A 72,089-nucleotide genomic window follows, 5' to 3' on the forward strand; every position below is an offset into this window, starting at 1 on the left:
TAGCCAGAATAACACGGAAGTCCAGATCTGAACAATGATATCAGCAATTCAGCAAAGACACTGTTATTTACCTGGATGTTTCACAGCTAAGACGTGCTAAAAAGAACCAAAGGAAAGGAGAACAGACAGAAAAGTGAGTAAACAATCCTGACTTCACAGCAGCAGAATAAAACATGGTGGACAAACAGTCTCTAAGTAGTTCCTCAAAAAAACAACTTCAAACAACACCTTGAAGATTTCAAGACTCTAACAGATTTTTTGTAAGCCTTTACAGTGTAAGGACATGATTTTACTGAATGGTTAAAAACTTGCGTCTTATGATGCAAGAAACGTAGCTAAGACGACTTGTGTTAGTTGGTCATTAATGCAGGGGGAAGGGATAACCTGCTAAGAGTTAGGAGGAGTAAGAAGAGTCAGATGAGGAGGAAAAGAGGAGGGTAGAAGAGGAGAAAAGCGGGAAAGTGGAGCAGGAACCTTTAAAAACATTGCCAGTTCAAACGTCAGAGTGCACGACTGAATAGGCAAAATAATTTTAAGTAAAATTATGTTATTTTTATAAGATCTTAGGATTGTATCCAGCCATAGACTTTTAAAAATCTGAAAACAAATGGAGAAATGTGATTATATCAGGCTTAGCTGGTATTTGAGGGTATGATACATTTTTGTAAAGTGAATTGTCACTTTTAAACTTTAAAACACTGAATTACTTTATTTTATCATTAAATAGAACTGAAAATTTCATACTAGGCTTCCTTCACAAAAAAAAAGGTTATTCAAAGATAAGGTCTTTTTTAAGCTAAGACCATTGTGATCTACAGAATACAAGTAAACTTTGTCAATTACGTACCTTAAATGGGGGCATGATAAAGTCTGATTTTAAACCATCGTTGTTCATTATAGTTTATTAATCCATTATTTTCATTTATATTTTAAGTGAAGAACTGCACAAGTTTAAACAAGTAAACAAGTATCGTTTCTTGCAGCTGCTACCCAGCATAAAGTCAATGCACAGCTCACTTTTGAAAAGTAATCCAGATATTTATGTATGCTGAATGTTCTCAAAATCAGTGTCCTACAATTAATGTTTAGTTTCTTTACTTTTAAGTAAATCGACTATATTACATTTCCAGTGTTAAATAAAAAGTTGAATTAATAAAGTGTAAATGTTTTTTTTTAACTAAAAGTTAATCCGGCACTCCAGATCAGTTTTAATATTGAAATAATAAAATTTTGTCATAGACTCCAAACCTTGTACCCAATATTCAAAGCAGACATATCTGGATTAGTTCAAAAAAACTCTTTATTGAACACTCTGCATGCAGCTGCTCGTCAGCTAGAGCGGATAAACCTGATCCTCTGTAGGAACAGAAACTCAGGTCGGTGATTAATAACAACTAAGAGAAAATAGTCACTGACCTTGTTCAAAGTTCATTCCGTTCCCAGAGGAAGGAGATGAATCCAAGGGAGAGACTGTCCTCCGCTTGAAGTGGGCGCCACCCTCGGAGCTCTGGGTGAAGAGTTGAGCTGATGCCAGCCGACGCCGAGAGGCAACAGAGTCCTGAAGGGAATATCCAAAGCCGAAGTTGTAGCACAACCAAGTTCACAAACCAGAAGATCAGAGAGCCGATGAGGGACAGAATGGGAATCCAAGTCGAGGTCAGAAGAACAGTCCAAGCTGGGTAAGCAAGTAGAATCCCGGCATCAGTCCACAACAGAGCAGATTAACAGAGCAGACAGGGGCAAAGCAAAACAGGTAAAAAAGGTAAAAACAGGTCATAATCAGAACAACAAAAAGAACGCTAGAGTTGCTTACACCGAACAGCTTGAATAATCTGGCACTGGTAGCTGGAAAACATGCAGCATATATAGGAGCTAAAAACAGGTGGATCAGACGAGTAGTAATGAGAAACTGGGCAGAGTTAAACAGGTGAGTATAATGTGTAATCAAGCCAGCCACCAGGGCCTGAATCATGACAAATTTTACAAGAACTTTTGTAGTAAGAGCTTATGGTATAGCTCTACTTTTGTTCTTAATACTGAATGCTTTTTCCATCTCTGTTACCATTAGTTTGTTTATAAAACAGTTTTAAGACGTTTCATTATCAGGGAAAATCTAAATGTTTTAAATAACTAAAAAATAATTAAATTACTAAAAAATCGTCTGCTGCACTTGAGAGGAAACCATTGTCTACATTGGGTTTTCTTTTTTTTATGTTATACAACACAACACAACAATATTGAGCAATATAAATGGTAAATGGCATGTACTTATATAGCGCCTTTTATTTCAAGTTAGGAGACTTGACCAAAGCGCTTTACACTACATTCATTCACCCATTCACACACACACTGATGGTGGCAAGCTACATTGTAGCCACAGCTGCCCTGGGGCTCACTGACAGTGATGCAGGTGAAGTGTCTTGCCCAAGGACACAACGACAATGAAAGTCGGAGTCGGGGCTTGAACCGTCAACCCTTCGATTACAGGGCAAACTCCTCCATCCAACGCCACTGTCGCCCTATAATATGTGGGTGAGAAAACACAAACAGATTCCATTTTGTTTCTGACTTTACCTTTTCCCTATCCAGTTCATCATTGGTGTGGCATTATGCATTAGATGGAGTATAATGAGGAATTAGATTAAAGTGGAATACATGAGAATAAAAATATGCAGTCTGCAGTGAGTCATTTGTTCTATGTGTGACTCAGTGACCAATAATTGGAGCCAAGGGGTAAATGAATTTGCAGAAACACTTAATATTGACGTATGAATTTTGATGAAAAAGTAGCTATGGATTATTGAGGATTTTTGTCCTGGGCCTAATTTCAGAATTCTGTCCCAAGATGTAACTGAAAGATCGTGATGAACCTTAAATAGGAAAGACTTGGTTATTTTGTTTTTTTATATGTTTCACTCTTATGTTTTTTGTTGTTGCTGTTTTTGAATGTGTGAAAAAAGTGTTAGATAGCAGTTACCAACAGGGCTTGTTGCTTAGATGCTTTGCAAAATTTGATTGTCAAAAAAACAATAAGACTGGCATTGATTGGATTCAGTAACACAAAACATTGAAAGCTTAGCAATGTATTCTTTTTTTGTTTTGTTCTCATTTTCTTTATGTGACTAAAATTTGTAAAACATGAAATACAGAGTGAGTCAGAGAACAAAACAAGTGAGTGTAAATAACAGAACCTCAGTCATTTGACATGATTGCAATCATGAAAAACAACATATCAATAAAGACCCTCAAAATGTTGCATGGGTCCTGTAGACAGGGGTTAGAGCCAAAAGTGTGACTATGAGCTGATCTCAGTAACTTAGAATTGAGCTCAAATGTTTTCAATGTCGGAGAATAGATTTCCATCATTCTCTGGTGCCACAGAGCCAGCAGAAATTACCAATATGGCCGTATGGAGGAAGCTAATTACCGAAAATAGGCCAAGAATGCAAAGCTGTTGATGGAGTGCTGGAGTATTGGCTGAAAAGCTTTCAGGGAACTATAAAAGGTTGGTTATCAAGGCTTTACCAGCCAGTATTGCTGTAAACATCTATGCATTACCCCCGGCCTTATTCAGACTCCATCATCTGTGTGCTTATGTTCTCTCCTTGGTGAATAGAAGAAATTCTAATCAATGAAAACTTACCGTATTTTCACGACCATAAGGCGCACCGTACTAAAAGGCGCACTCTCAGTTATGTGTCCCATTTCTGTATTTAACACACACATAAGGCGCACCGGACTATAGGGCGCGTTTTTTATATACAGGTACATGTCCTCTACTACCTTTAAATACCTCTACTGCGTATTTAAAAATACAGCGGGGGCAAAACTGAGTATGATTGTGCTTTATTCATGTATTTATTACAAAGTATTAATCAAACCTGGGAGCTGGCTGTGAGACAGACACATCGCAGATGACAGAGCGCTGTGATGACTCCTAAATTAACTTAAAATCCTGAAACCTGCCGACGGAATATGTTCGCTTTTATTACCGGTATCCTGGTGCCTGCAGTTTAAATTATTTAGATGAAAAACACCTGCCAGCCACCGCGTGAACCCGGAGGCTGCCCAGCCTAGAGGCTGCTGATGAAAGGATTTCTGCTGTCGGTGCACCACTGGTATGTGGGGGTCTGAGCGCCTCCGACAGAAATAGATAATCTGGATGAACTGACTGCAATGATTAAGTTTTCAGGTGGACTTTCTCACTTAAAAACATATTAAAACTACTTTATTCCCACTGATCAGAGCAAATATAGCTGCAAGATTTAGATTATTTAGATGAAAAAACACCTGCCAGCCACCGCGGTATACACGGAGGAGACCCGGCCCAGAGGCTGCTGTTAAATTAAGTTTTCAGGTAGAAAAATAGAGCGGGAGCAAAACTGAGTATGATTGTGCTTTATTCATGTATTTATTACAAAGTATTAATCAAACCCATCAAAGTCATCATCCTCTGTTTCTGAATTAAACAGCTGCGCTAAATCAGACATGCCAATTTCCCCTTCTTCGCTGTCAGAGTCACTTTCCGTGCAGCGCGGCTCCTCAGAAATAATGCCGGCTTTTGCGAAAGCTTGAACAACAGAGCCAGCAGACACGTCAGTCCAAGCGTCTACAATCCATCCGCAAACGGTGGCGTAACTTGCCCGGCGCTGCCTTCCACTTATCCTGAAACTGTGGTCTCCGTCTGTCATCCATCGCTCCCACGCCGCTCGCAGCCTTACTTTGAACGGCCGCTTCACACCGATGTCGAGCGGTTGAAGTTCCTTTGTCAGACCCCCCGGGATAACGGCGAGCACAGCGTTCATTTGATTCACCTTTTTTTCACATCGGCTGTGAGATGGGCACGCAGCGATGGTGATGCGTGGAAAAAACCACCTGGTCTCCTCACATACACCTGCCTCAGCCACGCTTTCATCATCTCCTCATCCATCCAGTCTTTTTCATTTGCGTTAATATAATATGTCATCAGAGCGCTGTGTCTGTCTCGCTGTCAGCTCCCAGATCAGCTTCTCTGATTGGTTGATGCAGCGCTTCCAGCAGCAAAACTTCAATTTTTCCATCTGAGCAGCAGCAGCGCATTGGCAGATGCTTAAACGCTCCCGATGCGCTGCGCCTGCTGCTCAAAAAGCGCTGCAGGACCTTTTGCTGCACCTATACGCGCGACAAGCATTGAATTTGCATGTAAACACGCTGCTTCTGCTGCACCTGCTGGGTCCGGTTCACACCGATGTGGAGCGGTTGAACAGCGAGCACAGCGTTAATTTGTTTCCCCATGTTTTTCACATCAGCTGTGAGATGGGCACGCATGGAGTTATATATTAACAGCGATTGTGATGAGTGGAAAAAAAACACCTGGTCTCCTTACATTCAGCCACTCTTTCATCATCTCCTCAATGAGGTGGTCTCAAAAGTCGCAGTTACAACACACATAGGGCGCACCGCACCAAAGGGCGCACCGCACATTTTGAGGAAAAAAAAAGACGTTTAAGTGCGCCTTATAGTCGTGAAAATACGGTAATTTTAGGATTTTAGTAAGGCTCATGTATAAAATCCATAAGCATATACTGTACCTAGCTCTGGTGACATGTTGCTAGTCCATTATAATTAGGGGTGACTATTGGCATAGGGGTTGCAATACGATACATGTGACGATTTGTGGTTCACAATATGATATTATCAAGATTTTTAAAAAATCAATTATTACATCGGGCAGCCAACCAATACCCAACCCAATATATCGCCCAATCTTTTTTTTTTTCCTTCACTTCTAATTATAATGGCTTACAACAGATGAAACCACATCTTTGATTTCAGTGCAAGACAAACCTTTTTATTATGGCCATACATAAGATGTTTTCCATTTATTGTGGGACAATAAAGAGATTTTCTATTTTCTATTATATTTGATCTTCACCCTAAAGATTTTGATTGAGACACTTTCATCTGTTCAATGAAAAATGTTGTGTTTTAGTGCAGAACATTTATTGTGTAAGGTTTTCCTATCAAACATTAAAATGTACGAACATTTTTCCAGAAGGACTGGCTAAAACTTGCAAGAAACTTTCATTTTCCACAGTGAAATGTCATGTACCCAATGAGCTGAAAGGATACCTAGCAAGGAAAAAGCCTTGACTTTAAAAGCAATGTGAAAAGCCAATTTACAGTTTGCTGTCAGATAGGGACAATGGTATTCAGATAGCGTTAAAGCTGAAATGTTTTATATTGGAAGAAAAAAAGAGAAGGTTTACAGGCAAAACTCTTCCCTTAAGAGTAGAGGTGGCAGCATCTTATTGTCATGCGTTTAGGACATTCTCATGCAGGACATTAAAGTGATTCTTCATTGATGGCATCATGAGGAAAGCACATATAGTTGCTAAAAGCTTTAATATTTCCACAAGTTTTTTGGTTTTGCTTTTTGTTGAAGTAGTAACATTTATTTCCTAAGCTGACAGGCATGAAATGGATTGGAGGAAGAACAAGACATACAGCAAAGGTCTTTCTGGGCTGGTAATCAAACCTAGGATCACTGTTTGTAAGACATAGGGTGTGTGCTCAACCATTGCAACATTTATCTTCCACACAGGTTTAAACTATCATCAAAAATTTGCTAAAAGTTTGGGAAAAATATTGGGAGAAACCCAAAATGAAATCAAACTGAACTGTATGACTTGTGTTATGCAGTGTAAAGCTTTCATTCTCTTTATATCGATATTTTTGGTAAAATGGACTAAGTATAAATAGAAAAATCCAAGCCATGCTGACCGTTCACAGACCTTTAAACTTGAGCCAATTTCACTTATTCATATCCACAGGCACACACACATGAGCTTCCTTCTGCTTCCTCCAAGAGGAAGCTGGGATTAAAGCTGCGAACCAGCTACAGCTTTTGGTTTACGAGACGACTAAATTTATCACAAAGCCATTGTTAGGAAATATTTATCTGGAAATAAGTCAGAGAGTGAGGGAAAGAAAGATTTTCTGTGCTTTCCACTTATTTATTATGTTTAATACGGTATATTACTGTGTATTGATATGTGCTTATTTAAAATATTCATGTTAAGTATATTTCTCAAGATACAATCTTTTAAATTGCAGTATTTGTCATGATCTACCATTCTGAAATTTTGGGTCTGTGTAAGTTTTAATTTTGTGTTCTTAGTTATGCTTTATTTTATGTTATTCTGTATTGTCAAGGTTTATGTAATTTTTTTATTCTTAGGTTTACTCTCACTTGTCAGTCTTTTCAGAATTTTTGCTATTATTTAATCATTGGTCTACTTTTAGTTAGTTACTCATTGTCTTATTCTTAGGTCATGTTTTCCATGGCTTCAGTCCCTTCTCTTATCCTCTAGGTTTGCAGCCATTAGTTTAATTCCCCTATGCCAGCGTTTTAGGGGATTCTGGGATGTCAGGCATAAGCTGTCTAAATCAACAAGGTGTGAGAGGGCCCTCAGAGCTGTATTCTCTTCATTTCTTCTTGTATGTTTCTCCCACGCTTCTCTAGTTTTTGGTTCTTGAGTTTCTAGCCTGTTATTTCTGGATTTATGTTTTTGTACCATCTACTACACCATTAAAACGGCAAGAACTATCTCAGCTTCCTCTACTCTGCATTTGGGTCCACAAGAAATTCCACCAACCCTGACAGAATTAGCTGTTGAACTTTGTTGAGGACTTTAATTCAAGAAGTATACTGTGCAGGGATCGTTGAATAATAATATGATACAAGAAAACTACTGCATCATACAGTACAGAGAGACAGGAAATCACATCAAGGGCAACAGAAACAAGACTGGCCAAAACTGAGAGGTTAAAATATTGGAGATATTTAGAGAGAATACAAGGAGGAATGTCAGCTCTGATGGAAACATAGGGAAAATAACTAGAATAAATTTAGGCAAACTAAACAGAATAATAAGAACTATTCAAAGAAAGGTTACAAGTATAAACTCAAATCAAAATCTGTATATGAAAAACTTTTTGAAATTATAACAGCTAGTGTCTAAAATAGTGAAATGTTCTCAAGATTACAACACAATGTGCTCTATTGGTGATTGTTGAAATTCACAAAAATAAGTAACCTTTTAGGTTCATGGACAAAACCTTGGGTTGTGACATCATCATTCCTGTGAAAGCTGATTAAAAAAAAAAGGTTCTAACAGTCTCACACTTCAAACATTTGCAAAAATCTGTAAAACCTCATTACAAAATAACCCAATATTAAAGACCATAGTTAATATTATTTCAGGTCACACTTTTCGTACTTAACTTTAATGGTATTGTTCCTGTTAATGGAAGTATTTCCAATTATGAAGGCCAATGAAACAAAACTCCCAATAAGTACTTGTTTTTAACATCATATATTATATTTAAAATCATTCAAAGATTATAGTCTTTAATACCAATATTACTGGAGATACACAAACAGCATTAACTAACTTAAGTTAATTTGTCAGTTTTACATTTGTTGACCTTAACTTAAAATATTAGAAGGTTTAGATCCTTTTTCAACAGCAGCCCAGTGCAGCGTGATATTCTTTCTAGTGTTCTTTCTTTACCATTGCACTCCTCATTTTCAAACGATGTTTGCAGGTGGGATTTGATTTAGTTCGACTGGCAACGGAAAGTGCTGAAGAGAAGGTGGTTATGCCTTATTGCTCTTTTCTATTTTCCTTTCTTTCTCATGAACCAACCCGTATGTGCTCTCCCAACTGTTATTGCCTTCTTGAGGCTATTTTTCTTTTCTTTTGCCTTTGCTTGTGTATATTTGTTTAGAATATTAAGAAAGTTCATAATGCCAGGTGTTATATATCTTTCTGTAAGGATAGGCTGGGTTTTCTCTGAACAGTTAAGAGTGACAGCAGCAGGTGCTCCTAACCAAATTAATTCATTAACTGTTTACCAACAACATTTTTGGTAATAAGGTGTATAGGTTTCAGAAGTGCATATGAAGTCCCTGCAGACTTTTGTTCAACTCCTTTCTTTAACCGACAGGTTTCCAGATTTTTTCTCTCTCGATTTGAACCTATACACTACCTGTCAGAATACAATTGAGAAGGTCTTACAGCTTATAAAGCACAGATGCTGATTGGTAATTTAAATCAGTAACAGTATATAGATTTTCCACAAGAGACGAAAATGTAATACAGATGTCCCAGTTTGCATGCTAAATGATGAAAGTGAAAGACAACAATAATAGGCTGAGAAAGGTTTTGCCTTTTATAGGAGCATATTGTACTACGGCTATGGATCCTTTATGTAACTACATCCACTGCTAGGTAACAATCGAGGGCGACCTCGGATGTATATCTGGTTGTGCATGCACAAATGAGCTGATGGTACGGACATTATTAACCTTTAATGCATTATAGTTTAGTATGCTTACTAATTTTAGGGAGGCGAATGCATAATTTCTGTATTTTTAGCAGAGTAAAATCAAGGGCGAGCCGGATGTATATCTGGTTGTGCATGCACAAATGAGCTGATTGAATGGACATTATTAACCTTTAATGCATTATAGTTTAATATGCTTACTACTTTTAGGGAGGGGAATATGTAATTTTGGTATTTTTTTTACAAAGTAAAATCGAGGGCGACCCGGATGTATATCTGGTTTCCAAGGATCCTACTAAGCTCCCTTTTTCTACCTACCAATTTTCTACCTTATTACAGATAGAAAAGACCAGCAGCTGTTTTTCTTGTGTGCATTATTAAAGAGGCATTACAGCGTTTTCTAATGTACTGTCACCTGTGGCCAAATCACAGAACTGCAGCACTTTTTTGCTCAGTTTCAATGCTTGCGCTAGTTTTTAAAACTTTTTACACCTTACCTGTTCGCATTGGTGTCTTAGTCAAGGTGGATGTTGGTCACTTATGATAATCCACAAAATCATATTGAATATAGAGCTCGGAAACATCAGACCCAAAGTAAATACAAGAAAATAGCCTACATGTTTACAGATACTTCAGCGCAGAACGATTGAGCTGTCGGTCTAGTCAAACAACGTTTTAGTTATAAATGGTAAATAAAAAGACTATTTTAGACTTATTGAATATATCACGTGATGCTAAACATACAGCCACTCCCTAATGTGACTGTGGGTGGCTTTTGGCCTGGAGTTGATGTCACCAGACGGTGCCCAACCTTCACGGGGTGTTTCGACCCTTAACTGCTACACCCTCCAGCTGGCAGGTCAGCAGTGGTGGTCAGGTCACTGCCCATCATCTCCAGGCCTACAGCCCCCTCCTCCCTCTTAAACCATAACCAGCATGAGACTCTCTCTGCTGCCTCCCCAATCCTACGCACAGCTGTCTTCCTCTATTTAATATTTATCAAGGTGGTCTGGATGACCATGGGAAAGTGAGCTTCTTCCCTAGGTTGATTGTCATCTCCCACCCCTGTGTCCCCTGGAGGATGTTGGTCCTGGCTCTTTTATTAGAGGATGGCTTTTCTCCTGCCCTGACGAATTGCATTGATGGTAATTGTGGCTTAGTCAGTTCTGGTCTTCTCCTGGTCTACTCGAAAATTTCAGCCATCACTCCAAGCAATTGGTCATGCGATGGGCCAGAGCGATTTGGCACCCTGCTAAAATGTGGGCCAGTGCCCCCCTCTTTCCGCACAACTTGCAGAGCAGGTGCTCCCTCCAGCCCCACCTGGCTAAGTTCGCTGGTGATGGGAGAGTGTCATACACAGATCTCAGGAGGAAGCTATCATGGCAAGGTTCCAGCCTCCAGAGCTCAGTCTATTTGACCCTCCTGTTTGCGAGGTCCCATCTGGTCCATGTTCCCTGGGTTGCCAGCTCCACAGCCATAGCCCTCCCTTTCTCCTCCTCCTGGTGACGAACTTCCTCTTGTACCATCTCCCACCCCTGCTGGACGCTTGCCTTCCTCCACTGTGTGAAGTGAGATGTTTCCAGTCCTTGCCGACCGCCACCAATGATGTCTCTCAATTCCAAGGAGTTATCAGCTTGTCTGACTGCAGTGTCTGCTGCCCATTTACGGCCTGTTCGTGTTGTGACTCCTGCATTGCTTACTTGCTCATCTTTTGAGTCTTTGAGCATCATTGCCACCATGCACTTGGCCACCTTGAACTCCTCCACCACAGAGGAAAATGGAAGTTGGAGCTGTCCTGATCTAATGTAGAGCCCAACTGCAGTGAAGCTGGGAGGGATACCAAGCCACCGCCTCTGATGTTTATTCACTCTCCTCTCCAATCCCTCCACTGCCGTCACTGAAATTTGATAGACTGTCAGCAGCCACATAAGCCTTGGTAGGAGCCCATGCTGGTATATCCAGGACTTGAAATTGCCAGGTAGGCCTGACTTATCTATCCTCCTTAGCCACTCGTCTGGCACTGAATTGCAGTGTCAGAAATGTTTCTGTCACTGAGGGTGTCGTCGTACCACTTCCCTAGGCATTTAATGGGGTTCTTGAAAGCCTCTGTTAGTTTACCCCGCCTTATCACCATAATCTGTGACTTCCTGGGCTTAAAAGCCATTCTTCCCCTAGATGCTAAAGCCCCAAGAGTCTTAAGGATCCACTTTGCCTGAACATGCTTTGTGGTTGTTATGGTGAGGTCATCCAAGAATCCTCTCAGTGGGGGTTGTCTGCTCCCTGCTGCGAGATATTTGTAAGTAAAAATTTACATGTCATTTTTCAACTATGTATTAAACCAATTTGTATAAAATGCGGATAACTTCTTCATAGTTTTAGCGTGGCTCATACTTGATGATATTAGGCAATATTATAAAAAAAGAGTGTGCCAAATTTTGACTATAACAATATCTCAGGCTGATGAAGTCAGAAACAACACATCTTGAAGTTGTTGGTACTGTAAGAACCTACTGATTTATTTGGAGCTTTTAGTGTTTTTATTACTATTTTTATACACACAGTCTTTTTATCTTGGCTGTACAATTTATTCTGTCTTCGGTTACCTTTTAGGCAGAAAGCTGCTGTTCTCTTTCAATCTGAGCCATAGCATGTATGCTTACTCTCAGAAAAGAATAAAATGCCATAAAAATGGCACCACTATCTTTTCACGGGAGAAACACTCTACTTTTCTCTATATATCTAGACGTTTTTATGAACAATAAGTCACTAGAACATTCAATAAAGGAGATAAAAAGCTCTCCATCATGCTATCTCTTCCTTTGTTGCTTATCTCTTGTTCTTTTCTAGCACTTTGTCAAAATGTCATAAAGAGATGATCTACTAATGTGATGATCAAAGCTTTTTATGCAGCTTTTTACCATATTATTACTTTTGACATGTTAGACGCACTGTTCCATACAGAAATATCAGTAGAGAATATTTTTATGTTGTGAAGAATTTCTACAATCAGGCAAACAAAAAGTTGTGAAAAAAAATATTTTACATGTTAATAAAACAATGTGGCAAACAGCTGAGCTCTTTAACAAGTTTAAATGACAATACTTCTGTATGCCATTGAGGTATCATGCAAAAAGTAAGATTACCCAATTTAACCCTGCATGATTTTGTAGGATATTTACACAAGACGATGTAACCTAAATGTTTACAATGATGACATATTTGAATAGAAATAAAGAAAAAATACAAAAAAATATATATACAAAGTACTTCTTACCTGCTTGTGTGTCTAATGCCAACACCTTTGCTGAGGATTTGTAAGGTTTCACATGTTTTAAATCGAAAACGGGGTATATTGCTTACTCTTGTGAGAGAATGCAATGGTAGTAGGAAGAAGACTTTAACTGCCCATGAGGATCTAAACCCTAAAATTTCAAGATCTATAGCATGTTATTATTTTTGTCGAAATGCAAGTGTAAGTGCAAGGCTATACAATTACCAAGATTCAGAAACATATTAAGCATGTAAGAAAACCTATATATTCTTCAAGCAAAACATGAAGACAAATATCAATATCAACAAATATGAGGGTTTTTAAAAGTGTTTTTGGTTTGAATCAATTCCTTACTTTTAGAGCACTTCTCTGGTCTTTGAAATGACACAATTTACAGGGCACTGAAGATGAAGACTGAGAGACTGTTACCATGGAAGAGGTGTTATTGTTCCCCTTAACTCTTTGGAACACAATACGCAGCTCATCTTTAAGTACATTAAGAAAGTGAAAAATACAGGTGGGGTAAGGGGTTGGCTGTGCTCTGGCACAGCAATGATGCATTTTACAGGGTAGAGATAAAAAAAAAAAAACACTAACCATCAGCCAGCTGTTAGGAATCCCCCTGAACCTTGACAGGGACACTTCTACCCTACCCTCTAAAGTTGTGATCTCTGCCTGCTGGTGAGAACACGTGTTGTCCTTTATATATACAAGCAATTTCAGGGGGAGTGAGTCAATAACACAGTACGAAGCATGCAGGGCGGGCAGCAGTGTTCCCATAGGGCTGACTTTAGGTACTTAGAAAAATAAGTTTCCAATGTAATATCAGAAAATAAGAAGGTAAATGTTTCCATGGTTGTTACGCTCATTAAAAATGAGCTGCAAGCCCTCTGAGCTGGCTCCTCCTGGATGTAGCATGTAGCGACAGTAGATATTTTCTTGCCCTTTGTCACTGACTCTACAGCAATTTCTCACACCGAGCATGAATACAATGACAGTGGAGAGGAAAACATCCCCCTTAACAGAAGGAAACTTCCAGCACAATAAAGAACAGTGTGAGCAGCCTTCTGCCAAGACGGACATGGGGTTCAAGGAGAGAGAAGCAGACATTCAAAAACATATCTTCAATAAATACTTTTTATGTTAAGCCCCTGTCACACCTTGACGATTTTGCCAGTGTATGCCTCATATACGGCATACGTTGTATAAGTTATGGGTCAGTTATGTTCAAAGTATGAGCACGGTGAAACACGCTGGCACACATCGACATACGGCAAGTACGTATGCCTGTGTAAGCTCATACTTGGGCCAAAAGTTACAGGTTAGTTATTTGATTGTTGACCATACACATGAGTGAAAGTCACTCATACGTCATAGTGTCTAGCTTATCCAAATCCTGTGAGAAACTTATGGATAACTTATGTGTAACTTATGAAGAACTTATCTCTAACGCATATCAATGTATTTGACGTGCTCCAGACGACTGCTTAACATGTTTATAACTTACAGCTACTGTTTGATGGCGTATTGGCAGCGCTTTGGTATAAAAAACAGTAGGAAACCGTCAGTCCTCCTCCAGACTGCATCCGCATCATAGGGTGAGCCAGAAGGTGAACGTGATGGATCCCCCTGCGTTCATGCCCCGACCAAATAACTTCTTTGCAGACATGATACTGAAACTGTTGCAACTGCAAACCCTCTTTCTTTTGCTTATTTCTTTGTATGTATTTATTTATTTATTCTTTTTTTTTCTTTGCACGCCGTAAACAGTTGCTAGTGTTGGGATCCGGAGATCTGCCACCTTTCTCCAGCAGAGGGCGCCCTGGGTCTCCTGAGCTGAAGCCACCTGCACACCTGAGGCTGATCATCTTGTCAGGAGACCAACTATACAGGTGCTGGTCATAAAATTAGAATATCATGAAAAAGTAGATTGATTTCAGTAATTCCATTTAAAAAGTGAAACTTGTATATTATATTCATACATTACATACAAACTCATATATTTCAGATGTTTATTTTGTTTAATTTTGATGATTACAAATGACAACAAATGAAAATCTCAAATTCATCATATCAGAAAATTAGAATATTACTGAAGACCAATAAAAACAAAGGATTTATAGAAATGTTGGCCAACTGAAAAGTATGAACATGAAAAGTATGAGCATGTACAGCACTCAGTATTTAGTTGGGCCTCCTTTGGCCTGTATTACTGCAGCAATGCGGCGTGGCATGGAGTCGATCAGTCTGTGGCACTGCTCAGGTGTTATGATAGCCCAGGTTGCTCTAATAGTGGCTTTTAGCTCTTCTGAATTGTTGGGTCTGGTGTATTGCATCTTCTTCTTCACAATACCCCATAGATTTTCTATGGGGTTAAGGTCAGGAGAGTTTGCTGGCCAAATAGGGCACTCATTGAAAAACTTTGAAATGTTAAATTTCCATCTCAGGGTGTCATTGTGGTATATATCAATAATAATAATCTGTAATTACATTATTAAAAAAATGTCATTTTCATGCTGAAAATCACAGGAAACGAAGTGATCATATATGGTAACTTGCCCCGTTCTGGTAAAAAAAAATCTAAAAAGAACACAAGATAGAATTTGTTGAAAAAACATGAAATAGTTTAATAAACATTTGTTTAGACCATTTAATAACATTATGAAACCACTTTAACAAGATAATACTTCATAGAAAACATCTAAAATCATGACAGAATATTTTAAATACAGAGTATAATGTAACATTTCATAACAATACAATATAATAATAGGAAAATAGAACAATGGATGGATGTTGCAGTGCCTTACTGCTTTCTCATCATAAATAGAACTTTATCATTTTGCAGTATTTTAGAACCTTCAGTGTCTTAGTGCTTTTTCAACATAAATAAAACTTTAAAATTTTACAGTATTTTAGAACATTCAGTGGCTTAGTGCCTTTTCAACATAAATAAAACTTTAAAATTTTACAGTATTTTAGAACATTCAGTGGCTTAGTGCCTTTTCAACATAAATAAAACTTTATTATTTCACAGTATTTTAGAACATTCAGTGGCTTAGTGCTTTTTCAAGATAAATAAAACTTTAAAATTTTACAGTATTTTAGAACATTCAGTGGCTTAGTGCCTTTTCAACATAAATAAAACTTTATTATTTCACAGTATTTTAGAACATTCAGTGGCTTAGTGCCTTTTCAACATAGATAAAACTTTATTATTTCACAGTATTTTAGAACATTCAGTGTCTTAGTGCCTTCTCAACATAAATAGAACTTTGATTATTTCACAGCATTTTAGAACATAAATTTATGTTGAGAAGGCAGTAAGGCACTGAATGTTCCAAAATACTGTGAAATAAAGTTCTTTCACAGTATTTTAGAACGTTCAGTGCCTTACTGCCTTCTAAATATCTATTGACTATCTTTATTTAGGGTTGTGGTACTCAGCAAAGCAGTTGCGTGTTGCATTTAGGCAGAGATGGACCTTGCAAACCCCGCAGAAAACATTGGACCTTGCAATGTTGTCTTTCCTGCTGCAGTACTTGCATGTTTGGCGATGAGTGTAGACAGGAACGTGGAACACGGAGTGGTCGAAACGCACAGCCTCAGTGGGGTTGGAGCAGCGATGTCCTCGGACTGGCTTGGGAACATCAAAGGCAGCTCTCAGACTGTCAGAGCTTCTTCCTAAGCGAACTACAGACAGCCTTTGGTTAGAGGCATGCTTGAACACCTCGATCCGGAAGCTTTTCAGAGACTGGCTGTCCAGTTTCAGTTCCTTGCAGTCCCGCCTGTACATCAGCCAGGCATTTGAGATGGCCAGATCAATAGTGTATGCAAACAGACGCATATACCACCTCTTGGACTTCATGGGGGTGCGGTACAGGTGCACCAACATGTCGCTCTTGTCAATCCCCCCCATGTTGGAATTGTAGCTTTTGATGACTGCAGGACAGCTCACAGGTTCCTTCTTTTTGGATTCACTGGAGAACCTAAAACACGATTTTGTTTTATTGATCACCATTAGTGAAATTTGGTGTTGTAACAGCTCCATAAAAAGTGTAAAAATATAAATGAATGGAGGAAAATAAATGGCTAAGTAAAAAAAAAAATATAAAGGCAGCACTGACATCTACAGGAACAACACAATCAGACAAAACTAAAATAAACAATACCTGTAGACAGATGACAGAGGTTCCACTCCCATGTCTGTCGAAAGCAGAGTGACAACTTTATTGTCCTTCCACCTGAGGACCAGGATCCCATCATCACTGACAACGGAGTGACAGGTCCCACGAGGGACACCTTTTTTCTCCATCTCTGTGATGGACTTTAGGGGAGGATGTCCAATTCTGTTGTCCCTTGCAGTTCCTGTGTATCTGAACACATAAATATGGAATGGATGAATAATGGATCCAATGTAAGTGGGTTACATATCCAGCAGTAAAGTGCAACAAAAATGTAATCATTCATTCACTCACTCACAGAAAGTAATTGTTACCTGCAGTTCTGAGTTTTGAGGTACCGGACTAGCTCCAAGCTGGTGAAAAAGTTGTCAGCGAAGATGGCTGTTGTGGTGGAGGATGACATGGTACTGGCCAGGACAGAGACAATCTGGCTGGTGGCGCCCAAGGCTCTTTGTTCAGGTGTCAGGGGGACACCATGGGCCTCCAGCGTAGTCTTGCCCTGGTATAGGACCATGTCATGGATAAATCCATCCTCGGAGGCCCTGGCAAACAACTTAAACCCCCACTTGTCAGGCTTGTTTTTAATATACTGCCTCAAGTTCCCAGCTGTCTTCCCTTTGAAGGCAACCATCACCTCATCCACTGACTGCTTCGGGGTCTGCTCCTCACTTCTGAAGGCACTGCAGAGGAAGGTGAACAATGGCCGGACCTTGAAGAAGCGGTCAGTGGTGCCAGGGATAAGGGTGTTGTCATTGAAGTGGATCATCCTTCTGAGCAGCCTGAACCTCTTTGATGACATGATGTTGGCAATCTGAGGAACCCTGGTGTCCATGGCCCAGTAGTCATCTATAGATGGCAGTTCTACCATGCCCATGTAGATGAGAATTCCTACAAATTTCATCATCTCATCTCATCATTGGTGGTGAAGGTGGTGTTAATGTCCTTTTGACTGGCGTACAGGTTGGTGTGATAAGTTATGTGGCTAATGAATTGTGGGGTAAAGTATCTTAAAAAGTACACAAAAGGTTTCCCAATAAAGTTGGGAGCAGAGTGCTGGTACTCAGGCAGAGGTGAATTTCTTAATTTGGTTTTCCTCCAGGTGGTGGGTCTGGGTTTGGGTTTAGTGGGACCCTTAGCTTGCGGTATAACCTGCTCATCTTGATCTTCATTTTCATCCTCATCTTCCCCATCCTGAAGCACCTCCACTGCAGGCTGCACATGTCTCCTCTTGGCAGGAGGACTCATCTCACTTGTGGTGGGAGTGTCCAGGTTGTGGCTGACTGGAATGTAATCAGGATCGACCTCCACATCATCTTCCTCATCCTCTTCGTCATCGCTGATGGCAGGGTTGGCTGGAACAATCACAACCGCCTTCCTCTTTCCATAAAACATGTTTGTTGAAATCTGCAACAGAAAAATATTATAATTATTGTATATTTTTATTACTGCTACTGTCATTATGTGGATAATAATATGCCATATACTTGAAAAGCACTAAAACTAGTCATAATATCACTTATTCAATATAAACAATTAATAATATAAATAATAATACTATTAAGACATAAAATAACAGTTAAGTGATACAAAATATAATACAAAAACATCCAAAATCACTTATTTTCACCATTTTTAGCTATATAATCTTTAGAAGTGAGATATATATGTGAATAAATCATTATAAAAGCTTCTAAAAGCATCAGATAAGATTCTAATGTATTATTTGTTGGTTATAATGCGTGTTTGGTAAACAGAAACTCAAAAATGTGGCTTAGAAACAAAGAACATATGAGTTAAAGTAGGCGAAACTGATGCAGGTCTGTTTTTACTTGTTTTGGGCATATGCACATATATGTGCTCCCTGTTTTTCATGCTATGATTTCGCCAATTTCCAAAAGTCTCACGAAAAAAACATGTCTGTCATCATTTAGTACAACTTCTCAACCGTGTAATGTGAAAGTTTAATAAACTTACCATGGTTAGTTTTGGAGAGCCGAGTGAAAACGCTAGAGAAATCAAGCCGCGAAGTGGTGATTTCCTGCTCCCGGGAAAACACTGACGTTTCGCGCGTCACAGACACGCGCTGATTGGTCGAACGGCGCAATGGCGCGAACCGTAACAAGCTTAGTCCCTGCTGATTGGCTGGGCCAAATCACGTGACTCGACAAGTATACGCGAGGCCGCAGTGACGTCATTTAGAAGGTCTCCGGAAGTGCTCAAATATGGTAACTTGCCCGATAAAGGGTTAAGAACAGGGATACCATGGTCCTTCAACCAGGTACTGGTAGCTTTGGCACTGTGTGCAGGTGCCAAGTCCTGTTGGAAAATGAAATCTGCATCTCCAAAAAGTTGGTCAGCTGCAGGAAGCATGAAGTGCTCTAAAACTTCCTGGTATGTGGCTGCGTTGACCCTGGACCTCAGAAAACACAATGGACCAACACCAGCAGATGACATGGCACCCCAAACCATCACTGACTGTGGAAACTTTACACTGGACTTCAAGCAACGTGGATGAAGTGCCTCTCTTCTTTTCCTCCAGACTCTGGGACCTTGATTTCCAAAGGAAATGCAAAATTTACTTTCATCAGAGAACATGACTTTGGACCACTCACCAGCAGTCCAGTCCTGTTTCTCTTTAGCCCAGGCAAGACGCTTCTGACGCTGTCTGTGGTTCAAGAGTGGCTTGACACAAGGAATGCGACAGCAGAAACCCATGTCTTTCATACGTCTGTGTGTGGTGGTTCTTGAAGCACTCACTCCAGCTGCAGTCCACTCTTTGTGAATCTCCCCCACATTTTTGAATGGGTTTTGTTTCACAATCCTCTCCAGGGTGCGGTTATCTCTCTTGCTTGTACACTTTTTTCGACCACATCTTTTCCTTCCCTTCGCCTCTCTATTAATGTGCTTGGACACTGAGCTCTGTGAACAGCCAGCCTCTTTAGCAATGACCTTTTGTGTCTTGCCCTCCTTGTGCAAGGTGTCGATGGTCGTCTTTTGGACAACTGTCAAGTCAGCAGTCTTCCCCATGATTGTGTAGCCTATAGAACTAGACTGAAAGACCATTTAAAGGCTTTTGCAGGTGGTTTGAGTTAATTAGCTGATTAGAGTGTGGCACCAGGGGCCATCAATTTTGAACCTTTTCACAATATTCTAATTTTCTGATATGATGAATTTGAGATTTTCATTTGTTGTCATTTGTAATCATCAAAATTAAACAAAATAAACATCTGAAATATATGAGTTTGTATGTAATGTATGAATATAATATACAAGTTTCACTTTTTAAATGGAATTACTGAAATCAATCTACTTTTTCATGATATTCTAATTTTATGACCAGCACCTGTATAAGCAGCGGCTTGACTTCCCTTCAGCGCCAGAGTGTTAAACAGTTTATGGTTAGCAAGCCTGAGCCAAACCTGTTGCCTGGAACTCTGACTGCTTTTTAAAGCCAACCTGAATCTAACCAGCCTTGTCTTCTCTACCTTCCTAGGAAGATCTGATTTTCTCCTGGAGCTCTGGAAGAGCTCAAACCCTGAAAACCTGCCTGCCTGCCCTTGGAAGACAAACCTGAAGATCTCCGCCTGGAACAACCTGCTGGCTCTCAAGGAGAGAGCTAGGAGATCAATTCAAGGTCTGAATCTCAAAAGCCTGAAGCCAAGCCCTGCCACTGCTAAGCCCTCAGCTGATACCTCAGTCTCTGGACCCTTCTGGTTCCCTCCCTCTACAGTTCTGTCTGAACCACATCAGGTACAAGATCAATTCTAAGACTCTGACAAGATACTCCAGTCTCTTGGCTAACCAAACTGTCCCTCTCTACAGTGAGTCCTGTGTTACCGGTTCCTGGATCCGTTCCTGCATCTGAGCCCAAATAACTTTATTGTGCTTTCTCTTCAAATAAACAGTTTGAACTTCTACTCTGAGTCTGTGGTGTTCTGCATTTAAGTTTCACACTTTAGACCCAACATGACAGCTAGGTTGTGAAGAGGCCTAAAATCTTGGAGACTAAACAGGTTATAGTTATAATTATTCAGCTAAGAACATTAAATTGATTTTATCCTTAATTTTGAATGGTTTAAATAATTAATTACAACTCCAGTTGTAGTTAATCATATATTCATACTCTACGGGTGGAATATCACTTATAACACTTAGAATAACTAGGAAAAGGAGACTAAACCTACACATAAGCCATATTTTATCACTTAACTACTTGGAGAAAAAATATACATACGTCCATCAACAACATGCAATGTTTATGGCTGTAACATGACAAAAGAAGATCAACAGTGAATGGATATAAATACAGTTTTAAAGCTCTATACATATCAACTTAGGGAGATGTTGTTACTATTACCAGATGAAGAGGCGTTTGGTTGCTGCCACTCTCTCCGTAGACCAAAGAAAAATATGCAAATAAAAAAATAACATCAATGCTTGATGACTGACAGCACAAAGGAAATCAAGATTCTATCTTTATTCACCCTAAATCACGTGCGCAGATTCAAACATAGTCCTGCATCACTTGACATCAAATCACCCATTTCAGCCAGCCTTTCAAGAGGCAAATACTGATAGAAAAGTTTAAACACACACTACAGGGAGGGAGGTATTGACACTAGTCCATCAAAGCTTAATCACCTGGTTCGTTAAACAGGACTGTGTCAAAACAAACATTGATATCTTACTCTCCTGGAACATGCCTGACAGCCTGGCAGATCGGTTTGGCTTTTGGTCAATCAATATCAGAGCTGATACAGATCCCACCTTCCTCTGGGTGCCTACCATCTCTATAAGAATGTTTACAAGGATCCCAGACTGAGACTGATGTGTGTGTTCATATGTTGGAGCTGCCCCATGCGTGCATTAACATATTTATGTCTGTGTTGATGAGCGTTTCCAGGGCAGAGCCGAATTGAGCAACAGCTTGCTGCAGTGCTGTCACTACGCCAGCATTAGTGTGCATTATTTATCCGCCTGCAGACTGAGCCAGAGAAAGGCATAACCATAGCAACTCGGAGCTGGGTGCACAGACACACACTGCAAAGAGAAACATGGATTACATTCGCATTGGTTTCACTCAATTAGAGTCTTCGAATGCAAGAAGCAAACCTGATCGTTTTTGGTTGCAAAATGGCAAGAAATGAGAAGCTTCTTGTTGCTCTGCGAGACCTGGATAAGCGCTGACAATATCAAAGTAAACTGAATGTTTTTTTCAATGGTTATATTTATATTGGAACTCATGTTTGCTGGTGGATTTGCAAGTGTAATGCTTTAGCTAGATTTTACAACACGAAGAACTTATCTTAAATGTATGGCACGTTGCAGATCTTGATTTCTATTTCTGTAATGTTGCATTACTGTAAATGAGATCTGTCTGGGAACATTAAAAGAAAACAGCTATATTGACTAATGTTGTGAAATTTTAAAAACAACACTGCTTTTACTTGAATAATTCATTTATATTGCAGTCAACCCAAAGAAAACCAAACCTTATGTTGCAAACCACAGGTAACAGAGTTAAGTTATGCTAGAAAAAGGAATTAAACATTGTAGATAGGGAGTGGGGTAAAGAATATTATTTTCCCCCTCTAGCTGTGTGCTGATGTAGACATATCTGTGGATAATTTTGAAAAATTTTACTGAATTCAGGACAAACGCGTTAAATGTGCAAATACAAACTTATATTTGGTTCTAATTGAATTCAAATTAACTCAATTTATTACAACAAAATTTAATATTCGAATGACATACAACGAAGTTCAGTCTAAACTGTAATAAGAAACTAAATTTATTCCAGTTCTGTAAAAATTTATTTTAGAGCCACTTGTTAAAAATTTTCAAAGAAAATTGATTCCAATGATACAGACATTGTTTCGATCTGTTAAGGTTATTTTTATTGATCCATCGTGAATAAGTGCACAGCTACAAGGGAAAGGAACAAGTACTTGTAAACAGTGAGAGATCGCCAGTAATTGAGTATTACAATAAGCACCTATGTTGTAAAATGAGTTGCATTAAGAGTTTAGGAGGAAAACACAAAAAATATGTGTATTGCATGAATTCGAAGCAAATAAATAGCAATAAATAAACCGATAATGGACAGAAAGCAGCATTACTTCCAACTTATCCTGCACAATGATTAAACAAGAAACTTATTACACACGATTTCGAAGTGTTTCTCTTTTTTTTTTTGTCTTTTTTTTTGTAAAGTAAACACAAAGAATACAGAGTGGAATAAAGGCAACAACCACCTGGAGCATTAACAAATAAAAGCAAATGTAATGATTTAAACCTTAGTCAGTTAAATAACATTCTGCTGTCATTTTGCACATCTCTGATGTTGCTGCTATTTGCAAAAAAACCCTTACTGTAAAAATGTCCATAACTGTATATTGGTTATTTATTCTCCAGGTGCACAGTTTTTATATTGTTAAAACACTTTACAGTACAGTATTTTATTGTTTATATTTTAACTCTACACTGTTATGTTATTCTTTTTCATTAATCTTTTTGCTGCTGTAAATGTCCCCATTGTGGGACAATACAGAGATTTTCTATTCTATTTTATTCTATTAAAGGGGTAGGAAGATATAAGTAACAATCTATGTCTAAAAAATATATCTGCAAAATCTCCTATATTAAATAACAAAAAAATACTTAGTTAAGGAAATTGTGCAAAATAGCAATTAAAACTATAAATCATATTAGATTTATAGTCCCCATACTGCAGATATATTAGAATCTGTCCTTAAATTACAGCCAAACCCATTTACACAATAACAGAAAAAAAACCTTTAGATAAATCAAACATTACCAGCCACATATCTGACTCAATAACCATTAAAACAACTATTTTCATTGATTTCAGACGGAGCTATTCACGGAACTATTCATACTTGTGTTAAACTGAACCTCCAATATTCACCACTGTTCGGGGCAAGTCCCACTTTCTCTGATCACGGAGCAGTCGGCTTGCCTTGTCTCGCAATGAATCCTGGGATAATCAAGGATAGAGAGGACACACCGGACCGGTCCTTCAAATCGGGCAAAAAGAAGGACGCATTTTTAGTCCGTATAACAAGGAGTCTTAGAATGTTTTTCAGTGTAGTTCTGTTTCTCTGACTGTGACTGTGCTCTCTTTATCCTCTGACATAGAAGCTGGCACGGAGCTTGTCTGCCTGGCTGTGTGTTCCCAGGACCAGGCCGCCTTTTACAGCTGCTTTTTGTATCTCTGCTTCTGTCTCCTTGAACCCCAGTCGGCCTCGGCAGATGACCGCTCACAAAGAGCCTGGTTCTGCTGGAGGTTTCTTCCTGTTAAAAGGAAGTATTTCCTCTCCACTGTCCCTACAAGCATGCTTAGTGTGAGGGATTGCCTTTGAGTCAATGAGTCGATGCAATCAACTGGTTTTCCTTAGATAGAAAACTTTGAATCAATTTGACTGGATGATCTGGTTGAACTGTAAAATGCCTTGGGGTGACATGTGTTGTGAATTGGCGTTATATAAATAAGCTGAATTGAATTGAATTGGAATCCAACCAGACCTCGGTGCCACGCTTTGACCTAGGTAATCGGCCTTCGAATCTGGCCTTTGGAAGACGCAGCCCGCCGAGGGCCAACGGGCAAAGATTTTGCGCCCTTAGAAGGAAATTCAATACCAATCAGATGAAAGTTGAAGTGACACTTTGCTCCTCATTAATATGAATCTTGCATATATTTAAAAATATTTTACATATTATTTTATAGTTAAATTAGAAAAAATATTTATATATTTTTTATGTCTTACTCATGGTCATTTGGTGGGTGGGGCAGCACCCTAGCGCCCCCTATTAGCCAGAAGCCAATGGTTTTTAATAAAAATGGGGTATTAAGAATGTCCATCATTTTCTCCTCATGAAATCTATTACAGAAAGTTATTTATAGAGTTAATGATACGGAAAATGTGTTCTACAGCTGACTGATAGTAGCATGTTTCACTCTGTGTCTCATATAGTTAATGACCAACGTTTTTTTTTTTTTTTTCCATAGGAGATGGCAGCTTGTTGGTAGCGCAAAGGGAGACATGGAGAGAATGTCATTGCATGTCATGTTGGTAAGCCTGTTAGTCAAATGTGATCGTCTGTGTTTGCTTAGAGCAGGCCCAAGAGATGAGTCATGTTTTAAGAGTATACACAATGACGAAGGCATAATATATGTACTGAAGGAATGTAAGTTTCCACTGGCAAGCCATGAGGCAACTATGTCACTAGATATTCCCCTCAGTGATGCAATTTTGGTAAATATTTGTAACGCCAAAAAAAGATTTTATAATCACACACAAATACAGCTAGCATGTTATATGTGTGATAATTAATAGCTATACAATTGTTTTTTGAATATTCAGTTTGAATTTTGAATCTCCATAAGTTAAAATTCTAAGTAGTGTAGAACATGTTGTATTCTGGAGCCATTTTAATAATTTCTTTAAAAAAAATTTAAAACATTATTATTATTATTTTTTTTTTTTAAATGTAGAATTTGAAATGTGAAGATGATAGCTTCAACTGACACCTTAGAGAAGTAAATTAAAAATAAAAACATTAAGGAACCTTTTGGTAATAAAGACAAAGCCAGATTAAAGTTTGCAACCTCATTAGGAAAAAACGGCCACATTTCTGGAACTTCGATAACATTTAAGTAAAGGTACTGTATAATGAACTGTGAACAGTGAGCAGTAGTGATCAGTGACTTTTCGCTTTTAAGTGTTGAGGGGATCATCTTATCTACTGTTTGTACCACATGCTAATCTTTGTGATATGCTCACCTTCTGTAACTAATGTGCATGAAATTTGCTAAGTATGCTCACTTTTAGTATTTGTACCCAGTAACCTTCAGTTTCAGAAATTTGTTGTAGCTTCAATGCTCTCACCCTATATGTAGAACATTTTACAAACCAAATGTGTGCACAAGAGGCTTGTGCATAATTGCACTCCGCATATGATAGGCTATCCTACTGAAAAGAAGAGGAGCAGGTTAGATTGTCTTGTGAATGTAATTTGAGCATTTCTCGTCTACATTTTTGAAAAAAGTTCCACTAGACCTTTAAAGGATTTAGCCTTAATGACTAAGTTTAAGCTCAACAAAACATTTTAATCTCTATGTGGAAAAATTGCTGCAAAAATCTTATGAAATGATACCCCTAATCTCAAATAGTTTAAAACGTAATTCTACTGGGTATAAGGTGTAAATATCTCAGAAAAAAAAGGTTAGAAATTAAATTATCAAAAAAGCTGTCTTAAAGAAACATACACAAAACAGTGAATTAAAAAGGTTAACTCTAAAATGTCTATGAAGTGATACTGAATGATGCTATCAATTTTAATAATCATTTGCATAAAAACTTCTGAGAAGTCCACAGATTTTAACTTCATGGTTGATTTGTATTAAACAAAAAATGAAAAATGCATGAGGGAGAAATATAAAAAAAAAAAAAAGAAATCTGTGAAATGCGTACAATTGAAGCGAAAAAGCTGGGAGCAATGACATTCACAGAGACAAATATCAGAGAATAGGGATATTTGCTATGCAATTCAGTGTCCTACATTGGGAGAGGGAAGTACTTTGCACTTTGGCACATACAAGCAGTATTATATAATAAGATTTTTTACAACATTTATGTTGATGTTCAGCTTCCCTTCAGATTCAGCTTTTTTTTTCAGATAGATAACAACATATTCAGTGGATGACCGAGTTGATGGTAGCTTTTTAGAGCATTCCTTTTGTGGTTTAAAAAACAAAACAAGAACGTAGAGGTTGAGCAAGTAAATTAAATAAATTATTAGGTGTGATTATTCAATTCAATTTCAATTCAGTTTATTTATATAGCGCCAAATTCACAACACATGTCATCTCAAGGCACTTTACAGTTCAACCAGATCATACAGTCAAATTGATACAAAGTTTTCTATCTAAGGAAAACCAGTTGATTGCATTGACTCATTGACTCAAATACAATCCCCCACACTAAGCATGCTTGTAGCGACAGTGGAGAGGAAAAACTCCCTTTTAACAGGAAGAAACCTCCAGCAGAACCAGGCTCAGTGTGAGCGGCCATCTGCCGAGGCCGACTGGGGTTCAAGGAGACAGAAGCAGAGATACAAAAAGCAGCTGTAAAAGGCGGCCCCGTCCAGGAAACACACAGCCAGGCAGACGAGCTCCAAGGCAGCTCCCATGCCAGAGGACGAAGAGAGCACATCCACTCAGTCACGGTCAGAGAAACAGGACCACACTGGAAAACAGGCCGATCTCCAACATCTATTAACAAGGGTGTTGATAGAAGCAGCACAGCTGATGTTTTTTTCCAGGATGACGTCACAGCCAAACAGGAACAGACGAGGCAAAGCTACTCTGAGGAAAAGCAGAGAGAGCAGAAGGTTAGAGATTGAACTAACAGATTCTGCAGAATAGGAGAACAGAGAGAGAATGAAGCAGAATGATGAAATGGGGGTCCCTATGTCCTCCAAAAGTCTAAGCCTATAGCAGCATAACTATAGAGATAGCTCAGGATAACCTGAGCCACCCTAACTATAAGCTTTATCAAAAATGAAAGTTTTAAGCCTAGCCTTAAAAGTAGACAGAGTGTCTGCCTCACGGACTAAAACTGGTAGTTGGTTCCACAGGAGAGGAGCCTGATAACTAAAAGATCTGCCTCCCATTCTACTTTTAGAAATTCTAGGAACCACTAGTAAACCTGCAGATTGAGAGCGAAGTGCTCTGTTAGGAACATAAGGAACAATCAGATCTCTGATATAAGATGGAGCTTGGCCATTTAAGGCTTTATATGTGAGAAGGAGGATTTTAAATTCTATTCTGGATTTAACAGGAAGCCAATGAAGAGAAGCCAGGATAGGAGAGATATGATCTCTCTTTTTCATTTTCATTAGAACTCTGGCTGCAGCATTTTGGATCAGCTGAAGGCTTTTAACTACAGTTTGTGGACTTCCTGATAGTAAAGAATTACAATAGTCCAGCCTTGAAGTAACAAATGCATGGACTAGTTTCTCAGCATCACCCCTGGACAGGATATTTCTAATTTTTGCAATGTTCCTCAGATGAAAGAAGGAAATTCTAGAAACCTCTTTGATATGGGATTTAAATGACAGGTCCTGATCAAAAATAACACCAAGATTTTTTACTTTATTATCTGAAATCAGTTTAATCCCATCCAAATGAAGTGACTGGCTAATCAGTTTCTTTTTCAGAGACTCTGGTCCAAAGACTATAACTTCTGTTTTGTCTGCATTCAGAAGCAGAAAATTAAGAGTCATCCAGGTTTTTATGTCTTCAAGACATGCCTGTAATCTATGTAATGGGTTAGCTTCATCTGGATTTATAGACAGATATAGCTGGGTATCATCAGCATAACAGTGGAAATTAATCCCATGCTGTCTAATAATTCTACCAATTGGGAGCATGTATAAAGTAAAGAGAATTGGTCCTAGCACTGATCCCTGTGGTACTCCACAGGTAACCTTTGAGCGTGTTGAAGATCTATCATTAACATGAACAAACTGAATTCGATCAGATAGATAAGATTTAAACCAGTCTAGTGCTGTTCCTTTAATTCCAACAAAATATTCAAGTCTTTCTAAAAGAATATTATGGTCAACTGTATCAAATGCAGCACTAAGATCCAACAGGACGAGCACAGATACAAGTCCATTATCTGAGGCCATGAGAATATCATTAGTGACTTTCACCAGAGCTGTTTCAGTGCTATGATGAGCTCTAAAGCCAGACTGAAACTCTTCAAAAAGTTCATTATGGTGGAAGTGATCGCAAACTTGTTTGGCAACTACTTTCTCAAGAATTTTGGATAAGAAAGGAAGATTGGATATAGGTCTATAATTGACCAAGTCATCTGGGTCAAGAGACGGTTTCTTAAGCAGAGGTTTAATTACAGCAATCTTAAAAGCTTTAGGTACATATCCCTGTAACAGAGATAGATTAATCACATCTAAAATGGAGGAGGAGATCAAAGGGAATACCTCCTTAAATAACCTGGTTGGAACTGGATCTAACATACAAGTTGAAGGCTTAGATGAAGACAATAATTTTGCTAATTCAGAGAGTTCAACTGGATCAAAGCAGTCTAAACCCGGTTCAGATTCCATGACTACCTCAGGTACAATCGCGGATAGAGGAGTGCTTATGATCTTATTTTTAATAAGATCAATCTTATTTATAAAGAATCCCATAAAATCATTGCTGCTAAGAGCAGACTGCAGGACTCATTAGAAGCCACATATCAAACAGGACTTAAGATTAAATTATCTAAAGGAATTGTAATTCTTCGCTACACAAAAGAATATCAGAAAAATAATACTTTTTCTACTGTTCACTGATTTTACCATAAATCAGCTATTATGCAGAAGTCTGTGGCAAAGCCTACAGGACGACACTCAAACTGCCATGCATGCTGCAGAAGGGAGCCATAAGGATTATTTCATAGGTTGGCAGTTCCAGTTCCAAGGGGTTAATATCCTTCAACTTTTAGATCCAATCTTGGTCCAACATACCTGAATCAAATAGCCGAGTTACCTCCTCAGTAAGCAGTCAGTTTCTCCAGCAACCTCTAAAACCTCTAACGAATGGATTCAGGTGTGTTGAACGAAAGGCACATCCAAAAGCTGCAGTATACCAGCCCGAAGGAACTGAAATTGCCCACCCTAATTCATAAGGCTTGGTATCATGACCACACTAATCCCTTAGTCATCCAATTCTGCTTGCTTGATTTATCTGGTTTGGTAAAATTTGAAACCTCACAATCAACATTTAAAGCTAGAAGTAAACAGTGATCATACAGAATTCAAAACATCTTGTTGAGAAAGAGGGAGGTACAGGTTCAAAATCTCGAGGGCCGTTCTGCAGGTTTTAGAAGTTTCCCTGCTCCAGCACAGCTGATTTACATTGATAGTTGATTAACAGGCTTTTGCTGAATTCCAGTCACCAGAATCAGCTGTGCTAAAGCAGAGAAACCTCTAAAACCTGCAGGACAAAGACCCTCAAAGACCGACTTAGGGGATACCTGGGCTATGTATGAAAAAGGATGTGTGTAGACATATGCAAATGTGTTTATATATATGGTTTTATGTACTTGTTATAATTCATTTGTTCAATAAATCAACTTTTGGAGTAGCATGGACTCATAAATTACCAAGGAACCAGGATGAGTGTTGATGTTATGGACTATGGAGAGGGGAACTGGTATGATTAAAGTTTTATTTATTTACTTATTTTTTTTTATCATGATTAACGTCTTTATACCCATTTTTAGACATAAGCGGAAGACATGTGTGGAAAATTCTTCCTTTACAAAATAAACACAATCACTTTTAAAAGACATAAAAAATATAGAATTTTAAGAGAGAGGAATAAATATGGACTGCTGGAGATAGGCACCAGCACCCCTCGCGACCCCACTCGGGACATGCGTGTAAAGAAAATGGATGGATGGATGGATGGATGGATGGAATAAATATGTCAGAACTTTAGTGTTGACTACTATTTTGCTATTGATTTAATGTAAACTTAGCCACTTAATCTATTTCTTTGGTTACCTTCTTGAAATTGTTACATCAGTCTCTAATGTGAGATTCTACAGTAATTATTTATTCAACAAACTGAGATGTTAGGGTCTCTGTGGTTTTGCTTTTTAACTGGTGTGAGTGAGCTTCCTGTAGCATGGAGGATCTTTGCTGGTAACCTGGCCAACCCATGTGGCTGCACACCTGAGCACATTACTCAATCAAGATGACTAGCGTGTATATAAGGAGGCAAGGGATCAACTCCCTTTTCTGGATGATTACCCAGATGGTATTCCAACAAACCTTCTAAACCAGGAATATTCTTCTGATTGAAATTTGTCTTCTTGTGAATCTCTTCTAACAGGGCTGTATTATTTGTCCAGATTAGCAGTAAACCTCAGTTGGTCTGTGATCTTCATGGAAAAGGTCTTAACTGTGTGCAGCAGTTCTCAGTCTTCATCACCTCCCTGCCAGCTCTTCCTTGCAAGTACTAAATCTCTCTGATCTCACTCACATTCTCCTGGACCTCTGAGGTACAGACTGCAAATACCACTGAATCAAACCCCTACATATCCATGCTACCTCCCCTTCATCCCTCAAATAAGCAAATCAATCAGTCATCAGTTGTCATCAGCCAACTTCTTCCTGATCAGTCTGCTTTCTCTCCTCAGACCAACCAGAAAATTCAACTGACCTCCTGCAGGCCTCCACTTCCAGATTCTTGTTGCCTTTTGACAATAAAGTGTTAAAACACATTGGTTCTCTGTGTGATTCTGCATGTGGGTAAAAAAAAAAAACTACAACCCAATATGACAGAAATATCTTGATTTGTAATTTAATACACAAAAGAGATTTCTTATTAGAATTTGAATGATACATTTTGCTATGAATGGATACAATTAACTGGTTGATCAGCATCAATGCATTTTAACCAATGGAAATATCACTTGATGACAAGACGCATCCTTTTGCTAGTGTTCAACAAGTACTGGTCAGAGCAATTGATACCAAACACCATTTATACTAACAAATTACTTAATACCACCTAACTTGTTGAAATAGTTCAGGCAGAAAATGAAAGAGAGGAAATTTAATAGCATCTCTCGAGTTTTACCAAATTAGGGTGTAGTCTGAAATCTCTTCTAACTGAATCCTCCTTTCTGATGAAATAATGCCGATGGGTTTTCCAAACACTCCACTGTCCAAAATACCTGCATTGAGGATGTCAGGGGGGTGGGCTGGAGTGAAAGTGAAGTTCCCTAGATTCCAACCTCTTTACTTCCTCTCTCCATCAGTTGCAGGTTGTTTCCCTCTCCACTTGTGACAAGGGTGGTGTGATCACTGTGATTTAGGCCCGGCAGACGCTGGAAAACAAAGCAGTAAAGCATTTGTCAAACATCAAGAATGACTGATGTTCAGGAGATGAAAGTTATTAATTGATATACATCTATATAGTCTTTGCACTGCCAAAGAGTGTTATAAATCGTCAATAATTAACTGAAAAATAATCTACATACAACAATTGGTATAATATAGTGAGCATATCCTTACTATAAAACATCATTGACATAATATTAAGTTTGAGAATTTGGGAGCTACATATGTATGTTTTGTAATAGTAGCTTCTCTGTGTGGTACTACTCAGGGAAGTACAATCATCTTTAGGGTTATAAGGAAATCACCTCTATGTACACTGGTTGCTACCTTTTGTTCTACTTACTTAGGTCATCTTTGTCTGATATAAGATTAATTTTATACTATTAAAGATTTAAAATAAACAGAAAAAAAAAATTAAGGGGGCTTTAATTTTTTTGTTTTTTTTGTTTACTTTTTCCATGATTATATTATTAAAATATATGGAAATGTGCATATCTTCCCATGATTTAGGTTTAATATTTATAAAAATATATATATATATAAAAAGTCATACACTTTGTCTCTTGTTTTTTATTTAGGTCTGTCTTTTACAACTCATAACAACAATCTTAAACATAACCACCAGCAGAGGTTTTTCAGCATAAACACATTTATATTTTCCTTAAGCATAGTTGCAATTAGAGGCATTCATTTTATATAAGACTTTCATATTAGTTTTCATAAATTGCTCCATGTCTAAGTCATAAATCTTTTAGAGAACACTGTTTCCATCTCTGGTTTGAATGGCCTTTTAATGGATCTAACTCACAATGGCTCACCAGGGGAAAATATTGCTGCTGCAAAACTCTAATGAAATCAAGCTCCTTGTTTTGGCCAAACACTGGTCCACACCATCTAATATTGCTACATTCATCATACTGTACCTTTTTTGTGGAGTACATTTCAAAGGCTTCCAGCTCTTGAATGTCATTGAGAGGGAGAAAGTGACCAGCTGGGCTCCTGCCAATTTAATGTTGTATGAATTCATAGGTTCAGTAATGGATACTTTGGTTCTGGAGTGAATAACCTGTTCTCATGAGTATACATTTTCCAGTCATCTTCAGGGACAGAATAACTGGTCCCACACTCAAAATAGACATCAGACATTTTTTCAAAAATATGTTTTCTGCTATCTGTTGTGAATATATGGTGCCTGAGGGAGTATTAATACCTCTCAACCTTTCTGTTGCTGTGCTAATAATTTCCCATCCATGTAAGGACAACAAGGAGAAAGCAGTGTGTAAAAAAAAAAAAAAAGAAAAAAGAAAAAAAAGTGCATAACTCTCAAAGGGAAAGATGGTGGCAGCATCAAACTGTTGCAATCTTTTTATTTAGTAAGGACAAAGAATGTGTAATACTGTAGTTAATGATAAGATGATAATTGAAATCTGATGAATGGAGGGCAAACCTTAAAGTAAACCTATTGGAGGCTGCACAGCCTGGAGACTTAGGCTACGTTCACACAGCAGCCTGAAGTGACACAAAACCGATTTTTTTTTGCCCATATGTCACCTCTATCTGATCTTTTCATGACAGTTTGAACAAATCAGATTTAATTTTTTCTGTTGCGACCCAGGCCACTTGGCTTTGTGCTCCAGAATCCGATACGAATCTGACTTTTCAAATGCGACCTGTGTCTCAACAGCCAGGTCACATTCATCCAACTTGTATGCCATTAATACCCGACAAAGGTCACTATTCTGCATCTTGCTATGCAGAAGTGGCAAGCAAAACAACAACCATGGTGGACGATGATGGGGAGAGTAGTATTTATGTTTTACCATCTTGAAAAGAATTTGTTTATAAGGTTAGGTGAGATCATGTTTACTTTCGAAAACACAAAGCATGCTTACTTGTGATGTCATTACAACTACTACTGCGCAACGTTTAAAAAATATAAAAACCAACGCTGGTAAAAGTTGCGATTGCAAGGAAAAGGTTACATTAAGTTTATTTTTTTCCAAAACAAATAAAAAAAAACACATTGCATTTCCCTATAATCTCACAATTATTTAATGTATTAGTCAAAGATATGCCATTTTTATTGGTTCACCAAGATCCTTAAAAATGTCTCTTCCACAGTTCTGCTTCCACTATTTGCTGTTCTCCCATCTTGCCCCATCCAACTATCCCCATTTCCAACTCTAGCTGACTCATTCACTCAAATAATTTCTTTTTTCATTTTTTTTGAGGTGCCATTTTACTTTAGTTGTCTGTGAGTAGATGCCCACAGACTCAGTAAAAGCAACAAACTCTGAGCAAGAGCTATGTTACTCAGGGGAGACATCACTGGAAAGTCTTTGCGAGATGCTTTTACATATTATCTATAATGTTCCAAGCCAATCCATCCATCAAACTTTCTCTTTCAAGCTAACTTTATAGGAAATGATGAAAGCAAATGGAAACAGCAAAATTATGATAACGATCCACCTGTAAAATCTTGAATATTTCCTGCCAAACTGCTTAATGTAAACTCTTAGAAGAATATTCAAAACATCAAATGGTAATATTATCAATAGTTTGTGTCAGAATTAAGGGATATGGCAACATTGATCTTTTCTGAAAATAGTCTGATAATTAATTTCACTGAACAAATGTATTACATATTTTTTTTTGCAAATAAATGTTTCCAGACCAAAAAACACAAGGTAATTGATTATTTTCATTGTTGAAGTATTTAAATTTTTTTCTCTTCAGCACAAAATTAAACTATTCAAAGTGATAAATTTTGTATTTTTATTTTTTAGCATATTTTTGTACTAATAACTGTAGTTATAAAGAGGGATATTCATTTAGTTGTTTTAAGTTCATTTTTGTTCATTTAGAAATTTAAACAAATACAATTTTGACTTTATACAATTATTTTATCTTTTCTCAATATTTTATCTCAAAGCCCGAGAAAATAGAAAATGTATCTTTTTTTCTATTCATATTGAACAATATAGATGTACGCTTGATTAATTTGTAATTGTACAGGATGTATGAAAAACATTTATCCATGTTTACAGATTGACAAACGTATCTCATGTGATGGGGTAGATGCTTGGACAATACAACACTTTGCATTCGATGCAAAGCTGTTTTTTGATTGGGCAATCATTGTTGGCCTTACAATCGAGCCAAAGATTGCGTTTGTGTTTTACAGGCTTCTTATGAAACAGAGAATTTTTTTTCTTTTTTTGGGTAAGGACTCCACACCACCAAATTATTTTATTGTGAGCATGTATAGGTTTCCTACCTTTTTTTTTTTTAAGAAATGTCATTTTGAGTAGGCTGCCCAATATAAAAGCATTAATCTGTTTTACAGAAACTGACAAATAGAAGCTTTTCTTGTAATTGTGCTGCGGCTTGAAACACGGAACTTCTCTCTCGTACATCTGATATATAGAACAAATACATTTTTGACAAATGATAAAGCACAAAGCATCAATTTCTTAAAACTAGATGAGCAAGACATAAAGTATAACACAGCAAGAGTAAATTGTATCTCGTAAATTTCAAAGTAACAAGTAATGAATAGACAGATTTAGCACACATCCAGCATGGACTGCTGCACAGGACATGGTACGTATGCATGAAACAGGTTTGGATACAATACTCTGACAATAAGTCACATTGCCAACTAAGGAGTTTTCTAATTCCTTAATATTATTTTATGAAGGTTAAAGCTATTATGAAACAAAACATTTATAATATTATATACAATATATTAAGGGTTACCATGGCGGTGCTCCAAGACAGCGGCCAAGAACAGCTCCTCTCGACAATTTCACAAAATATGCTGCTTAAAATTATAGAAACTAGACATCGAACCTGTATCTATGATCGCCAACGCCTGCTGGAGCTATGGTCACAAAATATTTTAAATACAGACATTCTTTACTGTTTAAAAAGCTGCGGAGTGCTATGGACGGATATCAATAACACAAAGTGGAACATAACGGACGGAGAAAGAGATGCGTGAGATGGAGAAAATGAGGCTGCAGAGGGGGGCTAACTGCAAAGCTAATGAGAGATCCCCACAGACCTCTGCTTCCATCTATCCTGCTCTCCAACGTCCACTCATTGGAAAACAAAATGGATCATCTCCGACTGGAACTCTCTTCAAAAAGAGATATGTAACTGTAACATGCCTTGCACTGGTTAAGGGAGTTATAGATGTTACAAAATCATGTAAAAGAACAGATCTGAATGAAAATGGTCTATGTCAGTTTATTAAAAAGGTCTATGTCTGTTTATTAAAAAGGGTCATCCTTCAAATTAAATCACTGCTGTATTTTGTTATACCATGATTCGTAAACATTTTTGTGTTTTCTCAGCTGATTCTTGCACCTTTAGAACCCTCTTTTCTTTTTTTAACAACATGCTGTGGTAGTTGTGTCTAAAAATCAGTAAGTGGAGCAGATTTGTGTGTACCCACCCTATAATTTCAGTTTATTGACCATTTGGTTTATAAAGAGTGTTGTGGTTTTAATGTTTCTCTGGCTAAGATTCAGGACATTAGTTAGTTCATCTTTCTGAAACCTTGAAAGAAATAAAATTAACTGACTTTGTAAATATACCATATACCCAAAGAATGACTACAAAGGCTGCTTTTATTGGCTCTTAATCAGTCTGGATAGTTCTTAGACAATTAGAGTTGCCCATATAATTGTCTTTATAGACTTGTTCTCTAAATGGAAAAAAATCCCCCCTGGAGCTTATGCTCTTTCATTAATTTAAACTAAACAACGTGTGCAAAATGAATCAATCTGCATATAGTCTGAATCGCCACTGTGTCATCGTTGATGCTTGACTATTGATCTCACTGTAATTACATTTGCCTCCAACTCCCCTCAGCGGAGACAATTAGAGAGGACAGGTGACAGCGGGGAGCCATGTAAGCTCAATAAAAGACTCCCTCTATCACGTAATTAAAAATCATAGCATGCTCCGAATGAACGGAATCAAGGTGTCTTTGTCTTTCACCGACCTCTTCATTCAGGATCCCCAAGAGGAAATCGGCAAAATGTTAAACTTAACTCCGAGCTAATTGCTCAATATCCAGTCAGATAAAGTTGTTGTTGCCCCACCTGCTGTGAGATTAAAATTGTCCTTGCAGGTTTTTTTTTCTTTTTTTCCCTTAACGTCAGCTGATGACTCACAAAGGCCCTGAAGTTTTAGACGAAAGAGGTTTAAGGAAAAGGGCGCTTGTAAAGACAATTTGCAGGTATAACAGCTCCAGTCGACAGTGCTGCAAATCCAGTCATGTCTGAAAAAAGAATAGAAATCTCCAGCCTTTTCTCCATAATTAACAGCCATAGAGACCATAATGAAAATCAAATTTCACAGCACACCGAAGTGGGCTAACCTTCATGTGGCATGCATGCCTTGTGATTGATTGATTAATATCTCAATAAACCATCACAATTAATCTGATTCAGAAGATTGACATTCACCTCAATTGTATCCAATAACAAAAGGAATCTTTCTTATATACTTTAAGTATGTCAATAGATTCAATCTTGGTTTGTTTGACATCATCAGTCCTTTTGCACAAATACGTTTGCATTATGATCTTTTCAATATTGACTTTTAATGATTACTAAGTTACAATGTAGTATGTGCATGACAGACAGCACAACAAAGGGCTGCAAGGAGAAAATGTCAGCCCCTTCTCTGCAAACAGAGCAGAGCTTTTGAATTAGCGCAACACAGAAAACAGAGGGAGAAATCCGTGTCCAAATCTCCCTTCTTTTATTTGCCATCGCCGTACAGAGAGCATTTACTCCCTACAGTTGTTCCCTTATCTCCAACTCTCACTCATTCTTTTCTCTCAAACAGTGGAAGTGAAACAAATACCCCCCCCCCCCCATTTCATGAAAGCAGGTGCAGTAATTTGTGAGGAAGTCTTTTTATTCAGTGCCCCAGTTGCCCTCTTTCACTCTCTCTCTATTTGTCTGGTTGTGTGTGCTGCGTTCCGTAATAACACCAAGGGCAGTCAGATAAGATGTGCAGCAGCCGACTTCATATGGGAAACATGTTCCTATTGAGCTAACACAGAGACCAGGAACTCAAATTAGAAGTACGGGGGGGGAAAAAGGAGAATATGTGCAGATTTCATGATTCACATAACATTTATATATATATATATATATATATATATATATATATATATATATATATATATATATATATATATATATAACCGTGCTGTCAGTCATGTAAGCCCACGCATAGGAAGGAAAGGCAACCTTGGCTGATCTCATGTAATAAGGAAGACGTTCCGTTACTGAAGAGAAACAGATAAATCTTTCACTTATTTAATGATTTAAATATCCATCTTTTATTCTTTAAATTTTGTCTAGGTATCATGAGCTTGTTGTGCAACTTTACCAGCAGATTAGGAATATATGTAATAACTATAACTGGGAGTTATAGTTAATTAATAAGTAATTCAAATAAAGAGTAAAACCAGGTAATGATTATTAGTTCAATGATTATAACTGTAATCTGCTTACTCATAAAGGCTCTTTAGTCTTTTACCCAAGGTTGGACTTCTGGACCGGCTGTTAAAGTCTGGTTGTCTTCCTACCACTAGATTTAGTAATTAAGACTATGTTTATCAGCACAGTTATTAATCACCAACTAAAGCAAATTTTCTATGTTTCTTTAAGAGTTAACCAAAGGGGTGGATCTGACACAGAGTGATACATTTTCCCCGTATAAATAATTACACATCCACAGTCGAAATGTCTGTATCCTTATTGTATAATAATCCCTATTATATCATTATTGTTTCTAATAACCATGAAAATAATACATACTACTGGAAATAAGCACAAGGTTAATGAAAGGCTGGGTGTAAAGGAAACGGGGTGAAATGGATGTAAGAGTCTGTTCAGAGTCTTCAAGGAATATTCATGTTTTAAGGCTTGATTGGTTAATACATTTAGGGTGTTCTTTAACATAACAGGAGATAAATGTTAATAATATATGATGCAGAAATACTAAATGCTATCAAAACAGAGAAGCTTCATTCAGTTTTACAGTGAACAATGACTCAGAAATGCATTTTGCACTGGAGCTAAAATAAGTAAGCTCAAATGACATCAGAAGACAAAGCTACAAGATGGGGCGGAGCCAGGAAAAATGGCTTTAAAGGTTTGTGCTAAGATGTCTGCCCCCAAGTATACACGTGGCTGAAGATGAGGTAGCTTGAAGCTTTCAATGCTAGCCAACCAAACCTTGGCGCGTGAACTCTTTAGACAAAAGAAAACAAAATAGGAGCAAACCACACAGCGCCGAGTGCGGTCATGTCCCCTTTGATACTTTTTCTTGGTGGTTTTCTCAAGAAAACAAGTTCATTTTCTCATTATCTAAAAATGACGAAAGCCCAAAAAGGCAAAAGGCAAAGAATATATGAGCTATTTATTTCAGTACAGAATTTTATTTACAGTACAGCTTGCTCCTATTTCAAATATAAATTGATTAGGATACTACACTAAAAAAACTAAGAAACTAATGCCTTGCAAGGACCTAACTGTTGCTCTCGAGGATAAATTCACTTTACTATAACTCCCCTCCTCTAATTCAGCAATAAATCGAAATGAAACTAGCCAACCTAATAGAGTAAACTCAGATTGTTGACTTACCGCCCCTTACCTGTCCAGGTTCTGATTTAGCCGCACTGGGGTCTACTCTACAGCCCCTGTGTGGGAAGCATCCTACCAACAGGTGAAAGCAAATCAATAATCATTTCATCTCAGAAAAAAAAACTTCATGAAATCTTAAATTCAATGCTGGACTGTGATTAATTCTTTATCATCATGAAGTCTACAAAGCTGCAGCAGGAGCTTTGATAAAAATGAAAGAGAGATCATATTTCTAGTTTTTCTTCATGGCCCCCTTTTGAATCCGCAATAGAATTTAAATTTCTTTCTCTTAAGTCCTTAATAATTAAGCTCCATCATACATCAGAGTTCTGACAGTTCCACATTTTGTCAAGCAAGGACTTTGCTCCCAGACCTTAAATCTGTCGGTGGCATTTAGAGTTTCTGAAAGTAGAAAAGGAGGCAGGTCTTTACATTTGAAAGCTTCTCTCCTGTGGAACCAACTCCTGCTTTTAGACCCTAAGACAGACGCCATGTCTATTTTTAATAATAGACTTAAAACCTTCCTTTATGATACGGCCTATAGTTAAAGTGGCTTAATTTATTTGACATGCTCTTTGTAGTTATGTGGCTTATACCTTGGACTGCACATAATTTCAAATTATCCTTACTTTGCTGCTTTTTATGATACCACTAATAATACCATCTTTATTTTTCTCATTGAAAAATTTAAATTAAAATAAAATCATATTTTTCCCACGGTAACCAAAAAGGGAATAGACTGGGATGAGCCCCAAGGCTTACAGTTTATTTGTCTATCTTATACAAACATAGGAATCATTTACAAATTTTTTTTAAAAATCTATACAAAAACATAATTACAAACCACATAAAATCTTAGAGTGTAAATATAATAACTAAACTAATAAACCGCTAATGATAGTAATACTAGTTCAGAAGAAAGGAACGAACAAATTACATATTTTTATGCACTCCCTTATTTGGTGTATAGTTTGAGCAATAGATTTCTATTTAATTTTAAACTGGTATATATTTGGCCATTTTTTAGTTCCATATTGACCTCATTCCATGGTTTAACCCCAATAACAGAAATGCAAAATCTTTTCATAGTTGTTCAGATACCAAGTATTTTAAAGCTTGTTGTTTCCCTGAGGTTGTATCTACCCTCCCTTTCATAAAACATTTCCTGGATATGTTTAGATGACATGTTATAGTGTATCTTACACACAAACAGTGTAGTTTCATATTTAACAATGTCCTGCAATTTCAGTAGATTAGACTTTACAAATAGATAACTTAATTGTCACTTTGTATTCACAGATTGTATACAAAACCAAATTCCATTGCATACAGCATGTATGAATGTACACAATATAGGAGAAAAAGATTATTTTTTTTTAATAATGGTGCAAAAGGGCATTAATATGAAAAAGTTCAGTGAGGTACAAAAATGAATATGGTACAAAATGCAGTAGAACATTGAGTTGTGTCCTATTTATGTAACAGGATTATAACAGTTCAGCACATTGATAGTGTAAAATGATGTTGCGAGTGTGATACAGACTCCAGTTTAGAGTTCAACACTTCAACGGTCTGATGGCAGTGGGGAAAAAGCTGTTGCAGAACCTGCTGGCCCTGCAGCGGATGCTGATTTCTACCCTTTTCCCCTAACTTCTGCACAGACATTTAGGAATGGATGAAAGTTTGAACAGTACAAGATGTGGATGTAGCTATAATTGAAATAGTTCATTATGTTACTAGAGATGTATCAATATGTGGTGTTACTCTCCAACTTTGCGTTTCATTTATTTGAATCGCTTTGGCGGTGGTGACCTGGATTGAGCCATTGCTGCTAGTAGGACACAGAAATGACATCCTTTTAAGGAAAAGAATGTTAGAAAAACCCTTTTTAGAAAAAAAAATTGCCTCCACCCAAGTGAATCCAGCACCAGTGAAAATGCTGTGGCGTGTAGACCGGGCTCATTGTTGGAGTTGTGACACTGCTACAGAGAAAGGCCAAAACAGTCAGTCATGCACAGACAGCTCATGTGCTCCAAACACAGCAACGTGTCAAGAAAGAGCTACATAGAGGTTACAAAAGGACGTTAAGCCCCAATGTCATTGATTCCGAGGAGTATGCAGTTTGTATGTATACAGATACACAAAAGCCATTTTGAAATCTTTCCAACATGGCACATGGTTTAAAAAAAATCCTCATTTTTGGATTTCCAAAATTGTAGATAGTGTGGATACATCTCTCTCTGTTGCCATGGTTTTAATTAGTTTATTTTTAGAGATGATGAATTTGGTCCTGTCTTCAATTGATTAACAGTAAAATGGTAGACTGAAGTTTTTTTTCATATTCAGGAATGATTTGTCATAGAATAGGTCTCTGTGTTTGAATATTAAGTTGCGAATGGACTGCAGTTCAGTGAAGTTGCCTCTGATACCACATCCTGATTCTAGTTTCAAATGCAAATTGTACCCAGCATTTAAAATGCTGCTAGAGTTTTTTTTGTTTTAATTTTTGAAAATACCTAATAATAGTCGAAAATTATAAAATATGGCAATAAATTTACACTGTGATTAATACAGAAAAAGGAAAATATGTTTTTCATCATAAGATAAAAATAAGAGAAGCCCAAAAGCCTCATGTGTCTAGTTTAAAGAGTCCAGGTGAGTGCTTTTAGCTCCAGTTTGCTAGGCACGATTGTCAAAGTTTTTATGGTCGGTGCAGTCTCCCAATAAAACCTTTTATATTAGCACCTAAATGCAGTGCAGGGACGTCAACTTACTATGCCGATGTTACATCAGGCAGGACGGGGGATCATATCTGCCAGCCTGACAAAGCCTTATTGCCTTCACTTTCCACATGAATGCTTTCAGATGTGCTTGAGTTCAAAGTCTGAAGCCGCTGCCAGGAAATAAATTGTGTGAGAGTCACAGCACTGCAGATTTAGATTGTTCACCTCCGCTGTGGTTTAGATGTGGATTTTGTTTCCTTCTTTTTATTCTTAGCACTTTCATTATAATGTATGGCAAGTTTGAGTCAGTTCACGAAACCCCATTTTGCTTACTCATTAGTTGCATGAATATAAAGTTTGAAAAGTTCATACAGTAGGCTTGGCCATGACTAAGAAAAAATAATTGCCAAGCAGTTTTGTTACAGCTTGGTCTCACCGAATTATGACCATCACATTATTTGGTAGTGGCACATCATTTGAATGCATCTTATTCACACAGAATGAGGATGAAACCTCATTTTAAGACTTTCTTTCTTTGAAACCAGCTTTTAAAATAGGTGTTTATGGTTTAAGCAACTGTGCACAGACATTTACCTTGAATATGGCTGAACAATTTTTTGTAGTTTAGAACAAAATGTGTCATAAATGTGTCAAACTGACAGTGTTAAAAAGAAAAAAACAAAAAACATAAAACAATATGTGTTACCTTCAGTTTCTATCAATCAGAAAAAATGCAGTCATCTGATCCAAGGTAGATACTGCCACAGTTTTACCTAAAAAGATTTCAGAAGATCAGGGAAAATAGTCCAGCAAACTTTTTAACAGGCTCTTTATGATCTATGGAATTTTGTAGAAAAAAAATATATAAACAGAAAAAAAGGAACCTGAATTAAAATCAGCAAGTGTAAAAAATTTTCCCTCTCTCTATCAAGAAGTTTAATTTTTCTTGTTAAATGCTCCACTGATTAAGTTATTTATGTTAGTAACGTTTTGAATAATATCTATAAATGTAAATCTGTTTATTAAAGTTTGTTGGAGAAAAAAAAAAATGCATCATGGTGGTAGGTTTCTGTTTGGACACAATCCCAGAATTACACTGATTTGTTGAATAAAGCCAAGGTATAAGGCTTGGTGTAAAATTGTGGCTGTTTGAGAAGCTGATGTTTTCAACTATCACTGGGAGGAGATGTGTGAAAGAGAGGAATGGATTGGATTGCGAGGTAGGTTTCAGGTTGGTTCTAGGAAAAAAGTGTATACAGGAAACCATTATGAACAAGATAGATAAAAAAGTTAGACTTCCTCAAACAAATTGTTCAATCAGGCAGCCCTGAGCAGTCCTAAGCTATAGGTTGATGAGTCGATTAGAGGCTGGAGGGTTTGCAGCACAGCAAAGCAGCCCAATCTCTCTGTGGAGGTCTATGCTGGGTTGTCTTAATTCACACTTGTGCCAAAGGGTGAAAATGTGCACCAGTGCTGGTAAATCATAAATAACATTCAAGTCTTTAGAGTAATTAAGGATTACTTTAATTTTTATTTATACCATAACATAAGCAAGGTATTTAAATACTCCAGGTGATGTTTTGCCCTGGACATACAATTTTTAACAATATATTTTGTGCTGAAATCAGATTTTTATTAGGTATTAAATAAAATCAGTAAATGTGATTGTTATAACATGTGTACATATATTGATATAGTATATAATTTTTTTTAATCAGAACTTTTAACATAACAGAGCAGTTTTTTTTTTGTTTTTTTTTGATAAACCCTAAAAATATCAGTAATCATTCTATATAATTTATAAAGTATAATAGTACTATTATACTATTAAAGTATAATAGTATAAAATCGTATATTTATAAAATATATGCTTCCTAAATGTATGCATATGTATGCAAAGCCATATATATATTTAGTCTATGCCTTTAATAATTTTAAATCTTCTCCCAGCCAAGGTAAGTTCAGATATATGGGATGCTGGATTTGTGTACCACCTCTCACCTCTGCACCTGCTGTTTTTGGCTATTTGAGTAATAATGAAAGCCAGTTTGCTCTCAATCTTCCGGCTTCTCCGTGAGCCTGCATTTAGAACCTAATTTGTTCAATTTCCTCATGCAATCCCAATCTTTTTGACAAAGAGAACTGACAAGTGATATTGAAGGTTGTGTTGTTAATTGGGTGGAGAGATAAGGTAATGATTTATCAAATCCTGAGGAGATTTTTTTTCATTCATAATATTCATTCATCTGAAATATATTACCTTTTTTAATGTAACACTTTGTTAAAAAGGAACTTTGTGTGGAGATCACTAATGATATGCTTTTATATTTTGTCAAAATTATTTACGACCTGGGTAATCTTTTGGCTGTTGTTATGATACACCTTCCACCCTTTTAGAATAAAATATCTTGATGCATACTGCAGGAGTAATACCACCTGAAATCCTCCAACTACTTAAGATGGCTTCCAAACTGTTCATAACTTTGCATTCCTCTCTGCTCATGGGTGACTCAGGCAAACAATATTAAAGACGGACCGACTGCCTGCCTACTTGCCTGCCTGCTTTCCCGCCCCTGGGACAATCCAGCACATAACTGCAGGGTGTAAGATACTGTCAGGGAAAGCTTACATGGAGCACCACAACCAAGTGGCTGGCATACTGTGCAGGAACATCTGTGCAGAGTATGGGCTGGACACCCTAAGGTCAAAGTGGTAAACATCTCCAAATGACCTGGCCAAGGTCCTGTGGGACTTCCAGAGACAGACTGACAGAATGGTAATGGCGAAGAAACCTGACTTTGTGGTGGTGGAGTAGTGCAGAAAAGCTGTATATATGTATATATATATATATATATATATATATATCAGTATTGACTTACCAATAGAGGGCGCTAGGCCACCAACACCACCCACCCCATGACCTTGATTAAGACATAAACAAAACATATAAAAATTACATTAAGATGTGCAAGATAAATTTGTAATCTTTAATGACAAGTAAAGTTGTTTTAATGTTTTGTCAGAATGGTGATGTATTTCCGCCCTAGGCCGCAACAATCTTTGCCAATTTATTCTTGTTAAAAGTTGTACATGCACAGTAGCTCCTCTGCAATGCAGAGGTATAGGAGGGCTTGGGGCGAGGGTGGCAGGTACTGACATCACTGTTGTAGTGTGAGTGATTGACAGCTCGAGTCATGGGAGTGATATCCCCCAAAGCAAACTTACCAAAAGAGGGGGGTGGAGAAATTGTTTAGACCTGTTCAACCAAACAATAAAATTAATCAGCAGTCCAAAGACAAATGGAGACGGTACTCACTAACCCTTTTTCCAGGAACTGGTTTAGCTACAAGGCTTGGTTTATTGCATGCATTGAGGTTAACGCTTTATTCTGCTTTCATACTTCCTTTTCAAACTTCAGGATCTGACCCAGCATGGATAAAGACAGACAGGACTGAAAGTAAAGTATACAAAAAGTAAAGTATACATGAAATGTAGTTTTAATAGAGTGTTTTTATTATGTTTTTTGTTGTTAGTATTCATATAAATATATTGGTGTGATAACTTAGGATTTGTCTGATTGGTTTTTGGTGTAAGTCTATTTTGAATTTATAGGCCCCCTGGAGAAAACTCCACCAGCCGCCACTGATAAATGTGTGTGTAGGTGTGTGTGTTTTGTCCCTGAATTGATTAAAGATGTAATTCTGCAAATAAAGAGGGACTCTGGTGGAATGACAGTGTCCTGTTTTTAGGATTAGCCTTTTAAAACAAACATCCAATTAGAAGATTCAGATGACTGTGCCCCAGGGCTTGGCATGGCTCCAGCACATATGTGTTTGCATGCGCCTATGCAGAAGAAAGAGAATGCAGTGAGAGGAGCTGGGTTTGTGTTTTTATCTCCATTTCTGCACATGTGCTTCAATCTAAGGAGCTAAATCACTGTCAGTGATAACACTACCAGCCATGTCATTTGATTTTTTGTCCCTTTCAGTGTATGTGTGTGTATACATGTTCTTTTTCCATGCATGCAGCTGTGGTAGCTTGTGAAGCAGCTAATTCCAGAGTGTGTGTATGCATATGTCGTTTTTGTGTGTTAAATGCATAAATAGGGCACACTGCCAGCAGTGCACCACAGTGGAAGTCGCCGTGGCTGTGTTTGCCTTGGCTCCTTCCCTGTCGTAACTAATTAGGATGATGGTAGACGTGCGTGTGCGTGTGTTTATGTGTGTGTGAATGTGTGCGTGTATGTGGCCATATCATGTGCTTCTCTGCATAACTGTTTTTTTCCAAGTCTTATCACCTTCTTCACTCATCCACTCTATCACTTTTGCTCCCTTTTTAATCATGAAGGGAGTAAAGAAATAAACGCAAAGGCTTCAGAAAATAAACAAACTAATAATAGCTCAGGGAGCTTTGTCTGTTCTGAAAGACAGATGAAAAAAAAAAAAAAAGAATCGATAATGTGACATCATAGCAGCGCATGGAATTAAATTCTCCCACTAAATATAAATTTGGCTTGTTCATGACTCAAGGCATTTGCAAGGGATTAGCTATGGTGTTTTTCTTCACTGTTTAACTTTCCACATTACAAATTCACCAGCTTTGGGGATATATTCCGTAAGGCCCGCTAGCTGATACAAATTGTCGCAGATGCCAATCTAAGCTCGGCCTTGGATTTTTGAGGACAAGGACTCAAATTTTGTATACTATTGATAGGACATGTCATTAGTGTTTGTAGTTTTTGAAATGTAAAAATCTTCATTTCTGGTCAAGTGTTTTTGACTTTCTTCCCTTCAGCTGGATCAGAACTGGAGTGGGGAGTGGTGGCCTAGTGGTTAGGGCATAGAGCTTGGAATCCTGAGGTTCTGAGTGCAAGGCCCACTCCCACAGACAGCCACTCTGGCCCTCTGAGCAAGACCCTTAACCTCACACTTCTCCCCAGTCGTCCCCCGATGTCAGCCCACTGCTCCTCAGAGAGATAGGTTAAATGAAGAGGTCAATATCTCTAATGTGAGATCAATAAAGTTGTTTTTATAGCTAGATATATGCAATTACTTACCAATATTCTTTTTACACCTGTTAAATTAACAATTTTCAGAACAGCTATTAGTAGTGCCTTACTGAAGTTTAACTAGCAAACAGATTGGAAATTAAAGGGGGTTTAAGTGACTTTGAACATGGCAGGGTCAATGGTGCCAGATGGGCTGGATTCTGCATTTCAGAAACTGTTGATTTAGATTAATTAGCATGCAAAACCATAAGTTAAGATTATCGAAGATGGTGTACAGTAGTTCCACCAAGATATTCAGTGAGCCATGTTTGTTTTGTGAAAACAAAGATATCAGAAACATATAAAAAAGTGAAATAGGACCAGAAACCATCCATTCTGACCTTGCACATCTTTTTATAAGCAGACTTTATCATTTTCCAGTGGCTACTTTGAGCAAGACAACAATGAGTTTACTACTACAATAGCCCACCCACTCACAATCAAACAGAACAGGCGTTGTCAAGCCGGGTCCTATGATCTGGTATCCGGCATATTTTAGTTGTTTCTCTGCATTCACCTGAAAATAAATGAGTGATTACCAGGGCTCTGCAGCCCTTGATGACAGCTAAGGATTTTTTTCAATATGCTAGAAAAACTAAAGCACTGAAAATAAATGAGTCCATTGTACTAGTAAAGTCTGATTAAACACTAGATGATTATATTTGCTCATCTGTGCTATGAAGGGTCATTGTTGCAAATGTAAAGACTAGCTTGGACGTTTGATATTTAAAAATTTCTCAAAATTAGGGATGTATTGACGTTTTTGAATGACACTAAAGTTAAAAGAAAATAATAATAATAATACTAAAAAAAACTTTGATTTGACCTATCACTTGATGCTTTGAGCAAGTCAGCTGTGCATGATGACTTAGACTTTCCATGTGAAAATTTATCATAGATTTATTTCTGGAAAAAGATTTTAAATAAAAATGCAGCATCTGTTCTTTGCAGACCCTGCAATATCTCCATACTTCTCTAGCTAGTAACACATTCTCCATGAATGCATGCACACATAGGGTTTCTAACAGTGCATGGATATCAGTACAATAAGTGACAAAAGTCAGAGCGCGGTGTCAACACGCTGTGTCTCGCGAGAGCGCGTTTGTGTTCTTGCAGCAGCAGATTCAAGAAGCTGTAATGGCTAAATTGAGGTTGTAATGCAAGATTAACATATGCAAAAAAATTATAATAATTACAAATAAACTATCAATAATCATTTTTCAGCTGTAATTTTATTTGTGTAAAACTATATGAACACACCAGTAAATAGTTTTTTGTGCATTCACATTTAAATCAGATTTGAGTGAAAATCCTCTTCAGGTGAAGATTGGACTTACGAGTGTAATTTTTTTCTACATGGTCTTGCCTGATATGTCTTTTAGTGCAACTTCAAATTCAGTTTTTGTGTGTGCGATTTTTCTTTACAGCAGAACATTTTGGCATACAAGTTCAGATTTTTGTGGTACAAATTCTCACATTGCATTCTCAAGTTTTCACATTAAATTCACAAGTTCGTTCATTTTGGCACATATTTACCTTCATAGGTAACAGATGGCTAGCAGATGACCTGAACGACAAACTGACTAACTAAATAAATGTAAAAAAAAGATTTGATGTTTTTTCTTATATTTTTATTTCTGTTAGTACATTTTTTGTAACAAAAAATCTTGATGTGCTTGTGTGTTCTAGACTTAAATATTAATTACTTGCTGATACTAAATTAAATTCAGGTCAAAAATACTTTATTAATCCAAAAGAGAAATTAAATGTTGCAATAATGTTGAAATTATATATATATATATATATATATATATATATATATATATATATATATATATATATATATATATATATATATATATATATATATATATTAGTGCTGTCAATCGATTACATTTTTTAATCGTGATTAATCGCATCAATGCCTAAGTTAACTCGCGATTAATCGCATTTTAATCGCACATTTTTTTCCTGATTGAAAATCATTTAAATACTCTCGATGACATACAAAAAAATACATACAGGCTAGGTTTGTGCCAATGTTCTTTTTTTTTAATGAGAACAGGTCACAGATACTGATTTATGCCATAGAAACATATGGCAAGAAGATGGGGAGGCATGTAGCAAAAAATAACAAATATGTAGCCAAAAAAAAGGCCCTGAAAACAGGCTGATGTAAAAGACAGTCTTTACAGTTAATACAGTCTTTTGAACAAAGACAAGCATTTTACCCTACTGCTATAAAATGCAGTACAGTTAACATTAGATGTTAATTAACCAAGATAATAATGAACAATTTTCAATCAATACATCAAAATCAATAGACCGACATCACTAGATGGAGGTAGTCTATGCTCTAGAAAGTTACTTTTCAGACTCTTAACAAAAATGAGAACACACACAAAAGCACCCACCCGCCCTCACACACACACACACACGCGATACTGACCTGTGGCGTACACAGACGGCAAGAGTGCCGTAGCAGATTCCATTTCACCTCAGTAATCTGTTTTCTCAGCGTATTTCAGGTTGCTACTAGTTACCAGACACTCAACTTGTTTGTTGGTGGTGGGGCTTAAAGAAAAGGCACTAGCGTCACCCAGTGTATGAGCGTCTTTTTCCCTTGAGGAGCTCCGCTCTCGAAGCCTATGAGAAATGCATACACTGGGGGAAAATAGCCCCGCCTTCTCGCAGGCTGCAGCGGGATGTACTTGGAAAATTGTACCATAAAACCACATAGCGTTAATCTCACATTAAAAAAATTATCGCCGTTAAAATGGCCTCGCGTTAACGCGTTAATAACGCGATAATTTTGACAGCACTAATATATATATATATATATATATATATATATATATATATATATATATATATATATATATATTTATTTATTTATTTTTTTACCCATCTAGTTGTTATGTTTTGATAGCTGTAAGCAGGAAGAATCTTCTGTTTCGGTTTGTCTTGCACTGGAAGCCTCTGACTAAAGACACTGTTTTTTGTTTATAAATCTTCTTAAGAGGACACTCAATGTAATCTATAATGTCATTGATTTCATGAAAAATTTTTCTTTGTGAAATAATCTCTAGAGGTTCCAGATGGGTTCCAATAACAGAGCCTGACTTCTTTATTAGCTTGTTGAGTATTTTTAAGTCATTAGCTCTGGTGCTGTTACCCCGACAAATGATGGAGCATTGTATATGGAACAAAATTGGTCCCAAAAAGATTCAAAAAGCATACACCAAGATTTGTATTTTTAAAATGAGATCAACAAGCGTACAACAACACTCGTTAGTGTATATCTCATTTCACAAATGTGTATTATACAAAGTTTAAATGTGTACAGTACCTTGACATTTACAAATGTGTTAAGGGAAAAGTCCTGTCACATTCAGAATATAAACTTCTGAAAGTACTTTTAAGTATGAAATTATTGCATACTTTTCCATAAATACATTTTTTATTTAAGAATAATTTCATTTGAATGTGCTTTACCGGAGACATCCATGTTTGTCAAAGAACACTACTGCCACCGACCAATTTGTGATGTCACGGTGCGGTATTGGCTGTTGATCAAGTCTCAGCGCTGTAGCTGGTGATGTCACAATGCACTAGTATCCATGATGGCAACGACCAGTGCATAATGTGAAGCAGAGAGTAATGGATGAATAAATTACGTGTTTTTTCTGTGGCCAGAAGTTCAATGGCAAATCCTCCCTCTTCAAGCTGGAAATCCAAAAATCCCATGGTGGATTATGAATTGGAAAGGTGAAATAATTTTTTTTTTTTTTACTTTTATCCGATGTATTATAACACCCAAATGCCATGCACGTGGGCTTTGTCAGTTTAACTATACCTCTTGTGAATTTCAATGGTGAGGTGCTCTCGAAATCTTAAATAATTGTTGTTGATTGCAAATGTGTCTAGTAGCACCCATTGATTTTGATTGTAAAGTCGGGAGAATGGTGCTCGGCTTACCGCACCATGGCGTCACTGCTGGAAGATGTCAGGAGTGATGTGTTACTATATTTGGGCAAAAATGGCTGCTCCCAGACTCAGTGATTGCGATGGAAAATATTGTTTTAATTTTTTTACTGATTAATGCTAAATTAATTAAATCACCGCAAACCTATTCATTTTAAGTATAAATAATGACCCATTGGATATTCATTTTGCTTTAACAGTCTGTCAAATTCACACCATTCAAACTAACCAAGTAATAAAACAAAGAGAAAAATTAGTACACAGGTCTGCTTTACTGTACTTTCGACTTTTGAGATTTACTTACCACATGGTGTTTCCCAAATAGGGTGATACATTTTGAGGTTGGAGAAAAGCTGGGATATCTGATAAATGAGACATTGTTGCGTTCGATACGAAAACCTGGGATATCTAACGAGGAGTTATTTCTTTTTAAGTTAATTTTTAAACAAGTGTTGTAGTTGTTGATAGCTGTGGGCTTGAAGGATCTTCTTTATCGATCTGTCTTGCACTGGATCTACAGAAGCTTTGTTTTGTCTTAAAAATCTTCTGAAGGGGATGCCCATTTCTGTCAATAAAGTCCTTCACTTTCTGAAGAAGTTTTGTTTTTGAAAGAATTTTCAGAGGTTCTAGAGGAGTTCCTATAATAGACCCTGCCTTCTTTCTTAGATTGTTGAGCTTTTTTAAGTCATTAGCTGTAATACTGTGACCCCAGCAGATGATGGCAGAAGATATCACACTCTCCACAAAAGACTAATAGAAGATATGTAGCATCTTGTTGCAAATGTTAAAGAACCTAAGCTTCTTTAGTAAGGACAAACTGCTCTGTCCGTTCTTGTAGACGGCTTCAGAGTTGTGTCTCCAGTCTAGTTTATTATCCATTTGAACACCAAGGTATTTATACTCCATCTTCTCAACTTCTCCCATGATGTAAAGAGGATTCAACTTGTTCCTTTTTCTTCTAAAATCTACAATCATCTCTCTTGTTTTGTTGACATTCAGGATCAGGAGATTGCTTCTATACCATGCAAAAAATCTGTTCATTAACTCTCTAGGACCCTCAGGATGTGGGAAGTCTGTGCAACAGGTCTATAATCACCAGGGTCTGTTGGATAGGTCTTCTTTGCACTGGAACAAGGCAGGAGTTCTTCAACATCACTAGAATGGTCTCATTGGTCAGACGAGGTTTGAAGAGGTGCCATAGAATCCCACAAAACTGTTCTCTACTGGCCTTTGGGACTGTGGGGCTGATATCATCAGGACCTTGTGACTTATTAAAACTCAGTCTCTCGAGCTGTTTCTTCAGTTGACTTCCAGAGACAGATAGGTGAAAAGTTGAGGGAGCAGCACCATGTTCTGATTTAGCTGAAAACAGACTCAAAAGCAGGAGAGTCAATGGCAGAGGAGGGCAGGATGTCCATGTGACTGTGGGCAAGAGAGGGATTCTAACCTTATTCTTGAATTGAACCTATTGAAGAATGTATACAGTTCCAAATCCAGACTTTCTTCTATCTGATCATCCATCTGCTTGAAGCCTGTGATCTACTATCCCTGACCACACATCTCTGATATTGTTCTTAACCCCAAGTTCCTTCGGTGTACTCCTCTTTAATTTCCTGTTTACTAAGTGTAAGGTTTCAACAGCGCTTATAAGCAATTTGTAACTTCACTTTCCTTCAGTCAACCCTTTGTTTTTTGTGCCATTACCCAAAATGCTCCCAACATTCTTACAGGCTTACATTTTTCTTCAGCTATTCTGATGATCAGTATTTATTTCTTGATTGGTTATGTAGCAAACTTTTATGTCAAAATAGTCTATATGTCTTTAATCATTGCAAGTTCTCTTGTGGTGACTTTTCAGTAATGGCCTTTAACGAACCATTGTCATGAAAATTGAAGAAAAAATTCATAGACATCATAATTCTAAGGGTGTTTTTTTCTTTCTTTTTTTTTTTTGCATTTTTGGAGAAACTATTTCACTGCTCCTTCAAGTGTGCCCTGCCAATGTTCCCTTTGCCTGGAGTTAAGGGATGGGTCCAATGTAACCTTCTTAGTCCACCATTTCCTATGTGTCATTGCAAGCAGATTTGCCAAGCTTGGTCAGCAATGGCAGAAGATGGTGGGACAATTGTGGTTCAAACAGTCTATGCTATCTTCCTTTAATCAAAAATTCACTCTGGAGATCATTTTAGCTCAGTAAACAACTATGTAAAACTCATATATCTGTCCAGTTCATTAAGATCCCTTGTTGTTATTCAGCTGGAAGGATGTAGAACTTAGTTGTGACAACCTAGGTAATTATTACATCATTTCACTTACAAAATGTGCCTGACTTGATTTTTCCAAACTATTGCTCCATTGTGTGGTATATTTGTTTTTTACCATCCTAACAAGGTATTTTGGTATTCTACAAAAACAGTAACATCAAGAGAATATCTGAGTAAACGCTGGCAAAAGGAGAATGTTTCTTATAAAAATATTTTTTTTGGTTCTTGAAATGTTCCCTTATCCATCACATCCAGGAGCTTGTTTTATGACTGCAAAAAGAGAACTCAGTAACAGTCAGAACTCCGGTGCTTAGACTGCCAGTCAAGGGCTTTTCATTGAATTCGGTGACAGTTTTTCAGAACAATATGAGAAGGAAAAATTTATTTTTTATTGTCACAAGTGCATTTCAAGCCACAAGAACTCCTAATGGACTCTGAAGTCCAACTTCTTGGAAGGTAACTCTCTTATTGGGCAGGTTGTTATGATGGTAGGTCCAATATTTCCTCTTAGGGTTCACATTACTGCACTAGCATGAATTCAAAGCAATGTTTTCACTCATAGTTGTTGATTTGAAGCCTTTAATGTGAGTCAAAAATCTTCCAAGCCTGACAGTATATGTATGCTTCAAACACTAATGTTTTTCACTGTCAGCGCAGCAAGAAAAATGAGCTGCAAGCAAATGTGACTGTACCCCAGTGTGTAGTGTAAGATGCCCGCAGAATTTATATCCTTGTTACTTTTCCTAGCAATTTCTACCTGTAACTGCTCACAATTTCTGCTGTGCTTGGGCTTTTTTCCCCCAAATTAAACATGTTTATTTGATGCAAAACGCTAGCTGAAATGTAATTAAGTCTAGATTACAAGGCCTAACTTTGAACACATTGGCACTTTTGCAAAAAGTCTCTTAGTATAAGCTCTGGGAATTTCTCCAAACTTTTCTTAAGATGTAACCCAAGCCCTTGAACGATAAATCGCTTTAAAAAAAACATATTGTTAAAAGTCTGCCTCAAGAGTATATTTCCCCCTATGTTCGTGCTTGAGGCCCATGAACTGACTGGTCAACATGAATCTGTGCACTAGAAACATATATCAAGCAGGAGGACCTAATTGGCCCATGGGGGGACTTTGCCAAGAATTGTACAGAGTCCAGGGAATGGGGTGTACATTGGCAGAGCAGAAGCAGCTGAGTCAAGGGTAAAAGTTCCAAAATGTACCAATACAGCTGAGCATAACTAAGATCGGAAAAGTCAGAACTGAAGTTTGATAGGAAGGCGGAGCAATGACAGACAGGTGGAGGGGTGACAGAGCTTGTCTAAAAAGGCTGTAGAATAGTGGTTTGGGAAGATTGAGAGATAGTGTTGAAATGAAAGCAGCTGTAAAGGAAACTGAGGGAGGGAAATGAAAATGGATTGAATAGGGACAAGAGGGAAGAAACAAAAGAGGAAAAAATGAGTGATGGTAATCGACAGGATGTGTACCGAGCTCCGGCTGATGATAGCAGAAGAAGGAAGGAAAGGGCTTTTATATCCCCCTTCTTTCTCCACTCTTCAAGAATGAATTATAGTTGTGGCAGAGAGCAGGAGGAATATTAACCTGACACTCATCCTGAATTCAGATTTCACTCCTTGCTATCATGCTTTCACAAACTGTCATCCTTGTGCTTGCTTTCAAAGACAGAGTCTCTGAGTTCATGTGTGAAAAAATTATTTTGTCTAGTTGATCTTCACCTACAAGTAGAATGTTTCAAGACAGCGGTTGAAAATGGCTTACATACTGAATGTTAAATACCTTCAGTGGCATCACTTTTTGGAGTGTCTTATATGAACTGTTAAGATTTTTTACTTTTGTAGATTCCTAATAAGCTGAACTCACAATAGAAGTTTGTCAACTGTTATCAACAATGCCTTCTTTTTTCAGCTTCGTGCCATTTTATTTTACTTTTCTAGCCTCCATGAGATGGCTTACTCCATTTCTATCAGGTCATGCATTATAAGTGCCTGCGTATGAATAAGGCTTATTTGGCATACAGACACCCACTACTTTTTATATAATTCATCAGGCACTGGGACGTGTGACTGACTGCATAAAATCAAAGTCATTCTTGCGACGTGGGCGTGAGTCACTCCGTAAGTCCCCTTGATCATTTCAGGCCCGTGGCTTGGGGCTTTGCTGAGACCGGCACTAGTTTCAATTAATTTTCATCTGAGTGTCCTTGTCTGTATTGTTTGCATCAAACAAGAGATGCCGAAAAGAAGGGCAGGCTAGATACTGCCTTTCTCTCTATCACTCCTACTAGCGCATTTGCCTCCTCTGACAGGATTTCAGAAATACCCAGTAAAACTTTGCGAAGAGAAAAACAGTGCAGAAGGACTGTAGGCAGAGTTCCTATGTAGCTTATCAACTAATAACTTTTATATACACTTTTTGTTATTTGGCCACATTTTAAATGTAGTCTTGATTTTTAAGTTTTGATAAAATATCTTAATGTTAAGTATGTTTTGGTCACTAAGAAAGAAAAATGTAAGTGGCAATTGTGAGGGTAAGACAGGAAAAGGAGTCTTACGCTGTATATATATATATATATATATATATATATATAGTCTATGTTTTTCTTTAACATTCAGTGCAGTGTTTCTTATTTTTTAGATCACCCTAGTCTCATTTACTTTCAGTTATCTCAGCCTCCTGCTGACACTCTCCCTCTCCTTTGTTTCCCTTTCAGTTCACTCCCTCCACACCTGCATTGCATTAGTCAATCTACTGCAGTCAGTTGTCTAGTATTCTCCTTCCTAGCATTTATACGCCTTCCCCGCAGCCACTCATTGCTGAGTTGTTTCTGTTACCTCTTATGTTAAATGACATTCTTGTTTATGTGGTTTTCTGCCAGTTTACTTCCGAATTTATGTTTCTGTTAACAGTACCTTTAAAGAATCTATGGCCCAATACCGAAACACACACTGTGTACTACCCTTTTACTATCCAGTGTCACTCCCAATTAAGTTAGACTTAGAGGGGTGAGGGTGTTTTGATTGAAGGGGGAGGGTAAAAATTGGAGTGGGATACTCTGATTCCTCCACTAGAAATGATAAGTAGTTCTTTCTATGGCAACACAGAGATGCCCCATGTGCATGGCTGTAGCTATGTGGCGCAAGTTGCAAAGCACAAAGATTGTTGTCTCAACTCTTTTTAACCTCATGTTGCTTTCTTTATATTAAGCTTCTACACATTGCAACTGTGTGAGTGAGTTGGGGACAGATATATCTTTAAGTTCAACAAATATTGTAATTTTAATATAAATAACCCAATTCCCCTATTCTCCCTTTATTTAAATGTGTTGTTGAGATTCCACAATTCCATCAGCACCAAATATTTTCCAAAGAAACATAAAAAAGCTGTTAACTGGGCTGACTTGACATAAAACATTTGCCCCTTTCTTGAAAATAACTGTCTAAAGCAGTGTTTTTCAATGCATCCAAAACATGCTCATGTTTTGGATGTTTCTGAGGTTCAGCACACCTGATTCAGATGATTGCAGTTCAGCAAAGCCTGATAATCGGCTATCAATTGATAACAGGTGTGTGAAAGCTGGGAAACATCTAAAACATGGAGGGCAGGGTGCCTTGATGACCAGGAATGAAAAACACTGGACTAAAGTCACATAAAACAATTTCAAAGAGGACCTTTCTTTTTTGGATTATTGCTTTTTTTTTTTTCGTTTTCCTAATATTCGATTTTGTGTCAGTGTGACAAAGATACAGTAAAGCATTGGAAATTATATTAAAATGCTGTCGTTTCCGCTGTCATTAGGCTGTTGTCACACCTGTTGCCAAATTTCAGGCCGTTTCTCAATCTGTGTACTTCTGCGTTTTCATGTGCTCATATACTCGAAAAACATCAGCAGCATCAACCCTATTACTGTTCCAATTCACATGAACAATAGGACCGAGAACGGACAAAGTCCCCAGATGTTGTTCTCGCCCCTCCATCTTTACCAAGTATGCATCAGAGCAGACTTGTCCATTGTTACTATCCTAGCATGCACCGCCGAAGCAGCAGCCTCCAGAGGAGCACTCACAGAGTTCATAGTATTAAGTTAAATGTTCTCTTTTCTGTTGCCGTTGTTCTATAAAGTATGTTTTAAGATAATTTAAGCAGAGGACCGTATGCTTTTAAGTGTTACTATATGGCCCATTTACTGATTTAGTGCATAAATTTAAAAAAGTTCTGTTGTTGAGAGGACTGAGGCAACCAGCAGAGCTCCAAGGCTAACCACAGCCAAGGCTAAACCTAGCCCATCTGGAAAGCCTACTTTCCTGTGTTCTTCTCAAGAACATGCTTTGCAAAGCGACGAGTCCGTACTCATGTTCTTGTAAATTGAGAAACAGCCCCAGTAAGTTGTTGCCAAATCCCAGCCAGTCTGCATCACTGCAAACTTACACAATACATGGTTTGGACAGCCCTTAATATGGCGGAGTCTACCTCGGAGAAGCAAAATAGAGGGTTGGTGTTTAGGGGAAGTGTTTAAGGCCCAGTTTGGAATTATACCTACAAGAACCAATTTTGCCTTCAACTCAGCATTTGGGTCTTTCAACTACTTGCACAAAATTTGACACTGTTAAAGTCTGGTTCTGTTTAACAGTCGTCCCGTTAGATGAAGTCTTCATATTGTGGAATTGTTTTTTGTGGATGCAGACATGTGACCCCAGACATTGAGTACAATTGCTTTAACACAGATTAAATGGTAAAAAAAAAATTTGAAACATTGGATGATAAAATTAAACATTTTCATACATTCTTAAAGCATATCTGTAAGGATGATGCAGGTTCATAAAAAACACTAACTTTTAATCCCAGGTCAATGTTGTGCCTAACTTCGCATTTCAAAGTTGTTGGATATCACTTTCAACTCTGAAGGTGACCTCCAGTGATGTAAGGGTGTAGTCACTGTAGATATTTTCATCCAATAATCAACCAATGTTGAACCCTAAGACTTCAACTATGACCATTTAATGGTACTTGGGTGAGAACTTTTCTTGTATGGGGAGATTTGAACTTCCAGATTCATGGTAATTATTTGGACATATCTAAAAACGTATGATCTTTTTAGAGTAGGGCTTTTAAACAATATATGAAAAGTGTCTTCTTTGATTTCTGAGCAGTTTTTAACTATATTCAGCTGTCTCTTTAAATATCTAAAGACTATACTGTACAACTGAATTGATGACCCCTAAGACTTTTTTATCCTTGGAAGACCTTACACCATTGGCCACATTGTGATGAAATAGAAATGGTTACATTTCTTTTGGTCATTATTCACTCCCCAAGAAATGTGTTGTGAAAATCAAGCACTGATAGACTTCTGTTGTGTAAATTAATTAGAGTGCCTACTCCCATCTTATTTTCATTCCATTGATTGTAAACACCTGACTCTTGTTCCCAACTTCAAATTATTGCTAATCACACTTTCTCTCATACTTGTGTCTGTTCCTGTCTTCGTCTTGTATTGTACAAGTAATCTTTATCTTTGAATGACTCTGCTCAGGCAGGCTCTATGACAACTGGCTGACATTGAATGCAACAACAGAAAACCAGCCACACATCTCTAAAAGGAGTAAAATGATGAGAGTGAAAAGAGGGACACATTGAAAAAAAAATCTCTATAAGGGTATATATAGGGTACATTCTCATGAACACACTCTTTACTCCAAGCCAGCCAGTGAGCCAGCCAGCAAGCTAGCTAGCTAACAAACCAGGGGAGTGCGTGGGCTGTCATCCCTATGTTTCTGTAGCTCCACAAGCATAAATTAAGCCCCTGGGAGAGACTGAGAACCAGATACAGAGCAATAAAGAGTGGGAGAGAAGAAACCATGAGAGCAACTAAGGGAATTAGAGACGAAGAAGGGGAGAAGAGAACTGGGAGACAAGGCCTAGAAAAAAGAAAGAAACCCCAAACACTGAACATGAGAAAGAGTGAGAGGCGGCAACCCATTCTCAGTTCCCCTCTAAAGTCTCTGCAAACTAAGGGCTTTCATCATCTCTATTTTTTATTTTATTTATTGTGGAACCCTTTTTTAACTCGAAAATGTCTCACATTATTGATCAAATGTGCAGACTGATTTAGATAGTTTGTAAGGCTTATGATTTGCAAGTAATCATTGATTCCCTTTTATAGTAAATCTATGAATTATTTTACTTGCAGTATGTCTATCACAGAAGGATCAACCCTGAAGTCGAGACTTACTATAAAAATGAAAGGGCACAATGTTAGCTGTCAGTTAAAGGAGAATAGCATTCTGTAATTGACCTCAGAAGGGAAACACATTACTTCACCCTCTGAAAGTGACCCCAAGCAGTGTTTGGTGTTGTCAGAGTAGATGTTGTCATCCGTCATTCAGCCATCAAGGGAGAGACAGTGACAAGTTGTACTACTGTCTCCTGTCTTCGCCTCACCTTTAGTCTGGTGTTTTTTTTCGACATACATACTGAATCTGTTACATGATCTAGGTCAAGGGTACTATCCAACTGAAAAAAAATAAAGGTGTTCTTTTTCTGAACTCCTAAAATGTATTTAGAAGTTTTTTTTTGTTTTGTTTTGCATGTAGGCACTTGATGGGATATAAAGCTGAAAGTTGAGGAGGTGGGAGGTAAACTGAAGAACCAACACTTAGCACTTTAAATTGTGAAATATGGAAAATATGAATATTACTGATGGGCATAAGCTCCAGTAAAGAAACCCATTTGCAGCCAAGTTTTAAGTATTTGCCAGAAACCTTTGACTTCACGCAAAAGGAAATAAGTAACATTTACTAGGATCCTCCTAAACAAACAGGGAAATGCTAGTCCAGTCATCTGCCACCATAACAATTGCTGACAGGGATGGATAATTTTTTTTTTGGGCTCCCAGGTAGATGGAATGCCCTTAATTATTGTAGGTCAACAACATTTTCTTTAAAAAGAGCCATTTTTGAAGAAATATATCGGCTTCATATTTAATTTATATGATACCTTTTTTATAGTTTTTTTTTTTTTTTTGTTTAATTCCTTTTTTAGCCATGGGAAAGACCCCATCTGCTCTGTCAGGATATGTCACAATATGTGTGTGTACTTACTCATAACAAGGGCCATTTTCTGGACCTTAGCTTTTCTTTGGCTTGATGTTTGAAATGTCAGTGCACATGATATTTGACCAACTGGCTATTCCTTTATTTATTTGAATTAATCTCTGATTTAGGATTGACCTGAATTCCTTATACATTGATTAATCATGAAGGATCACACACTTCATAACCTCCTCTGTATTTCGACCCTACCTAATTGGTTTCTTTGATCATTTTAATCAATTCATGCGTTTACTGTTGGCTAATGCTAGCTAATAAAATGGACCACGTTGGAACTCCATGCTGACATGTTTGGGGTTATTTCACAAACGCTTTATTTGACAAAAGGGTAGATCACTATTATAACCTTACCTTTGGATTTCAAATATAAAATCAATGCTAAACTGTGATATCATTACATCATTTTATTGATCATGGTTTGCAACTATATTTTCTCTTGTTCTTTGCACACATAGTAGCTTAGTTTAGCTTAGTTTCAGATGTATAGGAAATAATTTTTCAGTGAAATACGTTCAACTTGAAGCTAAATGATTTTTGTTAATTCTTATAAATTGAAAGGAAATTGTGGTGAATTTATTCTTTAATACATGCAGAGTTATCATCAGCGTAAGCTTGATTGACACTTTTATTTATTTTTCTAAAACACAGCTAGTTGGCCTTGTGTGGTGTGGTTATGCATATAAAATGTAGCAACTACAAACTAAACAAACTAAAGGCTGTGTCTTTGGCCGGGAGATACAATAATCAGCCATGAGAAAAACAGCAGCTTTGTAGAAAAGGTAATATTACTTTATGTGAACAAACTAATTTGTAGTTCTTTAAAAATCAAATGCAAGGATTTTTTTAATATTACTTATGATGAGCTATTGTCTGTAAGACCCAAAATACACAAGTATCTAATCAAAACAAAAGTGTATCTTCAAAATATTTTTATGCACTATTAAGAATGTTAGCAAGTGGAAAGTTAGACTAAGAGTGCCTTACATACTCTGTCAAGGGAACATTTGGAAAAGACAAAATAGCACATTACAGTGGCAAAATAATTCTAAGTTCTGAAGATAATGCATACATATGCAAGCCAAACTTTAAAAAATAAAAAAGTTGTAAATCTTCATTGAAAGCAATTTAGTGTTTCAGTTGTTTACAATTTTAGACCTAAGAGGTCTGGGCAATTGATACACTGGCAACATGTCTCTAATATATTTTAGCCATTCAGTGATTTATAGAACAAAAGCATTTCAATTCATAGTCTGTTAGATATGATGAGCCAGTCTATGGACGTTAATATTTGGGAGATGTTATCCCCTTTATTAGTTTTAGTGACAACACCAGCAGCAGTATTCTATATAAACTGCATCTTTCCGATTACATTTTAGGCAGACATGTGAAGTTGTTGTTGCAGTAATCAGCTACACAAAAGATGAACAAGGTCCAGCTGAGGAATTAGTCCTTTAATCCTGAAGATGTTCTTTAAAGGGGAACGCCATTTTTTTTTACATTGGCCCCTTGATTTTGTAATATTACATCACGTTCTACTCGCCCATATGAGGTTTGTGTCATTTGGAGCTGTTCTGAAGATATTCCGTTCTTCCTATGGGCAAACGAGTTGAAGGCACAAACTAAACTGTTCATAATTTATAATTTATGGTACGCCAGCATTCAAATATGTAGGCAAATTACTGTCCCCCAGACATCTGCTGTTATATTTTTTATATTTATATTTTTTTTAAAACAAAGCGGAGTGTGTATGACGTCATTTGGATTGATTCCTGGGCCGGGCTCTTTCTGCATGGAGTTTGCATGTTCTCCCTGTCCGGGTACTCTGGCTTTCTCCCACAGTCCAAAAATATGACTATTAGGTTAATTTGCTTCTCTAAAATCTCCTTAGGTGTGAATGTGTGCAGGAACGGCTGTTGGTCCTGTGTGTCTCTCTGGTGCCCTGTGACTTGTCTAGGGTGTCCACCACCTCTTGCCTTTTGAGAGCTGGAGATCGGCACCAGCACACCTCATGACCCCAGCAGGGATAAAAGTGACAGAAAATGGATGGATGGATGGATGAATGTAGATACTGCATAGGAGGGGCCCTAACATGTACCCTTGGGGATCACCATATTTAATGTTTATGGTCTCTGTACAGTTACCTACAGTATTGATATAAAAAAGTCAATAGGTTTCTCTGAACAGTTGCCTATTGACACAAAAAAGAGCTAAAACTGAGGTTTGAACAATGTCCTATCATGATCTGTCATTCTGGACTAGTATGCAGTGACTCTCAGAAACAGCATGGTTAAGTCTTGATAGAATCTAATAGACTGAAAAGGTATTTAAACAACAAACATGTGAAGAGACATGAACGGGGGACCCAATGAATATTGGCAAATGACTGAAACCTAAAGGAAACTGGTCAAATGGTAAAACAAATCAGGAAAAACAGGTGGAGGGAACTTGGCTAATTAACAGAAGGCTGTAGATACGGAGGAAATTATGGAGTTAATCCTAATAAGTAAACAAAAACTAATAATAAAAACTCACAATAAGAATAACCGAAAACTAACATACAATAGTAAATCAAAACAAACCATGACAAGGCCAGGATTTGTGTCCAAATTTGAAGGGCAATATAAAGTGTGGGATGTTTTAATGCTAACCAGAAGACTGAAAAGGGTTACCTCACTTAATCACTAAGTAAACAAAAATCATAAAGTTTTACTGATAGTCATGTAAAGTACACCAAAAGCACCTTATATATGATATGATAGCTGCCATTTCACTAAACATTTACAACCTTCACAAATTTGTTTAATTAGTGGTGTCTGCATACTGTCTGTTTTGAGTAGATTCAGCTGGCTTTTTATGTCTAAGCTTGTTAAATTTTCAGCAGTGTAAAATTATGTAAAGTTATGTAAACTATTATAAGATTTTTTATTCAAATAATGGTAGGTGTTAAAATTTACAAATTATATTCAGCATATTACCAAGATGAAAAAAGCTGTATTTCTTAATGAACTATTAAAGAAACAATAAGCAAAAGAAACGGTGTCAAAGTAGCAGGATTGCAACTGAATGTCCTGTTCCTTAACAAGGGTGTGAAGTAAAACACTCTAAATAAAAAAATGCGCAAATGGAAAGTGCTGTGAAGATTGCTAATGACATCTGAATGAACAAAATTGTCTTTTTCATGTTTTTAGATCAGTTTGGTTTGGTGAAATATATTTTTGTTATTTTCTATGTGGACTGAGATTTGTTTATTAATTATTGGTTTGTTCTTTTTGTTCAGATTTTCATTTTCATTCGTTATGCATAAGTTAGGCTGTTGTTGGACATGCACTCTAGAGTTGATATGAATATGCTATATATACGCCCGAAATAGAAAAAAATACATATAATAATCCATTTAATACATACAGTCCATATAATCTCTAATACTCCCTGCATGAATTATAATAAAGCTATTTATATGCATGAAGTAAGCGGAACACTATGGGGATAGCTCTACAGCTCCACTTGTGAAAGTAAAATCTGTTGGGCTCTTTTTGGCATCAAGACAATTATTCTTATTGCCACATTGCCAGACAGGATGCTGTAAAAAAAAAAAAAAAAAAGAAAGAAAAATAAAAAATACATAGAAAGTTCACCATATGCTAGCATTTTAGGAGATTCTGGAAAGTCAGGCATCCATCCATCCATCCATCCATCCATCCATCCATCCATCCATCCATCCATCCATCCATCCATCCATCCATCTTCCTCCGCTTATCCGGGGTCGGGTCGCGGGGGCAGCAGCTTAAGAAGGGAGGCCCAGACTTCCCTCTCCCCAGCCACTTCTTCCAGCTCTTCAGGAGGAACCCCAAGGCGTTCCCAGGCCAGCCGAGAAACATAGTCTCTCCAGCGTGTCCTGGGTCTTCCCCGGGGCCTCCCCCCGGTGGGACGTGCCCGGAACACCTCACCAGGGAGGTGTCCAGGAGGCATCCTAAACAGATGCCCAAGCCACCTCAACTGGCTCCTCTCGACGTGGAGGAGCAGCGGCTCTACTCCGAGTCCCTCCCGGATGACCGAGCTTCTCACCCTATCTCTAAGGGAGAGCCCAGCCACCCTACGGAGGAAACCCATTTCGGCCGCTTGTATCCGCGATCTCGTTCTTTCGGTCATGACCCAGAGTTCATGACCATAGATGAGGGTAGGAACGTAGATCGACCGGTAAAACGAGAGCTTCGCTTTTTGACTCAGCTCTCTCTTCACCACGACGGACCAGTACAGCGCCCGCTTCACGGCAGACGCTGCACCAATCCGCCTGTCGATCTCCCGCTCCCTTCTTCCCTCATTCGTGAACAAGATCCCAAGATACTTAAACTCCTCCACTTGGGGCAGGACACCCCCCCTGACCCGGAGAAGGCACTCTACCCTTTTCCGGCTCAAGACCATGGCCTCGGATTTGGAGGCACTGATCCCCATCCCGGCCGCTTCACACTCGGCTGCGAACCGATCCAGCGAGAGCTGCAGATCACGACCTGATGAAGCCAATAGGACCACATCATCAGCAAAAAGCAGAGACGCAATCCTAAGGCCACCAAAACGGATCCCCTCAACACCTTGGCTGCGCCTAGAAATTCTGTCCATGAAGGTAATGAACAGAATCTGTGACAAAGGGCAGCCCTTGCGGAGTCCAACTCTAACCGGAAATGAGCCCGACTTACTGCCGGCAATGCGGACCAGACTCTGACACCGGTCATACAGGGACCTGACAGCCCGTATCAAAGGGCCTGGCACCCCGTATTCCCGGAGAACCCCCCACAGGGCCCCCCGAGGGACACGGTCGAACGCCTTCTCCAAGTCCACAAAGCACATGTAGACTGGTTGGGCGAACTCCCATGCACCCTCCAGGACCCTGCTGAGGGTGTAGAGCTGGTCCAGCGTTCCACGACCAGGACGGAAACCACACTGCTCTTCCTGAATCCGAGGTTCGACTATACGACGGACCCTCCTCTCCAGCACCCCCGAATAGACCTTGCCGGGGAGGCTTAAGAGTGTGACTCCCCTGTAATTGGAGAACACCCTCCGGTCCCCCTTTTTGAACAGGGGGACCACCACCCCAGTCTGCCAATCCAGGGGGACTGCCCCCAATGTCCATGCAATGTTGAAGAGTCGTGTCAGCCAACACAACCCTACAACATCCAGGACCTTGAGGAACTCCGGGCGGATCTCATCCACCCCCGGGGCCCTGCCACCGAGGAGCTTTTTAACCACCTCGGCGACCTGGCCCACAGAGATTGGAGAGCCCAGTCCAGAGTCCCCAGGCCCAGCTTCCTCAATGGAAGACATGTTGGTGGGATTGAGGAGGTCTTCGAAGTATTCCGCCCACCGACCCACAACGTCTCGAGTCGAGGTCAGCAGCACACCATCCCCACTATAAACAGTGTTGGTGCTGCACTGCTTCCCCCTCCTGAGACGCCGGATGGCGGACCAGAATCGCTTCGGAGCCGTACGGAAGTCTTTCTCCATGGCCTCTCCAAACTCCTCCCACACCCGAGTTTTTGCCTCAGCAACCATCCGAGCCGCATGCCGCTTCGCCCGCCGGTACCCATCAGCTGATTCCGGAGTCCCACAGGCCAAAAAGGCCCGATAGGCCTCCTTCTTCAACCTGACAGCATCCCTCACCGGAGGTGTCCACCAACGGGTTCGAGGGTTGCCGCCACGACAGGCACCGACAACCTTGCGGCCGCAGCTCAGATAAGCTGCCTCGACAATGGAGGAACGGAACATGGTCCACTCGGACTCAATGTCCCCCACCTCCCCCAGGATGTGTTCGAAGTTCTGCCGGAGATGGGAGTTAAAGCTCCGCCTAACAGGGGACTCCGCCAGACGTTCCCAGCAGACCCTCACAACACGTTTGGGCCTGCCAGGTCTGACCGGCATCCTCCCCCACCACCGGAGCCAACTCACCACCAGGTAGTGGTCAGTGGAAAGCTCAGCACCTCTCTTCACCCGAGTGTCCAAGACATACGGCCGCAAGTCTGATGAAACAATGACAAAGTCGATCATCGAACTGCGGCCTAGGGTGTCCTGGTGCCATGTGCACATATGGACTCCCTTATGCTTGAACATGGTGTTCGTTATGGACAATCCATGACGAGCACAGAAGTCCAACAACAGAACACCACTCGAGTTCAGATCAGGGCGGCCATTCCTCCCAACCACGCCCCTCCAGGTCTCACTGTCATTGCCCACGTGAGCGTTGAAGTCTCCCAGCAGAACAAGGGAATCCCCAGGAGGGGCACCCTCCAGTACCCCCTGCTAAGGACTCCAAGAAGGGTGGGTAATCTGAACTGTTGTTCGGCCCGTAAGCACAGACAACAGTCAGAACCCGTCCCCCCACCCGTAGGCGGAGGGAGGCTACCCTCTCGTTCACCGGGGTAAACCCCAACGTACAGGCACCGAGATGGGGGGCAACAAGTATGCCCACTCCTGCCCGGCGCCTCTCACCGTGGGCAACTCCAGAGTGGAAGTATGTCCAGCCCCTCTCAAGGAGACTGGTTCCAGAACCAGAACCATGTGTTGAGGTGAGACCGACTATTTCTAGCCGGAACCTCTCAGCCTCACACACTAGCTCCGGCTCTTTCCCCACCAGCGAGGTGACATTCCACGTCCCAAGAGCCAGCTTCTGCAGCCGAGGATCGGACTGCCAGGGTCCCCTCCCCCGGCCGCCACCCAACACACATTGCACCCGACCCCTGTGGCCCCTCTCACGGGTGGTGGGCCCATGTAAGGGGGGACCCATGTTTCCTCTTCGGGCTGAGCCCGGCCGGGCCCCATGGGTAAAAGCCCGGCCACCAGGCGCTCGCCATCGTGCCCCCCCTCCAGGCCTGGCTCCAGAGTGGGGCCCCGGTGACCCGCGTCCAGGCGAGGGAACGCTTAATCCAAATATTTTGCTCATCAGGCATACACTGGCTAAATCGGCAAGGTGTGGGAGGGCCCTAAGATATTATAAAACATGGACGAGAAGAAAACCAACCTAAAAGGCATTTTTGCAACAAGCCACTTGGGAAACATCAATACATATAGAGAAAAGCCTTTAGTGAAAAAAGATAGATTTTTGCAGCCCAAATGCAACATGCCCTTTAGCTGAAATCTACTGCTACACATAAAAGTGAAAACAAAATGCTTACAATGAGACATGGCAGGGGCAACATTATGCTATGGGAAGCCATATAAATGGAGATAACCAATTTAGAATTATCCATTAATTTACCATTGGCTGGTGTCCAATTTGAATGATATACTTGAAGGATGGAGCTGTAAAGTGGCAAAGTATAATTTAAGATTTTTTCAAGGCATGGTAAAAATGTCATAATTTATTGTTTAATCTACATTTTGCAATTCAGATTATTCCTCTTTAAAGGGTTGGGTTATTTTATGATTTTAAGAGGTACATATTGTCATGATCTGCCATTCTGGACTTTTTGGTTCTGTGTAAGTTTTCATTTTGGGTTCTCAGTTATGCTTTATATTCTTTTTCTGTATTGTCAAGATGTATATCACTTTTTTTTTTTACTCTTAGTTTTTAAAACTCTTTGTTATGCTATTTTCCATATTTTTGCTAATATTTATTCCTTGTACTTAATTTGTTTTCCATGGTTTTACTTATCTCCAGTCTCTTTGCGTATCCTCTAGTTTTCCCCTTAGTTATTCCTTATTTTGTAATCATTAGTTGTTTTTTTTCCCTCTTTACCCGTATTTAACTCTTTTCTAGTTACAGTTAAACCTTGTTTTCTCTGGTTACTTTTGTTAACCCCTTGTGGTCCTTTCCTTTCCCCTTAGCTCCTTTTTAGCTAGTGCTGTTCACACCTGCTCTCAATTGATTATGCCATTCTTGGTTCTGTCTCCTATATATACTCCTCCTCTGCAGTTCCTCACTGCTGTACTCTCTTCATTACCTCATTCCAACTCTATGTTTCTCCTGATTGTCTGCCTGTTTTAGTTTCTGATTTCCCTCACTGTTGTCGATTGGATTAATTCTTCTGTTGCTACCACACAAAATAAATCTGTTTTAAATCATCTCTGCATTGGAGTCTTCAACCAACTTCCACCCAACCCTGACACATATGTGTCAGTTTCATATCAAAAATGTCCCCATGACTGCTAATAGCAACAGGTCTGTTGGGTGAATCTGGAATCAATAAAAGCAAAGGTCCAAGAGAACAATTGTGCCTTTGGAGAAAATTCTATCACTCTGACTTATCTTTGACAACTAACTGCATTGGATTCTGTGCAACACTCACCCAAAGACTTTCTAAATTTAATTTATCAGGTGGATTCTAAACACTGGATGAATGGTTCAAGTGTCTTATATATAATGTGATTTTCACATGTTGGCACCACAGTGCTAAAATAGAAAATTTCAAGGAAAGGCCACAAAAGGATACATCTTAGAAAATTTTGATATGGCTTTGTATTGGTGTTTTTTTTTTTTTTTTGCATTTTTTTTTCTATTAGCTGTCTATGCACTTCATAGATTTGCCTCAATCCCCTATCTTGCTGCGTCTCACTCACAACAGGCAGCAGCCTTCCCCAAAAGGCCTCTCATGTTGCTTGTATTTGTTGAAATGGAATCAGTGGCTGTCTCAGTTCACCAGACCACCCAACCACTAACCACAGTGGCACTCAGACAAGCTATTTTCTGTTATTTCTGGGTAATCGTCTGAAATGAGAAGATGTTTCAGTGGAGACAAGTCTTGGGAAGATTAGGGGAAGGTTAAAGCAAGAAATCACTCAAATAGAAAAAAAAAAATCTGTGGCTCATAAATATAACACATCAGAAACAGGTTGACAGAAAGGTTAAAGGAGGCTGGAAATTTAGCATTAATCATTAAAAGTTGGTTCCGTGTGTTGTTATTCTCCTTCTTACTGTTGGCATATGAATCTGTGAATCACCAAGAGCAGATCCTCTCAGAGCATAGTTGTTTTAACCACTTTGTGTTATGGGAGGGCTTCCCAAAATCTGAATGACTCAAAAACACAATTTCTTTGTTGATGTTACTGTCATTGAGAGAGAGGAAAGATATCCAAAGCAATGTACAGAATCTGGAGCAGTGGGAGTCAGTCAGTGCAAATCGAGGCTCAGATGTTCCTGTGCATAGTTTGGTTAGGTCACTGAACCTGGTGGTTCTCATTACGGTTGACATTACACAACACTTACCCTCTCATATAAGCCAACTATTCATCTACTGTTTAATGCTGGATATTTTGAACATTCTTCATACAACATGACACATGTAGCAAAAGATGTAAATATAATATCATCTATACAAAATAATTGATTCTGCAGATCTATTTTAATGTCAGACTGTTAATAATATTTATTGATCTCACACTGGAGAAATTCACCTGTGCATTTGACCCATTCCCTTGGCGAACAATGGGCTGCCACTGTGTGGTGCCCGGGGAGCAGTGTGGGGTTAAAGGTCTTGCTCAGGGTCCCAGAGTGCAGGCTATGGGGATCAAATCGGGTACTTGCAACCTTCTCAGAGCACAAGCGCACTGCTCTAAACACTAGGCCATCACCTCCCCAAGAGACTGCATACCCTTGATCAGGTTCTGGGCTACACTGTTACTGGACCATAGCAACCTAGAATATTTTCTTTTCAGCCATTGTAGGCCATGATTTCCTGTCTGATCTCTGCTTGCTTGCGTACCAGCTGGAACCATTTTTGACCACTGAGTCTGTCTGCTGTCTGCTGTCCCTGTGTACTGTACCTGGAACTTTTACCTGACTCTGTCCTGGATTCTCCTTCGGCATCAGACAGGAACTCTGACCTCCTGGTTCTGACAACGGACCACATCCCTGACAACAGCTTTGTCTTCACCCTCTGGATCATTCTGCCTACATCCGTCTGCTCGGATCTGATCTCCTGCCTGTCCCCTGATGACCGATACATTAGCATCTGGGACTCACTGTACACCGACTGCCATACCATGTTGGCAGTGGTTAGAGGATACTGACTATCCTCTACTGTATCTCTGGATTCTGATTGAACTAAAAGATCAGATTAGTGACTTGCACATTCATGGTCATCGACTTCCAGAAAGACGTGGTGACAAACCTGTTGTCTTCACCCGCAGAGGTTCCTGCATTAGACGCCAATGCCCCTTACTCCGATTCTCTTGTCAATAAACATTCAAAAAAATCTAGCTATTTATCCACTTTGAATACTTGATCCTTCAGTTCGGAGCCTGACAATTGTGTATAGTTGCAGCTGTGTTTAGGGTTATTGTCCTATCCATGATGTCCAATTTTAGAAAACCATTACATAATTATGCTAATTGTATGAAATATACCCTTCTCCCACTTTTTTTCTATCCCTCACCACTCGGGTACCTTTATCATCTTGTATGCCAGGTCTATATAATGTTTGCACATAAAGGTAACTGGTCCATCCAACTGTACAAATCTGCTGTTAGTAAAGGAGAGTTTGAATCAGACATGGGCAATGTCGAGTCAACAAGTCATCTCCATGTCATGTATTTAATCTACCCAGCCAAATCACCAGGTGAGTTAAATCTGCACAGGTTAATTCACGGTGAAGATTGGACTCACCTGCTTCAGTGGCTGGGTAGAACAAATACATGACATGGATATGATTTGTTGACTCCACATTGCCCATGTCTGGTTTGAATGCATAAAGTTTTACATTTTTCAGTCTGGTAAATATTTCAACCATGGCAAGAGGTTTACCATATTCACCAGAGATTTTCTTTTCAATTCCTTTTTGAGAAAACTTCCCATACCCCATGGTTCCTGTCTTTAAATAAAACCTCTACTTCTACTTACAGTAGTAGCCATTTAAAATTTGCCCACTTTCCTCCATGGGCACTTGGCTAGTCCTTGGCTGGTCCGTGGTTGGTCCCCTGCAATTCCTTTTTAAACAGCAATCTTTGTACCAAAATATTATTTCTGTCATGATTTGTGGAAATTAAGATCTAAAGAGAAGCATCATCTCCTGATCAGACCCTGTAATTCAGTGAAAGGGTGGAGTTAGAGTAAAAAAAATCACCCCCAGGAGAAGGCCAGTGACTGGATGTTGAAGGGGAATTTTGCTGGGAGTCGCAGGGGAGTAGTCTGCAAATTGGCTGGCGTTTGACTCGGAAGGGTCATTTTGAATGCCTGCTACTGTACCAGCTGGTATCTTTCAACCTTGGCCTATTGTAGTCAGGTGTCCATATGTTTAATAACAACAAACTTTTTACATTTCTGTTACAGAAGTTTTTAAACTTTCTGATACACTTAGTTTTTATAGACATACAGGGCTTTTAATTATCTTTTCAAATCCATTTTTTTTTTCTTTTTAGAAGTGAACATTTTATCGTCATGACTGCAAATCGAATCTGAATATCTGAAAGGCAATTTAGTATTATAGCTCTAAACCAACACCGGTCCACCCTGCTTCTATAGCTGTTTGCAATCATGTTTCATGTTGTGTAATACATGTTTTCCCTTTTATCCGTAACAGATTTATGTGAAGCAGAGCCACATCCCAAACCCCTCTAGCTCAGGACT

The 72,089-nt window shown here is 38.5% G+C and overlaps 1 protein-coding gene and 1 long non-coding RNA gene across 2 annotated transcripts; one reads left to right on the plus strand and one right to left on the minus strand.

Annotated features, from left to right (window-relative positions):
- Positions 1–16,025: 16,025 nt before the first annotated feature.
- Positions 16,026–18,887, minus strand: LOC119785902 (piggyBac transposable element-derived protein 2-like). Its single transcript, XM_038289229.1, has 4 exons — positions 18,760–18,887; positions 17,984–18,189; positions 16,774–16,860; positions 16,026–16,590 (listed from the first exon to the last, which is right to left on the minus strand). Exons 1-4 carry the CDS (start codon positions 18,760–18,762, stop codon positions 16,026–16,028), a joined length of 861 nt encoding a protein of 286 aa, XP_038145157.1. The 5' UTR covers positions 18,763–18,887.
- Positions 18,888–21,844: 2,957 nt separating this feature from the next.
- LOC119785647 lies at positions 21,845–31,103 on the plus strand. The gene is made up of 4 exons (XR_005281072.1): positions 21,845–21,982; positions 24,815–24,878; positions 30,735–30,884; positions 31,023–31,103. It is a non-coding gene; the product is annotated as an uncharacterized LOC119785647 (long non-coding RNA).
- The last annotated feature ends 40,986 nt before the right edge of the window (positions 31,104–72,089 follow it).

Source organism: Cyprinodon tularosa, unplaced genomic scaffold, assembly GCF_016077235.1.
Source record: "Cyprinodon tularosa strain WSP-4 unplaced genomic scaffold, ASM1607723v1 ctg1, whole genome shotgun sequence".
In the NCBI taxonomy this organism is placed as follows: domain Eukaryota; kingdom Metazoa; phylum Chordata; class Actinopteri; order Cyprinodontiformes; family Cyprinodontidae; genus Cyprinodon; species Cyprinodon tularosa.

What these genes read in the sequence shown, in the direction of transcription:
- LOC119785902 (XM_038289229.1), bottom strand. An exon ending in GTGCAGCCTGCAGTGGAGGT is followed by an intron (nt 16,861 to 17,983) that starts GCTTCAGGATGG and finishes CAGTGATGATGG; the next exon opens with GATCCTGGTCCTCAGGTGGA. An exon ending in CCTCTGTCATCTGTCTACAG is followed by an intron (nt 16,591 to 16,773) that starts GTATTGTTTATT and finishes ATCGTGTTTTAG; the next exon opens with GTTCTCCAGTGAATCCAAAA.